Below are 72,089 nucleotides of genomic sequence, written 5' to 3'. Positions count from 1 at the left end.
TCAAATTTGTACATCCAATTTGTAACCATTGTGAGGGATTTTTTCATTTCTTTCTTTCAACCTTTGAGTGTTGTATTCGGGCGAGTATTCGGAGAAGCGGAGCCCATTCTCCGTGGTGAGGATAGCCACCGAGGTTAAAGCTTTTGGGGTGAGGATAGCCACCAAAGTTAAAGCTATTGTAATTGGCATTCGATCTTCGCCAAGGTTAAGAAGATCAAATAGTGAAGCCATCAACGGGTTTGGTTGGTGGAGTGGAGTAGGCCTCGGATTTGAGGACCGAACCACTTTAAATCTCGGGTGCACTCTTTCTATCTCTTTGCTCTCTTATTTGCATTGCACCATTAGATTTAACTTGTATGCTTGAATATTGATTCTTGATCTCTTAATCTTAAAATCGGTTTAAAAGATTTTAAATTGGTAGATTCTATTTCTTAAAACAACCATATTCTCCCTCCTCATTGTGTTGCCATTATAGTATAACTTGGGACCCCCCTACATCGGATTTTCACTTGGTATCAGAGCATTGGCTCTTAAAAGATTTTAAAATTTTTGTGAAAGTTATTTCAAAATCTAACTAGGGAAAGATTTTATTTGGCAACTTTTAATTGTGAAATGGCACACCAAATTGGAACCGGACTTCCGGAAGGCCATTCCACAACTAGACCTCCTTTCTTCAATGGGTCAAACTATGGACATTGGAAAACAAGGATGCGCATCTATCTTCTTTCGATAGATGTGGAACTTTGGTACATTGTTGAAAATTGATACAATGTACCTTCCAAACCATTTGAAGAATGGAATGTGGTAGAGAAAAGGCAAGCTAATTTGAACTACAAAGCAATAATTTCTTTGTTTTGTGCCTTAGCTACTGAGGAGTTTAATAGAGTTGCTCTTTTTTATTCCGCCAAGACTATTTGGGATACCCTTGCGACTACCCATGAGGGAACATCACAAGTCAAGGATTCCAAAATAAACTTGTTAAAGAGCAAGTATGAAATGTTTAGAATGAGTCCAAACGAGAGTATTTCGGAAATGTATACTCGTTTTTCTATTATTTCTAACGAACTAGCTAATCTTGGTAAATCTTATCCTAACGATGAGCTTGTGAGTAAGTTACTTAGGTCTCTTCCTCCCCATTGGGATCCAAAGGTGACCGCGATTCAAGAGTCAAAAAATCTCAAGACGCTAACCATAGAGGAGCTTGTAGGATCTCTCATCACCCATGAGATGCTCCTTACTAGCCGACAAGAGGAAAAGAAGCCAAAGGAGAAGGAGAGGGAATTTAGATCCCTAGCACTCAAGGCTTCCAAGGAAGACTCATCAAGTGAAGCGGATAGTGACGAAGAAGAAGCTTTACGAAGATTCAAGAGCTTGTGGAGAAAGAAGCATAAGAAAGATAAGAAAAAGAAAGAAGAAAGTGATGTTGATGGAGCCTTAAGATGCTTCAATTGCAAGAAGATTGGACACAAAAGACCGGATTGTCCACTTCTAAAATCAACTTCCTCTAAGTACAAGGGTAAGAAGGATTGGAAGAAGCATAAGGCTCTTGCCGCCGGTTGGGATGCGTTAAGCACATCGGGCAAAAGCTCAAGTGAAGGGGAAGAAAATAAAAAAGATGATCTTTGCTTCATGACATTCACCCATGAAGTTGAGGTAAACTCTAACCCCTCATATTCTTCATCTAGTAGTAAAAGTGATAGCATACCTTATGATGAATTATGTGAAACCTTGCATACCCAAATTTCCAAAAACAAGGTTCTTAAAAAATCCATTTTAAAATTAGAAAAAGAACTTGATTTTTTGAAAAAAGATTTATCTTCTTCCATATCTCAAGAACAAGTTAATCTTGCAAATCATAAACTTGAGATTGATACCCTTAAGGATAGTTTGGATGAGAAAACTTGCCAACTTTTAAAACTTCAAAATATGGCAAGCTCCTCCAATTCTTATGAAGATGAAAGAAAGGGCAACGGGTTAGGTACTGGTAACATGAAATGGAAATACTGCGGCGACAAACCCTTAATCAGGTGGTCAAAGTCGGTGTAATGCTGAGGGGACATGAAATGGAAATACTGCGGCGACAAACCCTTAATCACCAGCTTGATCTGATCTTCTTCTGATAGCCTCTCGCTTAGCTGGGCAGACTTTCGACGCCAACGACGGATGAAAAAAGTAAAGGTCTCCAGAGGACCTTGCTTTAGCTGCTTGAGGTCCCTCTTGGTAACCTCTATCCCTTCCTCCATCGAAAACTGCTCTACAAACTTGTTGGAGATGCTTTGCAGGGTCTTCACCTCTTCAGGTTTCCGACGCAGAAATGTAAGCCTAAGGGTCTACTCTCCAATCTTGTTTTGATGATTCTAAACATAATTGATTGTGTTTTTGAATACTAATTAATTTGCTTTGAAATGTTGTGTTTAAGATAGGATTGATCATTGAAGAAACCAACACACTACATGGTCATGCTTGAAGATGTACCCAACAAGAGTCAAATGAGCTAAGCGGAGCTCACATCATCTCTCAAGCAGGCATACAAAGATGGAAGATCAATTGAAGACCAAAGTTAAAGAGAAATTGAAGGTTGCATAGGTATCATTGTACATCCCCTCTCTTTAGATTTTCAAGTTAAGGCAAAGTGTTTTCAAAATACTTTTCAAAAACACTTAAAGAACTTTAAAGGTTTAGTGAATGGTTATGTAGTGGACCAACATGTTGAGACCCTCCTAAACATTCCAAAATTATCATAGGAGTTGAGTTCCAAAAGCCAAAAATCAAACAAGCAATAAAATCTCAAAACTGCTGATTTTTTAGGCTTCTCGGAGCTCCGGGCTCGGAACTCCGAGAAATGGTCCAGTAGCTTCTTGTGGACCCCGATCCGAGAGAGGGGCGGCGGTGAGGGACGTGCCCCACGCGCTAACAGTCTCAGGATCATCCACGTGAATGGAGAGCTCTACCAAGGAACTCTCGAAAGAAGTGCCCCTCACAGCATGAGTGGCGATACAAAGGTGAGATACCTCTCGATTTGGGGACTAGCCCAGATTCGAGGCGTACCTTAAACAAAGAAGAGTCGCCATCCAAGGAAGTGGGCCAAGGATCCCATACTATGCTCTGTTGCAACGGATAACCAGAGATTATAAAAAGAGGGTTCGTGCCTAGTTACGAATTCAGAAGGTCTAAAGAGCACCTCATCCGCCCAAGTGCAAACACTTGGTCTCTAATGCCATTTACTTAATAATTTTGAAGAGTTTTGGGCGAAAGTCATATGAAACGGGAACTAATATCTCCGAGAAGACGTCTGCCTAATCATGCATGTCTCAGAGATGAAAATTAAACACATACACAAAATAAATGAAAGATGTGTCACCTAAGCAAAACTAGGTTATAAGTGACATGCCTAATGAATGTCTAAGTTCTGGTGTGCAAACACATGCATGCTACAGCTAAATGTATAGGATCTGTACATGAAAGTAAGAAAACACAGCAAAAACATACAACACAAATCAACTCTATACCTGACTGGACAAAATGAGTCCTAACTCTAATGCGACCTGACTCGGACCAAGATGGCCATCCATCCCAGCTGCTCTACGTATCCCGGCCTCGGGAAGAATCGGAGTCAACGTAGTTCGATGCCCTATTCTAAACTACGATGCCTAACCATCTAGAACTGCTATCCTAGACTCGATCCACTAGACTCGACTGATTTTTAAAGCTTTTTTGTATGATTGCTTAAGTTCAGGTGAATTGTAATTTTTAGGACTCTATATGCACTAACTAATGCAGGTTGATTAACCTTAAGCTAATGCAGGTGGGCCCTACATCCTATGTGTAACTAGGCTGTGCAACCTAAGGAAAACCATGGGCTGACTATATGCTTCCTAGTCTAGCCATCGGTTAAACTAAATGTCTAATCGATCGACTCGAGGCCTCCTAACTCTAGGGACACTCACACGACAAGACACACCATATCAACAAATCAGGATAGACTCCTAACTCTAAAACACCCTAAATATCTAGGACAGACTCCTAACTCTAGGAGAAGATCTTTTTGAAAAGGTTTTGAAGAATTTTTGTATTTTTGGAATATTTGAAATGTTTATTTTTTTAAAGTTTGGCTGGACTTGGGATGTGGATCCCAAGCTGCACTACGTACCTCGTGGAAGAGGATCAAGCCAACGTAGTTCAGAAACGATTTTCCTAACTACTCCTAAATGACTCAAGATTTTTGAGATTTTTGGATTTTCAGATGTTTTTGATATTTTTTGACTCAAGAGGACAAAATCCTATCATCATAAGGGGAGGACAGGCTCCCGATATCCCGCAAAGGTTGGACAGCATCCTATGCTTTACGGGGGAAAAAACAGAAACACGACTCTGCAAGGGTTGGACAGCATCCTATACCTTGCAAGGAGCGGATAGAAAAACACATGATTTGATGAGAGGTGGGATAGAATCCTAACCCCTATGATGATAGAATTTGATTCTTGAACAAGAGGACTGACTCTCTAGACTAAGGACTGATTCCTATGCTAGTGGACTATCAAACTAAGATAAAGCTCACAAGTAATAAGGAAAAAGAGACCTTGTGCATATTTGGCAAAGGTAAAACACCCAGCCGGGCCGGACAGCTACCTAGCCCTAGGGTGCAACAAATGTGCAACCCAATACCCATAAGGGTAGGGGTATGATGCCAACCCGAGTAGGGTGTTCTCCCAAAACCAAAAGACGCACAAAGAGGAGGTTTAGCAAGAGAAGGAGACTGGGTAAGTCACTTAGACACAGAGGTAGGATAGAGAAAAATGCTAACAAGGAAAAAGAGACCTTGTGCATATTTGGCAAAGGTAAAACACCCAGCCGGGCCGGACAACTACCTAGCCCTAGGGTGCAACAAATGTGCAACCCAATACCCATAAGGGTAGGGGTATGATGCCAAGCCGAGTAGGGTGTTCTCTCAAAACCAAACGACGCACAAAGAGGAGGCTTAGCAAGAGAATGAGACTGAGAAAAATGCTAGCAAGACTGGGCAAGTCTCCTAGGATGGGCTTCAAGTAACCTTATCATTGCCTAAACAATAATAAGAAAAAGAGATAACTGATAGACCAAGTTGGTCTTCGACTAGAAGAGGGTTTAAGACCTGTGAGACTAGAGGTAGTCTCGTAGGAGTTGACTTAGGTTGATTCATTAATGAGACAATGCCTGTCTCCAAAGATTTGGATCTAAAAGACTAGGCAAGTCTTTTGAGAAAATAGAATGCTATTTGGACTGTGCAAGTCCCCCTAGAGATGGGCTTGGGATGACTCCTTCATAGCCCTTGCAACGAGAGGGAATTCTAGTATCTAAAGAATTTAACAAAAATCTAAAAGACTGTGTTAGTCTATCAAAGAGAGAAGAAAAGTCTACCAGATAATCACAAATTCCATTCTATTCTTATAAAAATAAATCAAGTACTAAACAAAGAAAAATTTTTAATAAAACAATACACGATCTATAGCAATTATAAAATGATAAACAACATTAATTAGTCCAGACCAGCCGCTGGATAGCCTAATAAAGTAAAAACAATATCAAACACTTCAAAACCAACCACAAACCCCAATACGGGGACTCCAATGAAATCAGATGATGCCAAAGTAATCATCTGATATCAAATACACATGATAATATTTCTAATCCTGCCTTGAGATCAGACAGTACTCATGTCGATAATATCGAATAGAGTAGTCATCTGATCTCCTTCTTCCTATTAAACAATTCATTTAAATAAAAGAGAGACAAGTATAATAAGCTTGGAGATAATCTCACCTGAACAATCCATTTATTACCGTCTTCAAAACCTAACTCAAAGCTTAGTATAAAAGACAAATAATAAATTTTTAACAAATCATACAAATATTTTTAAGGATATCTCCAATTTATACAAAATATAAATTAAAAAAAACACTTATTTGATATATGCAAGTAGTGAAGTGCAATTAGGTGCAAAAATAATGATGGTTGCTATTGTCAAGGTGAAATTGGGGTTTGTTAATATCAAAATGAAGTGATGATTGTCAACATTCAAGTGAGAAGAGGGCCGTAAGTATAAAATGAAGTAGTGATTGTGAAAATTATTAATATAAAAGATGTGAGGGCTGTTAGTATCAAGAATGTGAGGACTACCATTATCCAGTGTGTGTGAGTTACAAATATTAAAATGAAGTAGGGCTGTTAGTATCAAGGGATGTCACTTTTTATTACGGTTCACACAAAAGGATCTCAACAGTTTAGTGAATCAAAAGGGAACAAGCTAGAACACTACGGGACACACGGCTTCTATTTCGAGCACCACTTCATTTAATATTTAGATATCATTATAATTCCCCCAACCATCATGAGTTCACTTCAATATCCTAACCTCGATTCCAAGGAGGTAAATAGTTTGGACATTCATCAAGCTCGGGTACTTTGAGAATAGACCTGAAATAACTACTAGAAATAGGGTCCACTTATTCTTTCAGATCTAACGTTTAACAGTTAAGACAAAATGCACAATTCAGCCTCTTTACCCTATATATATACATGAAGCTAGGGTTTTAAAAATTACAACACTTGTATAGATTTTATCAAGGCTAGAATTCAACAACAAAGCCCTCAGGCATATACATATCTTTCGAAACGAAAATCAGAGAGAGAGGAGAAATAATTGCATGTCAACAGAAAATAAACAAAAGCAAACTGAAATTTAAAAGCAAGAAGAAAGAAGAAGAAAAATAAAAAAATAAAAATAAAATCGCACATGAGATAGCGTTATAGATCAACATATGAACAATAGAAGTAATTATATAAACAAACTCAGATCCATCACTCAAAGACAAATATAAAGAGATGAATTATGAAAATAGTTTACATGAAATCCTCAACTGAGATCTCTCTAACCTTTCTTGCTCTTCTTTCTTTTTGAAATCACTTTGAAGAACTTGTTGAAAATCTCGATCTTTTCCCCTCTTTGTAGTCTGAATCTTACTCCTTTCCCAAAGGAAAACAGAGATCACTAATTCTCAAGGAATCTTACAGATCTTGAAGGATTATCCCCAAACAATAGAAATTACCCGGAATTTTAGCTTGAATTTTAGCGGAGGGATCGGAGAAAAAGGGTTTGAAGGATGGGAAATCATAGATCCGAAGGCTTTAAGGCAAAAAAATTTGGTGAAACCAGTTAGAGTTTCAGTTTAGGGAAAGCTAGGGTTTCGAGGTCTAAATTCCCTCTCTAATTTTCCATTTTTCTCTAAAATTCTTTCAACAAAAAATGAGATCGGAATTGAACAAACTCCGGCAGATTCGTCGGAAAGCAGAGATCGGAGAAAAGATTGAAGATGTGAAGGAATGACCGGAAAGATTACCAGAGGGATCGGAGAAAAAGGACACTGCCAGAGAAGATGACCGGCGAAGGAAAAGGAGGATCGGCCGAAGAAGATGCCGGAGAAGATGAAGAAATGATCGGAGCAGTGCCGGAGAAGAAAAAGGAGGATCGGAGCCGTGCCGGAGTTAGACTGGAGGAGGATCGATTGGCCGGAGAAAGATCGTTGCCGGAGATTGTGATTGCCGGAGACGAAGGAGTGGAGTCGGGATTAAGCTTCGCACAGATCTCTCTGTCTCTCTGAAAAATACGAAAACCCTCTTCTTTTTTTCTTTTTTTTTTTTGAATGTCACAAGAGTGTAGATTGGAATAATGGTGGAAATCAACCGGAGTTTCTACCGGAGAAGATGAGCGGAGGAGAAGAGCGGAGACCGGAAAAACGATCGGAGGGTTTGGGTTTGGACGAGATCTGGTTTCTCTCTCCTCAGAGTATCTCTCTCTAAAAAAAATTAGGAAAAACTCAAGAGATCTGTAAAATGAGGCTTAAGTTCTTATTTATAGGCAAAAAATAGGGCGCGGATATTGGCACTCTAAATTGATAAGCGCACAAAAGCGCGACTCAAACTGGATAATGCACCCCCTACTGCTTGATAACTGCACTAACTTGGCTTGTCTTTTTCGAATTTTCTTGGCGGATTTTTCTAAAATTTTGCCATGACATTTCTGAGGTCCTAAGGCTTCTAAAAATGTATTCATGGGCACTTAGGGTCTTTGGATGACTGGAATTTTCCTTCAAATACACGGATTTTGGGGTAAAATGAAAAACCTAGTGGGCCACCCCCTCATTTGCACTACACACACTGATTCAGCCCGTTTGCAGTGGGTTAAAAGAGACCCGAACCCAGCCTAGGGTGAAGTTTGGGACCCTAATGCTGAGATTCGGATGGATTTGGCACGAGCGGGGAAAGTTTAGGGCTTAGTCAAAATGGGGTGTCTACAGATGCCCCTCTTTGGCAGAGCGTGCTTGTCGCGCGAATGTCAAAGTTGAACAGACGTCACATTTTGACTAGCCCCAAAATTGATTTAGAGAACAGGATGGAGAAAATGATTTGGTGAAGGTTGGATTATTAGAGGGTTGGTTTGTTAGGAGTGTTGGTTTTCTGCTCAGAGGCGGATGGTTTTATGCTCAGAGGCAAATGGTTTCTGCACGGAGGTTGAAAGGTTTTAGCTTAGATGCTAGGGAATTTTAGCTCGGAGGCCTGAGTTTTTTGCACAGAGGCTTGTTTCTATGTTCAAAATCATGGTTTTATGCTTAGAAGCGAGGATTTATGCTTGGAAGCAAGGATTTTATACTCGGAGGCAGGGTTTTATGCTCGGAGGCAAGGAATTTATGCTCAGAGGCAGGATTTATGCTCGGAGGCAGGGTTTATGCTCGGAGGCAAGGTTTTATGCTCAGAGGCAAGGATTTATGCTCGGAGGCAGGGTTTATGCTCAGAGGCAGGGTTTATGCTTGGAGGCAAGGTTTTATGCTCGGAGGCAGGGTTTATGCTCGGAGGCAAGGTTTTATGCTCGGAGGCAGGGTTTATGCTCGGAGGCAGGGAATTTATGCATAAAAGCTTGATTGATTTTTTTTTAGCTCGGAGGCTAGACGGTTTATGCACAGATGCAGATGATTTAATTTGAATGCTTGGTTTATTTATATTTTGCGGATAGAAACTCCACTGGAGATTATGAGATAGGTTTTCAATAAGATGATAAGAAAGACTCTCAGAGGAGTTTGACTAAAGCTCTACTGAAGCTCTCCTTATCTTCATTTAATGAAAATAACTATCTCAATTATCAGAGTTCACTTGATATCTTTTATGACCTGAACAGGTTATAAAAGATGCCCCTAGTACGAATTTACTTTCATGACAAATTCATAGGATAGCAAACACAAGGAAAATGGTAAAAAGGGGTTTCATTTCCTGAATTTTTTGAAGTTACAAATCTTTTCATATACAACAGACTGAATCTGATAATTTTCTTCTCTTTCTGTCCGCTGCCAATACTTTGAATGGTCTGAGTACCATCCTTCTGAACTCTGTTCTGCTCTGTATCACTTTCGAGGATCCACAACTCCATCATTTTTTCCATTACTCCAGCCTTAAAGAGACATTGACCACACAGGATTCCCCACACAAGATTTTGGAGTTTAACCTTGACTTGATAAGGAATGAACTGTGGCTAACAACAAAGGAGGGTTTTGACCATGACATGACTTGGGTTCTAAGAGAAACTGAATCTGCTTTTCAGCCTGATAAGTATTTTAAAATGGTACAGTCTACCACTCCTTAGAATCTTTCGAAAACCGTATTTAAAGGTATTTCATCCTTCTTTTCAGGTTTTCCGTCATGGTTATTATCCCTTTGGTTTGCTTAGCCTTAACTCCTTAGCTTATAAAGTGTCAGAAGAATCTCTACTGGCGCTTACTCAGACTTCAGAGTAATGTCTCAGAAGAAATGAAAGTCTTGCTGGCATTCGGTGGTTTTGTCTTTTTGAAGTCACCGCCATGACCAAATCGCCTTTTCAGGTTTTCGATTTGGCGGACCGCATGCCTTATATTTTGCTTGGACTGTCTGCCCTTGCAGATTTTCCATCCAGCAGGCTCTGCACCTTGATTTTTGCCTAAGCCGCCCTTTCGGGTTTTCAACTTAGCAGGTGAATGACCCTAATTTTTGCCTAGACCGCCCTTTCGGGTTTTCAGTCTAGCGGGTCTAAGACTCCATCATTTTTTTTCTTTCTGTTTCTCTACAAACCCGGACCTAAAATACACCAGAAGGACTTTTAGGTAGGTTTAGGTTCAAACAGGTTACATATTGGTGAGTTTTCATGTATTTGACCGAATCTGGCCCTCCAGACTGCCTACGTATCCCCAAAGAGAATGGGAATCAGGTCTGCGTAGTTCGCCCATTTTTGGGGTTTCAAGGATTGTTTGTTTTGTTCTTTCTTTCATATTTTTAAGGATTTGAAAGATTTGAAGGATTTGACCGAACCCGAATTAATCAGGCTGCCTACATACCCTGTAAAAAGGGATCAGGTCATGATGTAGTTCAGGCTAAATATCTTTTATGACGTAAGTCATAAAAGATGCCCCTGGTTTGAATTTATCAAAGAAATAATGTTTTCTCTCTTTTTAGGCTCAAAGGGTTTGTAAATGGTTTTTGACTCTGAGGTTATGGGTTTTTAAGCTCTGATCGATCAAGGACGGCCTCCTGGTGTATTTAAGCATAGTACTTCTTTAGTTGGTCCAGGTTTGTAGGTTCTGTTAATTTTTCTCCATTTTCATTGAGGAGTCTTACGGCTTTTCCAGGCAGGACTTCATCAACAATGTAAGGACCAGACCAGTTTGGCCTGAATTTTCCTCTGGGATCGAACACCGGTGCTCGATAAGATTTCAAGACGAGATCTCCTGGTTTCAGGTCTCGAACCTTGACTTTCTTATTGAATGCCCTTTCGATTCTTCTCTGATACCCTTGGATGTGGTATAAGGCTCTAAATCTCTTTTCATCAATCATCTGCAATTCATCATGTCTGGCTTTGGCCCATTCAGACTCTGGCAGATTTGCTTCCATCATAACCCTTAGAGATGGGATTCTCAACTCAACAGGGAGGACAGCTTCCATTCCGTAAACTAGAGAGTACGGAGTTACACCTGTAGAGGATCTGATCGACGTCCTGTAAGCCCACAAAGCATACGGGAGTTTATTCGACCAATCCTTATAAGTTTCTGTCATTTTGCTAATAATAACCTTGATGTTCTTATTAGCTGCCTCTACAGCACCATTTGTCTGCGGTCTGTAAGGAGATGACTTGTGATGCTTGATTTTAAATTCTTCACACAAGTGCACTACCTCTTTCTTGAAGTGAGATCCATTATCAGAAATCAACTCATGAGGTATTCCATATCTGCAAATGATGTTTGCACGGATGAACTTCGCAACTGTATTGGAAGTTATGGAAGCATATGAAGCAGCTTCTATCCACTTCGTGAAATAATCAATGGCCACCAAGATGTACTCGTGTCCACTTGACGATTTGGGATAGACTTTGCCAATGATATCAATTCCCCATACTGAGAATGGCCATGGCGAGGTCATAGAGTGCAACTCTGACGGAGGCACATGAATAAGATTCGCATAGACTTGGCATTTATGACATTTGTTCACAAATACGAAACAATCTGTTTCCATTGAGAGCCAATAGAAACCGAGTCTAAGGATCTTCCTTGATAGCATTTTACCATTCATGTGAGGACCACAAACACCTTCATGTGTTTGCTCTATGAGCTCTGCAGCCTGATCTTCATCAACACACAGAAGCTGAATTCCGTCAAATGACCTTCTGTACAATTCTTCACCACAAATGATGAAGTTGGCAGCGAACCTCTGAAGAGTTTTCCTCTCTTTGCTGGAAGCTTCAGGCGGATGCCCCTTGCCTGAAATGAAATTTCTGATAGCTGTATACCATGGTCTACCATCTGGACACCTGGCAGATATTTCAATGGCATTCATATGTGCTGGAGCCCATTGCAACCTTACAGCTAAAGGTTGAACCTCCATCGTCGTAGAAATGTCTAGCATTGATGCCAGAGTAGCTAAAGCATCAGCAAAATGATTCCTTGTTCTCGACAGGTGAGTAAAGGTGACATCTCTGAACTTCTCGACCAGAGATGCAAGATAAGTGTGATATGAGATCAACCTTACCTCTTTCGTTTTCCAATCCCCATTTATTTGACAAATGATTAGGATTGAATCTCCGAATACGTCGATGTCTTGAATTCGCAAAGCTAAAGCTGCTTCAAGTCCTGCGATGCATGCTTCATATTCTGCCATGTTATTTGTACATTCGAATTGCAACTTGATGGATATCGGGATGTATTCTTTCTTGGGAGATACAAGCACTGCTCCTATTCCTTGTCCTCGATTGTTAACGGCTCCATCAAAGTACATTGTCCATCTGGTACTTGGAATTTCTTCTTCAAGTTCCATGATCTCTTCATCAGGAAACTCAGCCTTCAGAAAAGCATTATCTTCAACAGGAGCATCAGCTAGCTGCTCAGCAATAACCCGTCCTTTGACGGATTTCTGAGTGACGTATGTGATGTCAAACTCAGATAACAAAAGCAACCACCTTGCAGTTCTTCCTGTAAGGGCGGGCTTCTCGAATAAGTACTTCAACGGATCCATCCGTGAAAGCAGAAATACCTTATTCGATAAGAGATAATGTCTAAGCCTTTGAGTCGCCCAGACTAATGCTAGACAAGTCTTTTCCAAGATAGTGTACTTTATCTCGTACTCTAGCATTTTCTTGCTGATGTAGTAGATGGGCTTTTCCTTCTTAGATCCTGCATCCTGCTGAGCAAGCATACAACCCATTGCCGTATCCGTGATGGACAAATACATCAACAACGGTTGACCAGGAATGACTGGGGATAAGACAGGAGGCAAAGACAAACATTGCTTGACTTTTTCAAATGCTTCCTGACATTCTTCATTCCATTTCTTAGAGGAATTCTTTTTCAATAACTTGAAGATGGGTTCACACGTCATAGTTAAATGAGATATGAACCTCCTCAAATACTGAACCTTTCCAAGAAAACCTCTGACTTGTTTTTCTGTCTTTGGGGGTGCCATTTCTTGAATTGCCTTAATCTTTTGAGGATCAACTTCAATTCCTCTCTTGCTGACCATGAATCCAAGCAACTTTCCTGACGTAACCTCAAATACACATTTATTCTGGTTCAGGCGGAGTTGGTATTTTCTGATTCGCTCGAAGAATTTTCTCAAGGCAATTGTATGCTCTGGTCGAGTCCTTCCTTTGACAATCATGTCATCTACATAGACCTCGACCTCTTTGTGGATCATGTCATGAAGAAGAGTTGTCGCAGCCCTCTGATAGGTAGCTCCAGCATTTTTGAGACCAAACGGCATTACTCGGTAACAGTACGTACCCCATTGAGTAATAAATGTCGTCTTCATCATATCATCAGGCGCCATCTTGATCTGATTGTAGCCTGAAAACCCATCCATGAAGGATAACAGAGCATGTCCAGCAGTGTTGTCTACCAGGATATCGATGTTCGGAAGAGGAAAATCATCTTTTGGGCTCGCCTTATTCAGATCTCTGAAATCAACGCACATCCTGACTTTTCCATCTTTCTTGGGCACAGGAACTATATTTGCAAGCCATTCGGGATATTCCACTACTTCAATGAATTTTACTTCAAGTAATTTCTTCACCTCATCATGAACTTTTAACTCCCATTCTGTCTTGAGTTTTCGGAGTTTTTGCTTCTTCGGCTTGATGCCAGGGATTAGAGGTAATCTGTGTTGGACGATATCTTCGCTCAATCCCGGCATGTCATCGTAAGACCAAGCAAAGACCTCCTTAAACTCTTTTAGCAAGGTGATTAATTCTTTGCGCTCCTCAGGAGATAAAGTTTTGCCAATCCGAATCTCCCAAATTAAAGTTTCATCACCTATATTTACGGTTTCAATTTCTTCTTCGAGTGGTTTTGCTCGGCGAATCTCCTCTTGTTGAATCATGTATTTGATTTCAAAAGGAGTTTCGTCGGCTTCCTCGTTTGAGGGGGAGTCTTGATTATTATTATTATTAGTTATTTGATCAGGCTTTGAAGCAGAATCAGAAACAGAATTAGAAATAAAGACAGGATCGTACACAAATGAGTCTTTTATTTCTTTTGCAGAATTGATGATTACATCGAATGATTCACCCACAGCAGGCGTTACAGACTCAGAATTCAAATGAAATGACATGTCGACATCAGTATCAACATAGACAGGACTATGTACAAATGAAGAATCAGCGAAAACATCCTTTGACTGAGACTCGACAGGGACTGACCCTTCACCATCTCCGAGAACCACTCCAACCCCTATGGTACCTGCATCAAAAGAAAAGTTAGAAATGACAGACTTTGGGTTGAACTCAGAAACTGACACATATTTTGCAATGACTGACTCTTTTGAAAGGACTGGGCTATACTGGAGGACTACTTGGGGTATAACCTGTGCGGTCCAATTGTCTAAAGGTCCAGTAGCTGGAGTAATGCAGTCTTTGGGGTTCACGAAAGGCACATCTCCTCCAATCATAGCAATGATTGGGGCCTCAACCTGATACAGGGAGTCTAGGAGATGCGGCTCAATATTTTCCGCCCAATCTGTAGCTGATTTTTCTGCTATCGCTGCCAAGGCAATCTGCTCATTGTAGAAATTTTCTGATAACTCATCTGTGAAGAAGATCTCTAACCCTGGAAGCCTCTTTCCAGTCTTATCACACCAGGTCTAAGGAAAACCATAGAACGGACAGTCTGCCCCTTCTCTTCTGAATCGGCCGTTCATAATCATGCTGTATGGTCCTGTCGGAAATTCTATACCCCGCCGACGGCATTCAGCCCTCTTCAACATATACCTTCTCATTTCTTGAATCTCTTTTTAGGTTGGCTGATATCCTAAACCGAATAAGCCATCTACTGCTTTCAACTCCGGCCACTCAGTTGGGCCCTGTAGATTTTTTCCCAGGCCAGCTCCTGAGACATAACCATATTTTCTCATTATCTTTACTACTTGAGTGTTTGTGCTTGAGAGAAACATTATTTCTTCATTCATTGCTTCCCCAAAGGAAATAGTAGAGACTTCTAATGAAAAGCCGGTTAAACTAACATCTCTTGATTTTTCAGTGCTCAGTTCAGATGTTATTTGTCCAACTTCCGGCTCAGGGTCTCCTCGGACTGTTATCACTTTGTTATTCCTAACAAATTTCAACTTTTGATGTAAAGTTGAAGGAATAACTCCGACCTTGTGCAGCCAAGGTCGGCCCAGAAGAAGGAAGAAAGAAGTCTTTATATCGAGTACTTGGAATTCAACCTCAAAGGTTTCTCCCCCTATTTCGATATCGGTGGCCAGTATCCCGATCACGTCTCTTCTCGTACCATCGTATGCTAGTATGCCTTGCTCAGATGGTATGAAATTGTTGGGCCCAAATCCCAAAGTAACAGCGGTGCTCAGGGGACATACGTTTAGAGCAGACCCGTTGTCTACTAGCACTTCAGGTACCCTTTTCTTGTTGCAGATTATGGTAATCCTAAGAGGTCGAGTGTGATCTCTACCCTCCGGAGGCAAATCCTCATCAGTGAAGGATAAAGTCTTTGAGGCCCTTGCCAAGGCAACTAGACTAACTAGTTCGTCAGGAGTAATCTCGACTGACACTTGGGATGCGTTAAGCTCTCGAAGTACAACTTGTCGGTGCTTTGGGGATGCCATCAACAAACCCCAAATTGAAACATTAGCTTGTGTTTTCTTTAATTGTTTCAACAAGTTGTCTTCTTCTTCTTCTACAGTCTGTCTTTGCCTCTGATTTTCTGATGCTCGGGCTATTTCGGCAGGATTCTCAGCTCTGAGTTCAACTGGCTTAAAGACCCGACCACCACGTGTGACATGACGGAGCTCGTCACACTGATCCTCTAGAAGCAACAAGTCTTCTTCCTCTAGTCTCAAAACATAGGGGACTTTTTCTTTCATCTCTTCTTCCTCCTCACTCTTGAGGACATAAGAACAAGAACACTCAGAGGATCCTGTTAATCCTTCATCTAGAGGGGACAGTATGTAAGGTTTCTTGTTTTCGATCATTTCATCTTCATCATCCCATCTCAGAACATATGGTCTATCAGAAATAACAGCACAAATACGGGAGTGATCTAAAAGGATTTCTTGAGTGAAGATAGCATACACATTTGGGGGAGGAACCGCATGTGTAGGTAATGGGTTTCGAGTGACGTTAGGTGCTTCAACGGCAAGATCCTTTGCTTCTATCATGTCTTGGATCTTGTGTCTTAAAGCCATGCATTTGTCAGTCAAATGCCCTGAATTCTGATGATAATCGCAGTACTGGTCCTTCCTCCAATACTTGGGCAAAGGGTTGGGAAGCTCTCTAGGTTCCAACAGAGTAATCCTTTTATCTCTCAGTAACTTCTTCAAAGCCACTGATAAGGAGTAAGGGAGAGGGTCGAACTGACGAAAGACCTTCTTTTCCATCGGCCTTCTGACCTCGGTCACTGCTCTGGATTGCGGTCGGTCATAACCCGGTGGTCTGGCATAACTGGGAGGCCTGGTATAGTTAACATTGTGCACCTCCTTTGGTGCCACAATAGGTCTTTTTCCCTCTCTCACATCAGACGAAGGTCTTGATCTTAGTCCCTTGGACAAAGCATCTTCGATTTGAGTTCCTGTCTTTATCAGATGGTTGAAGTCCAGAAAATACTGAATAGCCATGTGATGATAGTATTGCGGGGATAGGTTCTTGACGACAATCTTAATTTGATCGGCATCTGATAATCGATGTGTCATCTGCGCCGCTTTACGCCTCCATCGGCGAATGAAGGAAGTGAAGGTCTCATTGTGACCTTGCTTCAATGCCTTCAGGTCTCTCTTAGTTACATCTATCCCTTCTTCCATGGAAAACTGTTCGACGAATCGATTTGCAACATCTTCCAAGGTTCTGATCTCTTCGGTTTTCAAGCTCAAAAACCATTTCTTTGCTGTTCCAGTAAGAGATCTAGGGAAAAGAAGAGCAATCTGCTCTGGAGTTAGCCCATGCTGCTGTAAGAGAGGAATAAGGGCTTTCAGATGACTCTTGGGACATCCTGTCCCATCATACTTATCATGATCCGGCATCTTGAAATTAGGAGGTAGCACGATTCCCGGTATTATCATAAACTCAGCCATATTTAATTTTTTCGGACCCTGCATTTTCATGTTCTCCATCTCCTGGGCCATCTTATCCAACCTATCGACTATCCCCTTGCCTTTATCCAGATGGGGGAGACAGTTCTCTTCTTCATACTGTTCGTCATCAGAATTGTCATAGACTGGCAACACAGGAGGTTGAGCCATCGCAGGAGGTGGGCGAGGCATGATTGGGGTTTGCTGAGGTGCAGGATTTTTGGAAGTAGATTCTCTGTCATTCTTTAATCGGGCTATTTCTTCATTAATGGTACTCAATTGCAACATTATAGCTTTCATCATCTCATTAGTGTCCATACCATTTTGCCCATTCTCTGCCATTGTTTCAGGGGTTGGTTGGACTGGTGAAAGTATTTCTTGAAAATTCAAGGAAGGTGATAGAGGATAAGTAAAAGAAAAAGGTGACAAGGATTGTCGGCTCAGCCTGGAATCAGATGTCTGACGAGACCAGGTTGGTTTTGAAACAAGGATTTTCTTAGGAGCAATGGTTGCTCAATCAAGAATCCTGAAATGGAAGTATAATCACTAAATTAAAATTTTGATAATCGAGATAAACTATTTTGATCAAACAATGACAAAAGAAACAAAAACACACTTTCATTAATAAGATTCAAATTGTGATTACAACGGATGAAAAATATTAATCTCTAATCACAACTGGACAAACAGACTGACAATAATGGGAAATGCAGAAATCAGAATAACAAAACACGATATGGATCTTCAAGGCTCCTCAATTCGAGCTCTTTTGCTTGCGGGCTCTTCCAATATTTCTCCACGTCGGAATTTGCGAGATAAACCTAACCTCCTTTCTATATTTTTGTTTCCCCAAGCAGCCACAATAGATCGGACGAGATCAGGAGTGAGATCCTCACAAAGAGGAGGGACTATGATTCCGGGAGGACATGGAATTCCCGTAATCTGATGGAGAATTCGCATGGGTGCATAAAAAGAAGATTTCTCGATACCCATGAGGTAAACAAATGAATGCGGGTAAGTGCTAGTAAAAACATGGAAACATGAATGACTTACCCAACGAAACTGGCTCTCCTCTACATGTTGTAACCAATTGTGCCATTCATCGATAGACTGAGGTTGATTGGCTATTGGTTTCCATGTACAGAAATTCTTCAAGATATACGGATTTTGACTTTGTTGTTGAAGAATTTGAAATTTTTCACCAAGCCAGACATACAACAGCTTCACACACCCACAGAAATTGTCTTTGATTTCTCGGGAAGCAATAAGATCTAATCCCAAGAAGGTCTCCGCTAACATGGTAGGGATGGGATTTCTCCCTTCGTTAATTTGGTCTACCACAGTTAACAAGGTTAACGGAGCAATACGAGGGTTTTTCCGAATGAAATATCGCGCAAAGACACTAAAAATCAAAGCATTGCGTCGACAACTTTGAAAACGAGAGTTAGTAGGAGCGACGTTTTCGGCAAAAAGGGTAATGAGGTTTTGAACTTGCACACACGTATCCGTTAAGCATGGAAGAGCATCAACGATTTGATTTTTGAATAGCTTGCAAAAAATAGAATGAGAGGAATCTATATTCGAAGATCGTATCCAAAGTCCCTCTGTTGGGAGCTCTAATAAAGCACACCAATCCTCGAATATAGGACAAAGCTCGAAAGATCCGAATCGAAAAACATGAAGATTAGGATCCCAGAATCCAGCGGCTGCTTGGAGAAACTTCCAATTTATATCAGACACACTCAAATGATTGAAGGTACAGATGAACCGATCAGCCATACTCCTGTCCGAAGATTCTAGCGGAAGAGCCCTAATTGTCTCGCTTATCCAGCCTTTCAACACATTATTCGCCATAATTTTAACCTAAACACAAAGAATAGAATGGGATAATTAAGGAATGGAGAATAACTTGGAATAAACAAAGAATAAGGATGGACTTAACCAATAATCTCAAGAAGGATATAATTGGCGACATCAAATGTTCCATTGATGATCAAAGATGATCAGAAACTCAGGGAAGAGACCACGGTCATAAAATGACAAAAGTAGATCATAGACCGGATCTAAATCTGAAAGATGGATGACAAAAATGTACGATCAAGAAGATCAATAATGATAGACTATGGTCATAGAGACAGCAGACAAGCTATCGACCATATCTGAGACAGGGCGAACAATAAATTGAGTAATACAACAAAAGAATGGATAAATGAGGTTTGAATTTGAAGGATGAAAATAGGTAATATTTATCATCATTGGGTCAAGGAATAAACCATAGCTATGAGTGTGACAAATAGAAGCCACTAGCTAGGTTTAGATCTGAGAGATGAAAATACACGACTGATTGATTCAAGCCAGGAATCTCTACTAGATCTTATAATCAAAAGATATATGGACAAAAATCTCAATGAATAGAGCAAAAGATAGGCCACGACCATGAGAAGGCAAGTAAAAGCCACTGGTCGGGTCTAGATCCGAAGAACGGACTGATATGACTAATTTGATTAGATAAGGAAGCCTCACTAAGGAGTAGGCTCTAATATAATAATCAAAATATAGATATATACAGATATATCCTAACCAGGGGCACCAGCCCTAAATATAATCCCGCAGAGTCAAGACACTTGACTCAAGACAGACATGTGAGTGTACTAGGACTGCGATGTAGTCACATAAGGTGAGCTACAATAATCTAAGGATAGGACATAGCTCCTAAATCTAGGTTCCAACATGTGTAAGCAACACATGTTCGTCCTTATATGAATACAGTATATATATAAGCACATGCAGATCCTAATTGGGTTTTACTAAATCAACAAATATATCCAAGTACGTAATATATGTAAAATGAAAGTAGAGCTCCTGACTCAATATCAGGTACTATGCATATGATCCATACTTTAAATATATAACACAAGTACACCGAGTGTTATATACAGTATGCTTCATTGCTCACCGGCTGCTGTAAACACAAGCACACCGAGTGTTTACGACTGCAGCACTGGCGCATAGCTTGGTAATAGATACAACAGCACCATCTGGATAGTGATATCCCATGAGGCACGCATTATATCTATCCCGTGGAGCCAATAATAAGCAAATCAATAAAAGAAAATAAAGAACAAAATGATGTATGCTGTGCAGTGTGTGAATCCCTTGTTTTAAACACCTATCTGGTGCCCCTGGATTCTAAGCGATTCAAATTCCCATTTATAATGATTTTAGCTCAAAATTCTTCAAAATTAATAACAAATGGCATTTTAACAGAGTTAGGCAATATCTCGAAAGAGAAGTCCCCAGCAGAGTCGCCAGCCTGTGGACCCCGATCCTAGAGAGGGGCGGCGGTGAGGGACGTGCCCCACGCGCTAACAGTCTCAGGATCATCCACGTGAATGGAGAGCTCTACCAAGGAACTCTCGAAAGAAGTGCCCCTCACAGCATGAGTGGCGATACAAAGGTGAGATACCTCTCGATTTGGGGACTAGCCCAGATTCGAGGCGTACCTTAAACAAAGAAGAGTCGCCATCCAAGGAAGTGGGCCAAGGATCCCATACTATGCTCTGTTGCAACGGATAACCAGAGATTATAAAAAGAGGGTTCGTGCCTGGTTACGAATTCGGAAGGTCTAAAGAGCACCTCATCCGCCCAAGTGCAAACACCTGGTCTCTAATGCCATTTACTTAATAATTTTGAAGAGTTTTGGGCGAAAGTCATATGAAACGGGAACTAATATCTCCGAGAAGACGTCTGCCTAATCATGCATGTCTCAGAGATGAAAATTAAACACATACACAAAATAAATGAAAGATGTGTCACCTAAGCAAAACTAGGTTATAAGTGACATGCCTAATGGATGTCTAAGTTCTGGTGTGCAAACACATGCATGCTACAGCTAAATGTATAGGATCTGTACATGAAAGTAAGAAAACACAGCAAAAACATACAACACAAATCAACTCTATACCTGACTGGACAAAATGAGTCCTAACTCTAATGCGACCTGACTCGGACCAAGATGGCCATCCATCCCAGCTGCTCTACGTATCCCGGCCTCGGGAAGAATCGGAGTCAACGTAGTTCGATGCCCTATTCTAAACTACGATGCCTAACCATCTAGAACTGCTATCTTAGACTCGATCCACTAGACTCGACTGATTTTTAAAGCTTTTTTGTATGATTGCTTAAGTTCAGGTGAATTGTAATTTTTAGGACTCTATATGCACTAACTAATGCAGGTTGATTAACCTTAAGCTAATGCAGGTGGGCCCTACATCCTATGTGTAACTAGGATGTGCAACCTAAGGAAAACCATGGGCTGACTATATGCTTCCTAGTCTAGCCATCGGTTAAACTAAATGTCTAATCGATCGACTCGAGGCCTCCTAACTCTAGGGACACTCACACGACAGGACACACCATATCAACAAATGAGGACAGACTCCTAACTCTAAAACATCCTAAATATCTAGGACAGACTCCTAACTCTAGGAGAAGATCTTTTTGAAAAGGTTTTGAAGAATTTTTGTATTTTTGGAATACTTGAAATGTTTATTTTTTTAAAGTTTGGCTGGACTTGGGATGTGGATCCCAAGCTGCACTACGTACCTCGTGGAAGAGGATCAAGCCAACGTAGTTCAGAAACGATTTTCCTAACTACTCCTAAATGACTCAAGATTTTTGAGATTTTTGGATTTTCAGATGTTTTTGATATTTTTTGACTCAAGAGGACAAAATCCTATCATCATAAGGGGAGGACAGGCTCCCGATATCCCGCAAAGGTTGGACAGCATCCTATGCTTTGCGGGGGAAAAAACAGAAACACGACTCTGCAAGGGTTGGACAGCATCCTATACCTTGCAAGGAGCGGATAGAAAAACACATGATTTGATGAGAGGTGGGATAGAATCCTAACCCCTATGATGATAGAATTTGATTCTTGAACAAGAGGACTGACTCTCTAGACTAAGGACCGATTCCTATGCTAGTGGACTATCAAACTAAGATAAAGCTCACAAGTAATAAGGAAAAAGAGACCTTGTGCATATTTGGCAAAGGTAAAACACCCAGCCGGGCCGGACAGCTACCTAGCCCTAGGGTGCAACAAATGTGCAACCCAATATCCATAAGGGTAGGGGTATGATGCCAACCCGAGTAGGGTGTTCTTCCAAAACCAAAAGACGCACAAAGAGGAGGTTTAGCAAGAGAAGGAGACTAGGTAAGTCACTTAGACACAGAGGTAGGATAGAGAAAAATGCTAACAAGGAAAAAGAGACCTTGTGCATATTTGGCAAAGGTAAAACACCCAGCCGGGCCGGACAGCTACCTAGCCCTAGGGTGCAACAAATGTGCAACCCAATACCCATAAGGGTAGGGGTATGATGCCAAGCCGAGTAGGGTGTTCTCTCAAAACCAAACGACGCACAAAGAGGTGGCTTAGCAAGAGAATGAGACTGAGAAAAATGCTAGCAAGACTGGGCAAGTCTCCTAGGATGGGCTTCAAGTAACCTTATCATTGCCTAAACAATAATAAGAAAAAGAGATAACTGATAGACCAAGTTGGTCTTCGACTAGAAAAGGGTTTAAGACCTGTGAGACTAGAGGTAGTCTCCTAGGAGTTGACTTAGGTTGATTCATTAATGAGACAATGCCTGTCTCCAAAGATTTGGATCTAAAAGACTAGGCAAGTCTTTTGAGAAAATAGAATGCTATTTGGACTGTGCAAGTCCCCCTAGAGATGGGCTTGGGATGACTCCTTCATAGCCCTTGCAACGAGAGGGAATTCTAGTATCTAAAGAATTTAACAAAAATCTAAAAGACTGTGTTAGTCTATCAAAGAGAGAAGAAAAGTCTACCAGATAATCACAAATTCCATTCTATTCTTATAAAAATAAATCAAGTACTAAACAAAGAAAATTTTTTAATAAAACAATACACGATCTATAGCAATTATAAAATGATAAACAACATTAATTAGTCCAGACCAGCCGCTGGATAGCCTAATAAAGTAAAAACAATATCAAACACTTCAAAACCAACCACAAACCCCAATACGGGGACTCCAATGAAATCAGATGATGCCAAAGTAATCATCTGATATCAAATACACATGATAATATTTCTAATCCTGCCTTGAGATCAGACAGTACTCATGTCGATAATATCGAATAGAGTAGTCATCTGATCTCCTTCTTCCTATTAAACAATTCATTTAAATAAAAGAGAGACAAGTATAATAAGCTTGGAGATAATCTCACCTGAACAATCCATTTATTACCGTCTTCAAAACCTAACTCAAAGCTTAGTATAAAAGACAAATAATAAATTTTTAACAAATCATACAAATATTTTTAAGGATATCTCCAATTTATACAAAATATAAATAAAAAAAAACACTTATTTGATATATGCAAGTAGTGAAGTGCAATTAGGTGCAAAATAATGATGGTTGCTATTGTCAAGGTGAAATAGGGGTTTGTTAATATCAAAATGAAGTGATGATTGTCAACATTCAAGTGAGAAGAGGGCCGTAAGTATAAAATGAAGTAGTGATAGTGAAAATTATTAATATAAAAGATGTGAGGGCTGTTAGTATCAAGAATGTGAGGACTACCATTATCCAGTGTGTGTGAGTTACAAATATTAAAATGAAGTAGGGCTGTTAGTATCAAGGGATGTCACTTTTTATTACGGTTCACACAAAAGGATCTCAACGGTTTAGTGAATCAAAAGGGAACAAGCTAGAACACTACGGGACACACGGCTTCTATTTCGAGCACCACTTCATTTAATATTTAGATATCATTATAATTCCCCCAACCATCATGAGTTCACTTCAATATCCTAACCTCGATTCTAAGGAGGTAAATAGTTTGGACATTCATCAAGCTTGGGTACTTTGAGAATAGACCTGAAATAACTACTAGAAATAGGGTCCACTTATTCTTTCAGATCTAACGTTTAACAGTTAAGACAAAATGCACAATTCAGCCTCTTTACCCTATATATATACATGAAGCTAGGGTTTTAAAAATTACAACACTTGTATAGATTTTATCAAGGCTAGAATTCAACAACAAAGCCCTCAGGCATATACATATCTTTTGAAACGAAAATAAGAGGGAGAGGAGAAATAATTGCATGTCAACAGAAAATAAACAAAAGCAAACTGAAATTTAAAAGCAAGAAGAAAGAAGAAGAAAAATATAAAAAAAATAAAAAAATCGCACATGAGATAGCGTTATAGATCAACATATGAACAATAGAAGTAATTATATAAACAAACTCAGATCCATCACTCAAAGACAAATATAAAGAGATGAATTATGAAAATAGTTTACATGAAATCCTCAACTGAGATCTCTCTAACCTTTCTTGCTCTTCTTTCTTTTTGAAATCACTTTCCTCTTCTTGAAGAACTTGTTGAAAATCTCGATCTTTTCCCCTCTTTGTAGTCTGAATCTTACTCCTTTCCCAAAGGAAAACAGAGATCACTAATTCTCAAGGAATCTTACAGATCTTGAAGGATTATCCCCAAACAATATAAATTACCCGGAATTTTAGCTAGAATTTTAGCGGAGGGATCGGAGAAAAAGGGTTTGAATTATGGGAAATCATAGATCCGAAGGCTTTAAGGCAAAAAAAATTGGTGAAACCAGTTAGAGTTTCAGTTTAGGGAAAGCTAGGGTTTCGAGGTCTAAATTCCCTCTCTAATTTTCCATTTTTCTCTAAAATTCTTTCAACAAAAAATGAGATCGGAATTGAACAAACTCCGGCAGATTCGTCGGAAAGCAGAGATCGGAGAAAAGATTGAAGATGTGAAGGAATGACCGGAAAGATTACCGGAGGGATCGGAGAAAAAGGACACTGCCAGAGAAGATGACCGGCGAAGGAAAAGGAGGATCGGCCGAAGAAGATGCCGGAGAAGATGAAGAAATGATCGGAGCAGTGCCGGAGAAGAAAAAGGAGGATCGGAGCCGTGCCGGAGTTAGACCGGAGGAGGATCGATTGGCCGGAGAAAGATCGTTGCCGGAGATTGTGATTGCCGGAGACGAAGGAGTGGAGTCGGGATTAAGCTTCGCACAGATCTCTCTGTCTCTCTGAAAAATACGAAAACCCTCTTCTTTTTTTCTTTTTTTTTTTTTGAATGTCACAAGAGTGTAGATTGGAATAATGGTGGAAATCAACCGGAGTTTCTACCGGAGAAGATGAGCGGAGGAGAAGAGCGGAGACCGGAAAAACGATCGGAGGGTTTGGGTTTGGACGAGATCTGGTTTCTCTCTCCTCAGAGTATCTCTCTCTAAAAAAAATTAGGAAAAACTCAAGAGATCTGTAAAATGAGGCTTAAGTTCTTATTTATAGGCAAAAAATAGGGCGCGGATATTGGCACTCTAAATTGATAAGCGCACAAAAGCGCGACTCAAACTGGATAATGCACCCCCTACTGCTTGATAACTGCACTAACTTGGCTTGTCTTTTTCGAATTTTCTTGGCGGATTTTTCTAAAATTTTGCCATGACATTTCTGAGGTCCTAAGGATTCTAAAAATGTATTCATGGGCACTTAGGGTCTTTGGATGACTGGAATTTTCCTTCAAATACACGGATTTTGGGGTAAAATGAAAAACCTAGTGGGCCACCCCCTCATTTGCACTACACACACTGATTCAGCCCGTTTGCTGGGCAAACGCGCTCAGATCATGATGAAATTTTGCAGTGGGTTAAAAGAGACCCGAACCCAGCCTAGGGTGAAGTTTGGGACCCTAATGCTGAGATTCGGATGGATTTGGCACGAGCGGGGAAAGTTTAGGGCTTAGTCAAAATGGGGTGTCTACACTTCTGGACATTTTCTCGGAACTCCGAGACATTTCTCCGAACTCCGAGAAATGGTCCAGTAGAAATTTTATTTCTTCTGGCCGTTCTCTCGGAACTCCGAGAATATTTCTCGGAACTCCGAATTTCTCGGAGCTCCGAGAATGGTTCTCGTAACTCCGAGAACCTCGCGACAGGTGAGAATATAGCCGTTAGGATTCGAATTAATTTGTGAATTTTGGTATTTCCACCCCCAAACGGTCATATTTTGAGGAGAGACTATTTATACAACATCTAGAGGATTATTTCCTCTCTCTTGATGATTTGAAAACCTCATTAAGCATTGAAGAAAACTTGCAACCCATTTGTGCTTAAGATTTTGTTTTCTCTCCAAACTTGCCTTGCACTTGCAAATTTATTGAGTTGGGATTTTTAGAGCCTTCACTTGCAACCATCATTGAAGAGCAATCAAGGGACTACAAAGTGCATCAAGCTTTCAAGAGAAGCCAAGCTATTCAATCTCTATTTCTTGTAAAGGTGGCTAGGGCATCCTACCTTAATACCCTAGAGAGCACCGCTTAGAACTCGGCGGAGAAGGAGAGTCTTTTGTAAAGGTGTAAGGGCATCCTTATTTAATATCCCTTGGAAGTGTAATCGCCTCGGAGCCGGGCATCGTGGAGGTCTCCAATAGTGGAAATCCTTAAGGACGATCTTAAGAAGAGTAGAGTAGGGCTTTGCCCGAACCACTATATATCGGTGTGTCATCTCTTACTCTTGCACTTTCATTATTGCTTTTTGGTTTGGCATTTCATTGTATCTTTAATTATATTTGCACTAACCACATATTTAATCAAGTGAAGAAAATTCAAATTAGAGTTCATAATTAATTTTCAAAAGGGCTAATTTAGTGTTAAAATCAATTCACCCCCCCTCTTGTTTATTTCAATTGGTATCAGAGCCTCGTCTCTAAGCTTTTAAAACCCTAACCGGTCTAGAGTAAAGATTCTAAAATGGCAAACCATCCTCAACACCATGAAGGTTACTCAAACACTAAGCCACCCTATTTTGATGGAACAAACTATGGTTTTTGAAAAACTAAAATAAAAATCTTCTTAACTCAAGATTATCAAATGTGGAGAGCCATTAATAATGAATATACATTACCCACAAGAAATCTAAATGATTGAACCGAAGCCGAATAACAAGCTTCAAATTATAATGCCAAAGCCATGAATTCCCTTATTTGTGCTTTGTCTCCCGGAGAATTCAATAGAGTATCTAATTTGAATTCAGCTAAGGAAATTTGGGATACCGTAGAAGTCACCCATGAGGGAACCAACCAAGTCAAAGAATCTAAAATGAACCATCTTTTTCGGCAATATGAACTCTTTCAAATGACACCCGATGAAACAATTGCCGACATGTACACTAGATTCACTAATCTTGTAAAAGGACTAAGGGGACTTGGAAAACAATTTTCTAATAGAGATTTAGTGACCAAAATCCTTAGGTCCCTACCTTTGTCATGGGAATCCAAAACCTCCGCAATCACGGAAGCCAAGGACATGAATACATTAAACCTAGATGAACTAATAGGGTCCTTGATCACCCATGAGATGATTTTCAAAACAAAAGCACCCGAAATTGAAACTAAAATTGAAAAAGGAAAAGGAATTGCTTTTGCTTGTAATGTAGGTGAAAATGAAGATGCAAAGGAATACATGGAAGATGAAGTTGCCCTCCTAACAAGAAGGATCAAATTCTTGCAAAGGAATATGGGAGGCATGAGAAATAGAAGGACCAATCCTCCATTCAAGAAGAAAGAAGAACTTGGTGATGGATCTTCTCAACCCCGATGCTACGGTTGCAAAAAGCTTGGACACATTCGCCCGGATTGTCCACTCAACAATGAGCCTTCTTCAAATAATCGCTTCAAGAAAAGAGAAGGCAAGAAAGGAATGACCGCCACATGGGATGAGGAAATTGAAAGCGAAGGCGAACAAAACGATGGGGAAGATTGCTTGATAGCAAGAAACGTTTGCTTCATGGCCTCAACAAACGACAATAACGAGGTAAACACTTTAAATGATGTCATTGTCTTAAAAGAAGTTCTAGATTCCTTACAAAATGCGCATGATGAACTTGAGATTCAATTTGATAAAAATGCATCACTTGAAAATTCTCTTGCTAACTTGACAAAAGAATTTGGTTGGTTAAAGAAAGATCATGAATTTTTAGATGATGAAAATGAAAAATACAAAGTAGAAATTCATGAGTTAAATGGTACCATTAAGATTTTGAATGAAAATCGACAAGAGCTTTCTATTGAAAACAACAAGCTAAAGTATGAAAATGGTAAACTATCTTTTGAATATGATGAACTAAAGAAACTTTTGAAAAATTTGAAAATAGTTCATTGAAATTGGATAGGCTTGTTAATATTCAAAGAATGTCAAGTGACAAAAGTGGACTTGGACATAAATGGAATACTACAATATCTGACTATAAAAACAAACTTGAAAAGGCTTCTTCTAGTGGTACCAAAATTTGTTTTTACTGTGGTTTAGAAGGTCATTATAAAGTTGCTTGCTTGCATGCTAAACAAGACAAAATCAAATTGAACTCTAAAGTGAAAATAAATGAACATAGCAAGATTAGGAAGATTTGGGTACTTAAAGGATCTCACTTGCCTATTCATATGTAGGTATGCCTTAAAAGCCATAACAAGAAGAACACATGGTACCTTGATAGTGGATGCTCTAGACATATGACCGGAGACCTCACTCAATTTGCATCCCTATCACTCAAGGATGGTGGAGACGTTACCTTTGGAGATGATAAGAAAGGAAAGGTCAAAGGAGAAGGCACCATAGGTAACTCTACCTCTCCCATACATGATGTACTCTTTGTTGATGGCTTGTCCCATAATCTTATTAGCATTAGTCAATTATGTGATAATGGTTTTGAAGTAGTCTTCAATCCCGACAAATGCATTGTTAAAAATAAGATAGATGGAAAAGTAAAATTCATAGGTTCTAGAGACAATAACATTTACACCATTGGACTAGATGATCTTAGACTCCAAAATGTGACTTGTCTTAATGCCATTAGTGAAGATTCTTGGCTATGGCATAGGAGGTTGGGTCATGCCGGAATGGATCTCATTTCGACCCTCTCCTCAAAAGAAATTGTTAGAGGATTGCCTAAGTTCAAATACACCAAAGATCACATTTGTAGAACTTGTCAATTAGGAAAACAATTGAATAGCTCATTTGCACCTAAAAATATGATTTCAACTTCCTACCCCTTGGAACTACTTCACATGGATCTTTTTGGACCAATGAAGACAAGTAGCCTAGGTGGAAAGAGGTACGTGTTTGTAGTTGTGGATGACTACTCACGATTTACATGGGTCATATGTCTAGCACACAAAGATGAAACTTATGAAAACTTCCTTATATTGTGCAATCAAATATAAAATGAAAAAGGTATTCCTATCTCTTACATTAGAAGTGATCATGGAACGGAATTTGAAAATGTACATTTTGACACTTACTGTAATGAACATGGCATAAAACATAATTTTTCCGCACCTAGAACACCTCAACAAAATGGAGTTGTAGAAAGAAAGAATCGAACTCTCCAAGAAATGGCTAGAACTATGTTGCATGAAAATGATCTCCCTAGATATTTTTGGGCGGAAGCGGTTAGCACCGCTTGCTATATCATAAACAGGGTATATTTAAGGCCAATTTCTAAGAAAACACCTTATGAGCTTTGGAAAAATTTGAAACCAAATATAAGCTATTTTAGAGTGTTTGGATGTAAATGCTTCATTTTAAACATTAAAGATAATTTACACAAATTTGATAAGAAGTCGGATGATGGAATATTCTTAGGGTATTCTTCACATAGCAAGGCATATAGAGTATTTAATAGAAGAACCCTAGTTGTCGAAGAATCCATGCATGTGACATTTGATGAGAGAGAGCCAACACCTCAAGAAATGCCACATGATGAGGATGAACCTAATGAACATCTCTTACCCAAGTTAAGTGCTCATCCCCATGCATCTACAAGTAATACATTGCCTAGTGAGGAAGTAGAAAATGAAGAAGATGACTCATTGCCTAGGGATAGGAGAATATTGGTAGATCATTCTGAATCCCAAATCTTAGGTGATGCCACATCGCCGGTAAGAACTAGATCATACGATCGTAGTGTGAGCAATAACTTAGCGTTCCTATCCGAATTGGAGCCTAAGTCCATCAAGGAAGCCGAAAAGGATGAATATTGGTTGATGGCTATGCAAGAAGAACTAAGTCAATTCGAAAGAAACAAGGTGTGGAGGCTAGTGCCTAGACCTAGTGATCATCCAGTCATTGGCACGAGATGGGTGTATAGAAACAAATTGGATGAGAATGGAATTATCACTAGAAATAAAGCTAGGCTTGTAGCCCAAGGGTACAATCAGGAGGAGGGAATAGACTATGATGAGACATTTGCTCCTGTTGCCCGTATGGAGGCTATTAGGATACTCTTGGCATATGCATCTCATAAAGGATTTAAACTATATCAAATGGATGTCAAAAGTGCTTTCCTAAATGGCTACATCCAAGAGGAAGTGTATGTTGAGCAACCTCCAGGTTTTGAAGACTTCAAACACCCAAATCATGTCTTCAGGCTTGATAAAGCTTTATATGAATTAAAGCAAGCTCCTAGAGCTTGGTATGAGAGGCTTTGCACTTTCTTAGTTGAAAAAGGTTTTGAGATGGGAAAGGTGGATAAAACATTATTTATCAAAAAAGAAAATCAAGATATCCTCCTTGTCCAGATCTATGTGGATGATACCATCTGGGGCTCAACTAATCAAAAATTGTGTGATGAATTTGCAACTCTAATGAAAAATGAATTATTTGATGAAACTCTGGTTTTCATTCTCAGTGCTTGTAAGTTTTTTGTCCTTCAGAGCTCATATATTTGTTCGATTAACTAAAACAAGTTTTGATATGCAGGAATTATTGGATTTGGGTGAAGCAGTTGGAACTCACAGCCGAGGTCTTTCCGCAGAACTCATTTCTTCACTTCCAATCTCGAAGTACAAATATAGTTTCTTTTCCAGAAAAAAGACTCGACATGAACGGTAACTTGTGGGCTTCACATGTGCTTTCTTCATTTAAGTTGACCTTGCGAAGTACGCCTGAAAAAATATAATAATGTTTTGAGATCCCTATCTCAGTATTCTATCCATGAAATTTATCCATTGTATACTTTAACTTACGGGTATCTAATAAACCATCTTTTGGATAGATTTTCATATAGACATTGTTTTCAGTAATAACATCCATCATACAATAAAAATTCAATACCATAAAAATGAATCGAAATCCATTTAAAAAAAATTGAAATGAAATCCCGAAAGAACAAGGTAAAATGTGTTTCTGTATTTATTCTTGATGCATAACATACGTTGCTGCCATAGGTTGCATCTGTCGGACTACATGCTTGCAGAAAATTGCTTGTTATTGATATGCGGAATTTAAACTAGGCAAGAAATCATCTGAAGGAAAGTGAAAAATCTGGCAGCTGGTGTTGAAAACTTGCCTCTCCGACGAAAATTGCTATAGCAGGCAATTGATTGTTTATTGATAAGAAACTGTCCTGGATTCATTGTCTACGTGCTTTCGCACATGAAAGAAAACTCTTATAGTTAATGCATAACAGTTTGTAATGGGTTTCAATCGTTCTGTCGACTAAAATTTTTAAATACATACTATAAATTTAGAAGGGTTAATAAATCACTGGCAGTTAAGTGTGTCCATCAACTTATTTTAATATCCTTACACAGAAGTTTTAATCTTGCAGTTCCACCCGGGTGGTGATCTGAGGCAGATTATTTGATTATTTGTTTTTGTAATGTGGTGCATTCTTTACGAATCTTGTTTTCATTTCCCTACCTTTAATCTGCCTTGAGCTTATTTCACTTTTCTTTCTTTTTTGACAACTTTTTGGTCTTTTGTAGCTTATTTTTGTCTTTCTAATAAAGGTTTTATTCATTGGAAAGTATATAAACAACAGAACTGCTACCCAACAAAGAACACATGGAATTCTTTTAAAAATTCCATCAACCAGCTTTGGTATTGCATGTCTATTACATCTGATCTGTAAACACATTTTCTCCTGCAATTGATTTGTTGTTTCCCTATTTCTATTCTTTCATACTTTTCGCTGGAAATGTCAGTATTCTTCTGCTCTTTAGTAATTATATGTTTAGAAAATTTAGCATGTCCAATGATGCCTAATTTTCTTTTGAAATGACCAACGATGCCTAATCTAACCCATTATCCTGCAAAAATTATGCTTTCGTGGTTCTGGGACAATCATGTGTAAGAATTTTCTGCTCTGTTTTTGGTAACAGGTGTGTGATTTGCCAGATGGACTATAAAAGAGGGGACCGGCAAATAACTCTCCCGTGTAAGCACATCTATCATGCCACCTGTGTGAGCAGATGGCTTAGCATCAACAAGGTTAGCTTAAGCATTTACTTAAATCTATTAAAACATCTCTTAATTCTTATGCCATCCCTGATGTTATCTCCTTTCTTTCAGGCATGTCCAGTTTGCAACACTGAAGTATTCAATGAGGAACCCAAGCATTAACTTCTCGGTGAGCCCTCTCTTGGTCTGTTTCCATGGCTCGGATGGTTGTTTGGTTTTCTACACGGGACCTTAACGAGAATTTGAAAGATTTTTTTTTTTCCTTTTCTCTCACACGTTTTCTTTAATAAATGAACCTTCTAGGTTTAATTACTGAATGTAATGAACAGTTGGAATCACCTTTGCTCCCGTTGTCTTGTTCTGGAGGCTGGGATTTTTCTCATTAGTTCCTCGTCTTTCATCCAATTGAAAGCTTATACAATTTGTCATGCGGCCTCTGGCCTTAAGCTGATTGTGATGTTCCTTTCACACCGTCCGTTTTGGGAGTTGGGAGAGCAACGTAAAATTACAGGTGTGTAAAGCTTTATTGTGTCATATGCATGGATGGGTTGGTGATCTTTCTTGAAAATCATACAAAAACATGAACAAGTCTCTTGTTGTGCACCTAACCAATATGCTAAAAGCCTTAGAACCTGTGACTTTCAGGGTTGGTCTTGACACTAAATGTTAGTCCTCTAACCAATGCACCAAAACCCTCAGTATTGAAGGAACACGTTATGCCAAGCCCTTGAACTACTTAGGATCTTAGTTGCAAATATTGTTCTTGGGAATTTCTCCTCAAGGAAAAATTTTGGGACAATAATTTTTATTTTTTATTGTTTGGGGTATATCGGAAAAATACAAAAAAAATATAAATTAAGAAAAATCGTAAAAATATTGTGATATTATAGCAATATTGTTGTGGGGAATAAATATATAGCGATATTTTTAAAAAGGAAATGTTATCAGCACAACCATGTTTTGATATTTGCACTAACACCTTTTCTCCTTTTCTTTTATTATCTAAAGAGCTGGAAAAGGTTATTACCATTCCCAAAAAAACTTTGACAATCCAATTAAAAATGAAATTTCAAGCTGCATTTGTGCAATTATTATAACATGGTTGTGCTGATATCATTTCCTTATTTACACATGAAAAGAGATCTTGGACCAATCGTATTCATTTCTTTTCTAGAGGGACCTTCCATTTATGATGATATCCTTCTAAATTAATCAAAGTCGTATCATTTCCCTCTAAATTGTAGAAAGAAAAAACATCAAAAAAAAATTTCCATCTGAAATGTTTTTCTTGTAACCCAAACAGGGGCTAAAGAATTTACATTTCTCTACATTTTTTGTATGATAGAATAAAAGCACGATAAGCAGCTAAAAGATAATAAATAAAAAAACTCTATTTTGAGTAATGTTTTTCTTTTCCCTGTTTCTAAGCCACTTCTCACTCTCTTCCTCCCCCGCCGTTCTTGCCCCTCCCACCCCGGAACAAACTAATATTCCACGGAAAAAAAAAATTCATGGCTGCCAAACCTGGCCTAACAGTCGGATAAATCTACCAAAAAAGGAAGAAAAGCACGAGAAAAGGCCGTGTCATCAGCATGCTGCATGCATATATAATTGAAACAATGACTGTAAGGCTGTAACACGCATTCATGGGGTAATAATCCCAATCAAATCTGATGCTAGCCCTCTTATTTGAAAGAAATGATGATACCTTTACTAATAAGAAAAAGAAAAAGAACTACAAATTTACATAAGAGCTGGTAGTTGCCCACAATACAAATTACAAATTTATATGTGAGGCAGTAGCTATAATACAAATTCATGCGTCTAACCTCTCATTTTACTACTTTATCAGTCAACTATGATCCTAATCCTCCGATCCTTACAGGTTTCCGTAGTGAAGTGTAGGCCAACCCTAAAAAGAGGGGCAGATGTGAGGGGGGACTGGGGAGTGTTAAAGTATAAAACAAGATTAAATAACCCCATCTCCAACGAGTTAAGCTTTTGGAATAATTGGTTCGTTTTACATGGTATCAGAGCAAAGGTTCTGGGTTCAAACTTCCTTGATATTAAAAATCCGCATGTAAAGAGAGGGCCACATGTGCCGTGTATCTCAAACCTAAAAAGATTAGCACACGTGAGGGGAAGTGTTAAAGTATAAAAGATTAAATAATATCATCTATCTATAGATCAGAGGGTTAGGATCATCCTGTAAATGATTTTTTGGGGCCCAACCTATTTACATTGTGGCCCAACAAATGAACGGTTTGAATCATCCTAAGAAGTAGATCGTATGTTACTTTCTGAAAATACATGCAGGACCATAACAATAGACACCATATAAAATCTCGTAAGTATAAACTATGTGATGTCACATCATTTATACGTCTTGTGGGTAGGGGTGTAAACGAGCCGAGCCGAGCTTGGCCAGGCTCGGCTCAGCTCGTTAAGCTCAAAAGCTCGGCTCGGCTCGGCCAGGCTCGCGAGCCTTACCGAGCTCAGGTTATATTATGTTCACACCCCTCATCTTCCCTGGACAGCCCTACTAGTGTAATTTGACTACTTTTCTTACACTATGGGGGGTGGTCCTAGTAACAAATGGGGTTCCAAAAAAAGAAGTGACATATTTTGCCCCCCCCTTTCACTCCCTGGACAACCCTTTTAATGTATAAATTAATATATAATATATATATATATATATATATATATATATATATATATTTAAATATATTAAATTCTTAATGAGCCTTAACGAGCCGAGCCGAGCCTGGCCTAAGTTAGGCTCGGCTCGTTAAGCTTAACGAGCCTGGTGAGCCGGCTTGGCTCGGCTCGTTAAGGATTCGAGCCGAGCTCGAGCGAGCCTCCGAGCCCGAGCCAAAATTGACACCCTTACTTGTGGGAGATTTTATATGGTGCCCGGCTGTGGTGAAGTCAACTATGGGCGGTACAATAAAAGTACTGCCCTTATATCTGATACAACACCGAGTGACTCTTAAAAAGCGATCTGCTGTTGCATCAAACTAGACTTCACGGTCGGGCACCATATAATTTCTCCATCTTGTGGTTGTTGTCTTCACAATTTTTAAAATAAAATACAGCGTTGTCTCAATGAGTCTGACTCATAGTCATCATTTATCCAAGAATAACTCTGGTTATTAGATAACAGAACAACCGGATCAATTTGCTTACGGAGTTTTTATATGGTGTAAGCCCTTGTAGTCTCGTATTTTTTAAAAAGTATTGTACAGACCACACTATAGGATGATCCAAACCGTCCATGTGATGTAGGTTGTGCCCCAAAAATCATTTCTACAGGAACATCCCAACCCCTGGTTTATAGAGGAGGAACTGCATATTATGGAAATGATTTTTGGGGCACAACCTATTTACGTTGTGTTCCATCACATGGATGGTTTGGATCATCCTATGATGTGGTCGGTACTGTACTTTTTGAAAAATACGGGACTATAAGGGCTTACACGGTTACACCATATAAAATTTTGTTATAACGATAGCGAATGAGGACCAATCCAACCAATGTTGACCAAAGTCTCCTTGGCGGGTCAATATGGTGGAGAGTCCAGTGGTCTATCTGGCCCACCTGAAAGCCATATTAGGTTTAGACGAAGACCTACCTTTTGCCGGCCATGATCCTCCTTCAAAGATTGTATTGGCTCGCACCTTAAATAAGTAATTTTTGAAACTTTAGTCACCATTTTTGTACTAAAATACAATCATGTTTTACAAGTCTATTGACTATTATGTAGTAGCTTCCCTGTATTCAGTTGATCTAACTAAAGTCTCCATGGAATTAATTGTACTTAATTTTGAGGTTTCCACCTTGCTTCTTTGTTTTTATTACATACAGTTCTCAGGATATTGATAGGTCGGTTTTGTTACAAATAAGATTTTGTACATGTTGTGAACGCGTGAAGTCCATTACATTTTCTATATGTATTGTGGGGCCCACTTCATAGAGAACTTAGAATTCACCAAAACCTTGCAATGTTTTCATCCCACACATGATCTCATGCATCTCTCCTACACACATTTATTAATAGAAAGATACAACTTGCATTGAGAAAATCTCTTTCATACTTTAACGATGATTCCCATCAATTAGTCATCTATTTTTAACTCTTTAGCAATGGGTACAAGTAGACCCTCCCTCCCTATTTTAAATTCTTTACTTAGGTCTTTTCATGTGTGTCTATACATGAGAAAAGAGTTCATACTCTACTCCTGGAGTAGATAACTTATCTACTGCTAGGCTTAAAATATAGTGATCCAAACCATTCATTTGATGGGGGTGCTAAAAAAATCAGCTCCATCGGATCATCCTAACGTACACTTCGAACTGTGGAGGCAAAAAATGGACAGATTTGAAAGGTTTATATATGTCCATCTTTACCTCTACAAACCGAAGGGTTGGGATGATCGTATGGAGCTGATTTTTTGGGCACACCCTATCTTTGTGAGGCCCATAAAATGAATGATTTGCATCTCCTAAATAATGTGGTCCCCACTGTATTTTAAGTCTAGGGAGTAGATAAGTTAGATACTCTAGGGAGTAGGAAAACTTTTCTCATTCACACACATATATGTACATGTAAATACATAATTAAATAATTCTTTTAGTTATCAATAATTGGCAACGGAATTGGTTATCCATTTGCAATTTTCTTTTTTGATTATCCTACCACATGTTGCCCATTGTGTATGTGAGATCTCACCTTTGGATTGGGTTGAGATCTCATCATCAAATCATCTTGGTGCTAGATTAGGCAAGTAGGTTAGAGGCGGTAACCTAAATAGATTAGGAAAGTATATAACATGTAAACACATAATTAGATAATCTTTCGACGGAATTAGTTATCTGTCAGCATGGTATTTTTAGTGATGGTTTCCAATTTCCATGGTTACGCATTTTATTAGCGACGGAAATTAAAAGAAATCTTCATTATCTTGCATGCGCCCCTAAGAGGCCATTTGGATACATGGATTTTATAATCCAGGATTGTAAAATCCTGGATTTTACAAGCTAAAACCTAGATTTAATAAGCTAATTTACAATCTTGAAAGGGAAATGATATTAGCACAGCCGTGTGTTTTGATATTTTCACTGACTCATCTTGTCTTTTGGTATTAATTTTAAGAGATGTCAAAGGTTATTACAGTTCCCAAAAAGCTCTAACAAGCCACTTTAAAAAGAAAACACAAGCTAGGTTTGTGCAATTATTAAAACATGGTTGTTGTGTATCATTTCCCTCCTGAAAATGTACAATCAAGATCTTAGCATATAAAATCCAGGTTTTAGCTTGTAAAATCTAGGATTTTGTAATGTTGGATTATAAAATCCTAGTGCGTTTTCAGTGGAAAATCCTGCCAAGATTTTGGCAATAGTTTCCCCTTTCCATCGGAAATTAAAGTATGTCACTATTTGTTTTTTTAACATCCTACCATCACTAAGCCTATTGAATTCCTTAGACAACCTTAAATTCCACCAACCAATCTCTTCAAAACACCTTAAATCTACATAAACGAGATACAATTGATCCTTTTTAAAAACATGACAAAAAAAGCTGGCTTATATTTGAGCAATGATCTTGCTCTTCATCAGACCAAGCATCTCAAGGACGACAATATCATTTCTATTGTTTTTTCATAGCTGGGAAACTTATTTAAATTAAGCATAAACAAAGAACAAACAGGCTTGAGAAACAAACGATGCGCGAGGGGAGAAGAGAAGCTACAAGATGAATAATCTCCTAATCAGACTAAGGAGATGCGACGATCACAGACTGCAAAGCATTAATGGGTGTTATCTCACAACGACTGAATCCAGCGTTGAAGACGAGCCTTCTCCATTCCTTCTCAGTCCTCTCCTGTCCCCCTGTCGATAACATCATTAACACATCGAAGGCATATCGGGTACGGGTGATCTCGTGACCTTCATCAATGTCCATTACAATGTCCACTATAATCACCTTCCCTCCCTCTTTTGGCATTGCTTCCTTGCACTTCTTTAGGATCTTCACACAGTCATCATCATCCCAATCATGTAATATTTTCTGCAATCAACAATTGATAGATAGCATTAACAAAACAGTAGCCTTTTGAAGGGGTACCAATGTCTAAGGTTAGATAATATTATCCTAGCCAGGTACTCAATCCCAGGAATAGCTTATCCAAGGATTTATTTGTTTTTTACTATCTCTACGAAGAGCCTTTTACGCAGGGGTTGGGCCTATAGCTCAATAATTTGAGGCTTTGCATCTCAACCTTGAGGTCACATGTTGGATCCTACCTCACCTAACAACAATATTCCATGAAATATTTTGTGGGGCCGGTTGTTAGAGATGGGTCGGATAGGAAGAGTCGTGAGAGGTTGGGCGATGGGAGCATGAAAATGCTCCCAAAAAGCAGGAAAACAAATTAATAAACCACTTTTAAACAGGTCTTTCTTTTTCACTAGTTTTTAGAAAAATTTTAAGCTCTCTCTAATCCCACCCTACCCACCCAATTCTCTCTCCCCCTCTCCTTTCTCCTTTGCCTCTCTCACACAATTGGGTCCGTGAATATGCCTTGAAATAATTTTTCATTGTTGACATGGTCTAAGGCTCCATTCCCTTCAACGTAAAATGGGCATAAAACAAATTTCGCCATTCAAAAAAATGAAAAAGAAAAAGAAAATAAAGATTTAGAAAATATTTGCTTACCATCATCATAACTGCGTCGTTGTGAGGTATGAAAGAAAACATGTCCCCAGCCACACGCTCCACATCGGGGTAATCCGGTATGGTCTCAACAACATGAGGAAGATCAAGGACATTACAGTTTATATGTGGAAATGCCTTAGCAACGGTCCTTGACGCAGTCCCCGTGCCCCCTCCCACGTCCACCAAAGAGCTTAACCCTTCAAAAATTTCCCTACAACTTTCTATCAGGGCCGGGGTAACCAATCTAGCATCAGAGGCCATAGCCTCATTGAACAATTTATTATGGTCGGGATTCTTCGAGGCATAGCTCCACAAATCCTCACCGTTCACTGCCTCAAAGGTCGAAGACACCGTAGATTCCTTAGCGTTTAAGAGAGAGCCAAGTATTTGCCATTTCTCTGCGACCCCGTGTTGTACAACTCGAACGTATGGGACTATGTTGGTGGGATCGCCCACGAGAATAAATTTGGAGGCTGAGGTGAGGCCATATAAATCCCCTTCTTGGAGGGTGAGGAGTTTCATGTGGATTAAGTAACGAAGCAACCTTCGAAGGTTTTCGTAGTTTCCACATGGCACGGGTAGAGAGGAACCCAGTTGGGTAAGGGTTATGGGTTTGCCATGGCTATGGATTATGTCTATAATCTGAAGATCGAGTGCCCATTTGAGAACAAATGAGTCTACGAATGATACAGTGGGGTTCCAAACAAGAGCGAGGGCATTCAGCTTTTCTCTTGCGTCAACAGCCATTGCTTTCTTCTTGTTGGAGGACTTTGGAAATTTTTTTTATGGGATGAGAGATTATTCTCTTTGTTCGATGGATGGGTTCCTCCCCTCCTATCTATTTATAGGGTGTTTGTAATGCAGTGTTTTATGGGGCAAACTAAGCCGTCTAAATGGACTGAAGTCACGTTTTACATGCTAGAATTGAATTTATGACTCCAAATCATTTCCATATCAATTTCATGTGCTGTCAAAAGTTTTGCAGTTCTCAAAAAGCTCTCACAGAGCCAATTCAAAAATAAAAGATGAGTTGGGTTTGTGCAATTATTAAAACATGGTTGTGCTGATATCATTTCCCTTTTATTATTTGAAAATATTGTTATGTTATATTTTTTGCGTTTATTAAATTAGTTACCTATCAACTACTAATAAAAGTGGGATTGAGCCTCTAGCTCAATGGTTTAAGACTTTGGTCTTCAACCTAGAGGTCAGAGGTTCAATCCCAGCTTACCAGACTAAAAAAAAAAAAACAAAAAAGAACAAAAAATATTACTAGAGATATTCTAGACTGAAGGGAGCCCTTGCAAAAAAGAGGTAAAAGGGCTCTCTTATTGGCTACACATCACCATCATGCATTAATAACGGCTGAAAAGTCAAACATGATGGTGATGTGCAGCCAATGGGGGAGCGATTTCACCTCTTTTTTGCAAGGGCTTCCTTTACTTTAGACTTCCTCATATTTTATTAATATATAGCCTAAGAATTCAGTTTATGACTATACAAGGGGTATAGTCCACAAAATCTTTTTTTTTTAAAGGGTGAAGGATGTATTAATTAATCAATAAGAGGGCAATACCCCAATGACCAAGGAGGTCGATACAAATTGTAACAAGAAAAAAGAAGTAAGAATGAACAAAATGAGAGCCCTCAAGGAGGAAGAAAATAAAAAATTTCAAGTCTTTCTCTGGAGTTTGGACACCCCGGCTCGCCCATCATCCTCAGAATTTGCATATCTTTTAAGATGCTGGTAAGAGATGGACCCTCCTGTTATCCGATCTTGGATCTCATCAATCCAGTGCTCAAATCTCCAAGGAGGAGAGATACTTCCTTTCAGCCACCTGATAGCATTGAGAGAATCACCTTCAACATTCTGGTAATCTAAAGAACTATTGTCAATAATCCTCAAACATGACCACTCTGATCTCTGCCTCATTTGAGTTCACTTATGGGGCCAGAGAAGGTTGGGGACACCACCCCTCTAACGTCTCTAATGAGACCCCCCCACTCCAACAAAATCAATTTGATATTATGTGCCGCACATTCTAATAAAATGTCACCATTTCAAAGAACAAACAATCAGTTTTATATTATGTTGCCAATAAATTCCACATCCATTTTTTGTGACTGATCTCTTTGAATCATAGGGCTGTGACTCCGTCTAAGGGCGGAATAAATTATTTTAAATTTACTATTATTATGAAAATAAAGTATATTCTGAAATTAATTCAAAAAGCAATATGAAAATGGGAAATGATATATCACCCACTTCTCTTCCCAAGGCCAACTCCTTGTGTGTAAATAATGTAGTCATAAATACACTAGAAAGGGGGGCCAGGGAATGGAAAGGGCACCAATATATCACTTCTCTAGAAGAAGAATCACCGAAAAGGAATTATCATGTCAACCCAAGAATTAAGGAGGTCACCCCTTCTATTTGTTGGGGCTCCACGCAAAAGCAATAGTCCTACATCGGACATGTGAAATGGATGTGGATGGGTTATAAGGGAATGGGCACCCTCCCTCTAACATCTAGCTTTTAGGAGTGAGTTCTACCTGGTTATATTCCAAACAAGTGGTATCAGAGCCGAACACGTGGTAACCCCGGTTTAGCCTCCGAGGATGAAAGATCTCAATAACCCTGGTATGCCTCCGAGGAGGGAAAAATCCCTCGGGGAAGATCTCGTAGTTCCCACATTCCTGCCTTGTGGAGGGGCGAGATTGTCCACGGTGCTTCCACGTGGAGGGGGAGATTGTTGGGGGGTTCCACGTGAAAGCAAAATAGTCCCACATCGGAAAAGTATAACGATGTGGATGGGCTTATAAGGGAATGGGCCCGCCCCCCAAAAGCTAGCTTTTGAGGGCTTGTTCTACCCGGGTCCCAACACTATTGGCATAAGTCTAAGGGACTGAGTGTACAGTCCTAAAAGGAAGGGCTAGACTTGAATAGCCACCTCTGGTTCCCATCTTATTGATAAAGATTGTTGAATCTAAAAATGACAATGGTTTTTTGGCTTCGTCAAAGAGAACAGGTGGGAAAATTGAATTCCTTTCTAGCAAACATAAAAAACTAATTCCTTTGTTTTTTGAATGCCTTTCTTGACCTCCTTATCTGATGGGAAAGACGTGTTTTTATTTTTGTACATGATCTCACCATACGTTTTGTTTTAAAAAGTGCCGTACCTATCACGTTTTGTGCCCCATGTGTAACATGTGGATGTGATTCATTTTGTTGATCTGACTAAAAATGAAACTCCGGTCATTGTATGTGGCCTTGTTGGATTCTTTGCATGATAAATTAGGTACTTGTTTAGTTTAGGCAGTTTATATAGTTTGATTAGTATTATCTCCCTAAATCTTACCTAATTTTGTTCGTTGTCTATCCCTTAAGTGCTCTTCACATGCTGAGGGCTGCTAGCAAAATGGAACTCGTTTAAACATAAAGACAAAATCCTATGTTGTGACACATATTCAAAAAGATAAGATGAAATCCTATGTTGTGACACATACGCAGAAAGATAAGGAATTTTCCAAACGAAATCCCGTTTTGAAAGTATTTCCTTAAAAATGCAAAACAATGATTATTGTTAATTAATTAGGGGCCGTTTGGATACGAGGATTTTAGAATCCAGGTTTTAAGTTTGAAAACAGTGTAAAAGACGGTATATGATCAAGTTGATGTACGCTGTTCTGACAGCATTTCTTGGATTTTAAGTTAGAAATTCAGGTTTCTTAAATGCGTGACAAGTGTTGAAATTTTTTTGGGAATGCTAGCGGCTCTATACATAGTCGGTTTGGTTTGGATTGAAATCTTTCTGTGAACCCAGGGTCCTTGGGTTCCTTTAAATCTTGGTCGTCGCCAATATGAATAGACGGAATGCGGCTCTATATATAGTGGGTTTTGTTTGGATTGAAATCTTTCTGTGAACCCAGAGTCCGTGGGTTCCTTTAAATCTTGGTCGTCGCTAATATGAATAGATGGTCGGATCCACGACACGTAGACATTAATATGAAACGGTGGCGTCTTCTAAGAATACCCCTCTCTGTAGCCATTATTCCCTTCTCTGTAACCATTATTTCCATCGGCGTACTAATTATTTCCGCCGGCATACCCGCCGGCGTACCCATTATTCCTATTCCCCTGTCTGTAACCATTATTTCCATCGGCGTACCCATTATTTCCGCCGGCATACCCGCCGGCGTACCCATTATTCCTATTCCCCTGTCTGTAACCATTATTTCCATCGGCGTACCTATTATATCTGCCGACGTACCAATTATTCCTCTCTCTGTAACTATTATTTCCATCGGTGTACCCAATATTTCCGCCGCCGTACCCATTAGTCCCCTCTCTGTAACCATTATTTCCATCGGCGTACTATTCCTATTCCCCTCTCTGTAACCATTATTTCGATCGGCGTACCCTTTATTTCTGCGGGCATACCCATTATTCCCCTCTCTGTAACCATTATTTCCGCCGGCATACCCATTATTGCCCTCTCTATGACCATTATTTCCATCGGTGTACCCATTATTTCCGCTGGCGTACCCATTATTTCCCTCTCTGTAACCATTTTGTCCATCGTCGTACCCATTATTTCCTTCGGCGTACCAACTATTTCCCTCTCTGTAACCATTATTTCCATCGGCGTACCAATTATTTTCTGCCGGCGTACCCATTATTTCTATCTTGGCCGTCGGAAATACCTAGAGACGGATGGATGCTTGACACATGTTGAAAAGAAAAGTGAGAAAAGATAACGTCTACCGTTCTAAGCTAAAAGATAAGCGAGAAAAGATAACGTCAGTGTTCCAAAAAGTACAATAACGTCGGGGTTCCAAAAAGTTTTCCGACACGTCTCAAGATCCATCTGTCTCTAGTTATTTCCGACGACCAAGATAGAAACGAACCCAAGGTTCTCTCGGTTCAAATACACGTTTAAATGAACCAAAAGAAGCCCCGTGAATCAGGCCAATTTAGAGGCAGTAATGAAAAAGGAGGACTCTGTCGATGTCAGAAGGGTATCAGGGTCTTTTGACCACCCGGTTTTGAAGTTTAGCCCTTTTTTTGTTCTTGTTTTAAAAGGTGCCCGCAATCCATATTTTCACTAAACATCAGCCCGCATTATGTGCTTTTCTCTTTCAACAGAAACAGACTTCTTAGGAAAGCACGTTTAATTTTGGGCCTAATAATCAGGCGTTATGGTTCCTTATCTTTCGTGGTAGGGGAACAACTCAAGTCGGGCTCAACTCGAACCCGACGGGTTGAACCCGAAAAAAGTTCAGGTCGGGTTGAGTTCAGGTCGAGTTTGGGTTGGGGTTGAGTTCACTTTTCCAACTGGGTTGAGTTCGGGTCAGGTTCAGGTTGAGGATTTGGCAACCCGACCCGAGTGAAACCTGACATTTTTATGATTTTTTTTTTTTTTTTTAAGCTTCAAAACTCGGGTTGGGTCAGGTTGAACCTCGTCGGGTTGGAAAATGGGTTCCTCGGGTCGGGTTGGCCTCAATCCGTCCCAACTAGATCCGAGTTTGCAATCCTATTTCCTGGGCGTAAAACAAATTTTATGCTCCTTTTTTAGTGCAAAACTAGGAGTAAATTTTTTATTTTACCCCCATTTTAAGTCAAAAGAAAGGAAGCCTAATTATTTTTTACTATCCCACTGCCATTAAGCCTTAAAAAATCTATAGACTACCTTAAATTTGGCTAATCTCCTCAAAACACCTTAAATATATCTATAAAAAGGGCAACCCAGTGCACGAGGCTCCAGCCATTGCGGGGTCTGAGGAGGGCTAGATGTACGCAACCTTTCCCCTGCTTTGCAGAGAGGCTGTTTCCTCGAATCGAACCTGTGATCGCCACAATGGAGCAACCTTACCGTTGACCGATCAAGTCGACTAGACAAGCAGTAGAAAATCCACCACAGATCAATCTCGACCATGACCGATCAAGATAAGTTCCTAACCATTCTTTGCAGTCCAGTTAAATGCATGGTTAAATTAATAGATCTTGATTTAAACAAGAACCTCAAGTACACCACTAGCATTCTTATTTCTTCAAACTAAGCATAAACAAAGAACAAATAGGCTTGGAAAATAAATGACCCATAATAGGTGAACATAAGCTAGATGATGAATATCGATCTTAACAGACTAAGGAAATACGACAATCATAGACTGCAAAGCATCGACGGGTGCTATCTCACAGCGACTGAATCCAGCATTGAAGACAAGCCTTCTCCATTCCTCCTTAGTTCTCTCCTGTCCCCCTGTCAATAACATCATTAACACATCGAAGGCAAATCGGGTACGGGTGATTTCGTGACCTTCATCAATGTCCATCACAATGTCAACTATAATCACCTTCCCTCCCTCTTCTGGCATTGCTTCCTTGCAGAATCTTCACACAATCCTCATCATCCCAATCATGTAATATTTTCTGCAATCAATAATTGATAGATAACATTATCAAATCAATAACCTTTTGAAGGTGTACCAAAATGTCTAAGACTTGCAAACATCTATGATGACCAAAATACCCCTATTTTAGGGACCAATTTTCAAAGCCTGGGAAAAGCAACCAACGCTATTTGTTTTTCGGATTGGCACGAATTTTCCACCGATGGGGTATTGGCCAGATGAAGAGAGGCTTTTGTCGTGTGGGGCGACAGGTGACATGTGACAGGCTTAGCTTATGTGATGCTCATTTGAAAATTCACCCCTTACATAAGGGTATTTTGGTAATTTACTATTGTCTTTTATTCAGAACATGGCCCATTTGAAGTGCTTTCCTAAGGCTTTGTTCACTTGCGTTCCCGGGAAATCAAATCCCTGGAAAACAACCTCTTTTTTCCTTGACCAGATAGAATTTTGGTGTTCACTTGCTTTCCTGAGAAAGTAACAAGCCTAGGTGGAAAATGTCAAATAATGATATGGAAATTGCCAAAAATGATGTGGATAATGTCTATAATGTGAAGATCGAGTGCCCATTTGAGAACAAATGAGCCTACGAATGATACAGTGGGGTTCCAACCAAGAGCGAGGGCATTCAGCTTTTCTCTTGCGTCTACACCCATTGCTTGCTTCTTGTTGGAGGACTTTGGAAATTTTTTTTTATGGGATGAGAGATTATTCTCTTTTGTTCGATGGATGGTTTCCTCCCCTCCTATCTATTTATAGGGTGTCTGTAATGCAGTGTTTTATGGGGCAACTAAGCCGTCTAAATGGACTGAAGTCACGTTTTACATGCTAGAATTGAATTTATGACTCCAAATCATTTCAAGTTAATTTTTCTTCCATTGATATTTTTATTATGGGAAATGATATCAGCAGAACCATGGTTTGATATTTTCACTAGCTCATCTTGTCTTTTACTATTTAAAGAGCTGTCAAAAGTTATTACAGTTCTCAAAAAGCTCTCACAGAGCCGATTCAAAAATAAAAGATGAGGTGGGTTTGTGCAATTATTAAAACATGGTTGTGCTGATATCATTTCCCTTTTATTATTTGAAAATATTGTTATGTTATATTATATACATTTATTAAATTAGTTACCTATCAACTACTAATAAAAGTGGGATTGAGCCTCTAGCTCAATGGTTTAAGACTTTGTTCTTCAACCTAGAGGTCAGAGGTTCAATCCCAGCTTACCATAGCAAAAAAAAAAAAAAAAACAAACTATATTACTAATATATAGCCTAAAATTTCAGTTTATGAGTATACAATGGGTATAACCCACAAAATCTTTTTTTTTTAAAGGGTGAAGGATGTATTAATTATTGAATAAGAGGGCATTACCCCAACGACCAAGGAGGTTGATACAAGAAGTAACAAGAAAAAAGAAGTAAGAATGAACAAAATGAGAGCCGTGAAGGAGGAAGAAAATAAAAAATCTCAAGTCTTTCTCTGGAGTCTGCATACCCCGGCTCGCCTATCTTCCTCAGAATTTGCATATCTTTTTAAGATGCTGATAACAGATGGGCCCTCCGGTTATCCGATCTTGGATCTCATCAATCCAGTGCGCAAATCTCCAAGGAGGAGAGATACTTCCTTTCAGCCACCTGATAGCATTGAGAGAATCACCTTCAACATTCTGGTAATCTAAAGAACTATTGTCAATAATCCTCAACCATGACCGCTCTGATCTCTGCCACCTATGGGGCCAGAGAAGGTTGGGGAGGCCACCCCTCTAACGTCTCTAATGAGACCCCCCCACTCCAACAAAATCAATTTGATATTATGTGCCGCACATTCTAATAAAATGTCACCATTTCAAAGAAAAACAAAATCAGTTTTATATTATGTTGTTAATAAATTCCACATCCATTTTTAGTGACTGATCTCTTTGAATCATAGGGCTGTGACTTCGTCTAAGGGCCGAATAAATTATTTTAAATTTACTATTATTATGAAAATAAAGTATATTCTGAAATTAATTCAAAAATCAATATGAAAATGGGAAATGATATATCACCCACTTTTCTTCCCAAGGTCAACCCCTTTTTGTGTAAATAATGTAGTCATAAATACACTAGAAAGGGGGGGCCAGGGAATGGAAAGGGCATGAATATATCACTTCCCTAGAAGAAGAATCACCGAAAAGGAATTATCCTGCCCAAGATTAAGGAGGTCACCCCTTCTATTTGTTGGGGTTCCACGCAAAAGCAATAGTCCCACATCGGACATGTGAAATGGATGTGGATGGGTTATAAGGGAATGGGCACCCTCCCTCTAACAGCTAGCTTTTAGGGGTGAGTTCTACCTGGTTATATTCCAAACAAGTGGTATCAGAGCCGGACACGTTGTAACCCCGGTTTACCCTCCGAGGATGAAAGGTCTAGGTAACCCTGGTATGCCTCTGAGGACGGAAAAATTCCTCGGGGAAGATCTCGTAGTTCCCACATTCCTGCCTTGTGGAGGGGCGAGATTGTCCACGGTGCTTCCATGTGGAGGGGGAGATTGTTGGGGGGTTCCACGTGAAAGCAAAATTGTCCCACATCGGAAAAGTGTAACAGTGTGGATGGGCTTATAAGGGAATGGGGTCCCCCCCCCCCCCCCCCCCCCCCAACAAAATGCTAGCTTTTGAGGGTGTGTTCTACCCGGGTCCCAACACTATTGGCATAAGTCTAAGGGACTAAGTGTACAGTCCTAAAAGGAAGGGCTAGACTTGAATAGCCACCTCTGGTTCCCATCTTATTGTAAAGAAAGATGGGTCAAAGCAAAGCTATCGGGAAAAAAAAAACAAAGAAAATGATGACCGTTAAGGGCACGTTTGGGGACCCTGAATTTTTTTTTCTTCAGCCGAGTGGAAATTAAAGGGAAGGCAATTATTTTTATGCGATGATTTATTTGCCCCCTGTAGGATAATACACCCCACTTTTAACATGAATGCGGCGTGTATTATCCTACAGTGGGGCAAAAAAGTCATCTCCCTTTCTTTGTTAATTAGTTTAGTCAAGGTATGAGGGAAAAGAGTCCGGACCAAAACAAATTCTTTTCTTGACTGACACTGAATATATAATTGTAGTCCTAGTTTGGGGGCAGTTCAAACTCAGTATCAATTACACAAATCCACATGGGTCCACAGCAGGACTTTTTTGTAACAAAGACAGTTTGTGGGGCCCGACATGAGGTTACCCATCGTGGTCCTCTTACCATGCTTAAGGGGTTAAGGGACACATCAAAGGTGAGGAGAAGACCTAAAAAAGGCGATGATTTTTTTTGCCCTCCCTGTACGATTATGCGCCTCCTTTTAATGTGATATGCAAGTAGGGGTGTAAACGGATCGAATTCGGAGCGGATATGGCTATATCCGAATTCGATTACAATATACACTATCCGAATTCGGATTCGGATTCGACGGATATTTAATATTTATTACCGAATTCGTATCCGCCGGATATTGTTCGAATTCGGATATTATCCGTATCCGTTTATCCGGTAAATTCGAATATTTTATTGCAGCACTTTATATTTTTTCTCCTTCTAAAACTAGACCTCTACATTCTCTTCACAAAATTAACTCTCAAACCCTAAAATATATGAGATCCTCTTCTTCTTTTTAAAACAAAGGCAGAGAGAGAGAGGGAGGCGGTGGGGATGGATGATAGTGTTGGTAGTGGTCTTTGGGTTTTTCCTTTTTTTGTATATGATGAAATGGGTTTGGGCTATTTTTGTTTTTTTTTCCTAAAAAGAAAACTCACTTTTCTTTTATAAACAAAATATAGTGTGTCATTACTAAAAGTAAATATTAATGATATTATTAATAATAAATAAAAATGATTTACTTCTCGGATTCGGATGTTAAACGGATCGGATATACCATTTACCAGATTCGCATCCGCTAAGAGCCGGATATGTCATAAACGGATTCGGATAATATCCGCTTGAAACGGATTCGGATAATATTCACTTTAAACGGATTCGGATGCGGACGGTAATCGAATTTCCGAATATCCATTTACACCCCTATATGCAAGTGTTAAAGTCTGCCCACATTTCACGTTAAAAGGGGCCCCATAATCTCCACTACAAAAATTATACTAATTAAAAGGACATATTATCGGTGTGAGTGCTGTGGTCAAAATTCTAATACATTATTAGATCACGTGGGAGCCGAGAGAAATGATAAAAATAAACAGGCCCAAGTAATCTCTAAGAAAAGCATATTATCCGAGCAGTCCTACTTTTAGAAAATATTACCGCGCCCCCCCCCCCCCCCCCCCCCTCCTGCCCCCCGGGTTTTTTTGAATGCTTATCTTAATCTCCTTATCTGATAGGAAAGACGGGTTTTTATTTTTGTACATGATCTTATCATACGTTTTGTTTTAAAAAGTGCCATAACTATCACGTTTTGTGCCCCATGTGTAACATGTGGATGTGATACATTTTGTTAATCTGACTAAAAATGCAACTCCGGTCATTGTATGTGGCCTTGTTAGAATATGTTGTGACACATATTCAAAAAGACTACACGAAATCCTATGTTGTGACACATACGTAGAAAGATAAGGAATTTTCCAAACGAAATCCCGTTTTGAAAGTATTTCCTTAAAAATGCAAAACAATGATTATTTTTAATTAATTAGAGGCCGTTTGTATACGTGGATTTTAGAATCCAAGTTTTTAATTTGAAAACAGTGTAAAAGACGGTTTATGATCAAGCTGATGTATGCTGTTCTGACAGCGTTTCTTGGGTTTTAAGTAAGAAATTCAAGTTTTAAAAATCTCACCTGCATCCTGAGATTTCAAAAGCCTGAAAATATATGAGGATCTTCTACTCTCTTGCTGAGGGAAAGAAGGGCGAGAAGTAAAAAACAAGTCAAAATCGACGGCTGATCCTCTTCTTCTCTTGTCTCTTAGCTTCAGCTTTGAAGAAATTCCAGATTCTAAAATCCGCGTATCCAAACGGCCCCTTAAATTCTTTCCTAAAGATAACTTTTTGGGCCCAGATATGAACCATTTTTATTTGATCATTATTACTCTATCTCACCGAGGTAGAAAAATTAAATAAGGAAAACAGTTTGAAAACAGAACTCCATCTTGGTTACAAATATGATGGCTAAAATAACAAAAATGCCCTTAATTAAGGGTTGAAATTTCAAACAACCGTCATGGACACTAGAGCTGTCACGGGCGACTATATGCGACCTGTGCCGAACTGAAAATCTCTATTGCCAGCTAAAACAGCACAAAGGAGACTCAGTAACAAAAGTTCATGTAAAGGGATAATTTGGTCATTTAGTTGAAAACCATACTTTTCAACAGGAGAAAGTTACAGAATGCGGGGATGTTTAGTGAAAAAACATATTGCGGGCACCTTTTAAAATAAGAACAAAAAAAAGGCTAAACTTCAAAATCGGGTGATTCGTTTAAGTTGGCATCGATTGAGTCCATCTTTTTCATTACTGCCTCTTAAATTGGCCCGATTCACGAGGCTTCTTTTGGTTTATTTAAATGTGTATTTGAACCGAGAGATCCTTGGGTTCACTTCTATCTTGCCCGTCAGAAATACCTAGAGACGGATGGATGCCTGACACGTGTTGAAATTTTTTTTGGAATGCTAGAGGCTTTATACATAGTCGGTTTGGTTTGGATTGAAATCTTGGTCGTCGCCAATATGAATAGACGGAATGCAGTTCTATACATAGTGGGTTTGGTTTGGATTGAAATCTTTCTATGAACCTAGAGTCCTTGGTTTCTTTTAAATCTTGGTCGTTGCCAAGATGAATAGACGGTCGGATCCACGACACGTGTACATCAGTATAAAACGGTGGCGTCTTCTAATAATACCCCTCTGTAGCCATTATTCCCTTCTCTGTAACCATTATTTCCATCGGCGTACCCATTATTTCCGCCGGCGTACCCATTATCCCTATTCCCCTCTCTGTAACCATTATTTCCATCGCAAATAAACATAACAAAAAGAAAACAAGGACATGTTCCAGGTCTTTTCAACAGGAGAAAGATACGGAATGCAGGGATGTTTAGTGAAAATACGGATTGCGGGCACCCTTTAAAATAAGAACAAAAAAAGGGCTAAACTTCAAAATCGGGAGGTTCGTTTAAGTTGGCATCGATAGAGTCCTCCTTTTTCATTACCGCCTCTTAAATTGGCCCGATTCACGAGGCTTCTTTTGGTTCATTTAAATGTGTATTCGAACCTAGAGATCCTTGGGTTCGTTTCTATATTGCCTGTAGAGACGGATGGATGCCTGACACGTGTTGAAATTTTTTTTGGAATGCTAGCGGCTCTATATATAGTTGGTTTAGTTTGGATTGAAATCTTTCTGTGAACCCAGGGTCCTTGGGTTCCTTTAAATCTTGGTCGTCGCCAATATGAATAGACGGAATGTGGCTTTATACATAGTGGGTTTGGTTTGGATTGAAATCTTTCTATGAACCCAGAGTCCTTGGGTTCCTTTAAATCTTGGTCATTGCCAATATCAGTAGACGGTCGGATCCACGACACATGGACATCAATATCAATACCGGAATACAAGACGGGTAGAGAACGTTTGAGGAGACTCAAACTATTAATACCGGAATACAAGACGGGTAGAGAACGTTTGAGGAGACTCAAACTATCAATACCGGAATACAAGACAGGTAGAGAACGTTTGAGAAGACTCAAACTATCAATACCAGAATACAAGACGGGTAGAGAATGTTTGAGGAGACTCAAACTATCAATACCGAAATACAAGACGGGTAGAGAATGTTTGAGGAGACTCAAACTATCAATACCGGAATACAAGACGGGTAGAGAACGTTTGATGAGACTCAAACTATCAATACCGGAATACAAGACAGGTAGAGAACGTTTGAGGAGACTCAAACTATCAATACCGGAATACAAGATGGGTAGAGAACGTTTGAGGAGACTCAAACTATCAATACCAGAATATAAGACGGGTAGAGAACGTTTGAGGAGACTCAAACTATCAATACCGGATGTGATGGCGATATATCGAGTTTTTATACTGGAATCGACAGCCAGGTCACCCCTAACATAACCTTCTAGAGGTCAGAGTGGAGGAGAAGAGTTAAAACATAGCATAGCTATAAGCGGTTAGGAAAACATGACTTTTACTAAAGGTATAATTCAACGAAATATGATGAAATCTTGTGGGCTTTGGCCCCTTTAAACAAGTAAACCAAAACTCTGCTTATATTTTGATAAATGCAAAACTAAATTTCAAATTCAAATGAGGATTTATATTTTTCTGAAACACTAGTCAATGAGCTTAGCTCGAAAGGGGGTGTTCAAGCTTCTCTTATCTTTATTTGATAAGAATAGCCATCTCAATCCTAAATTTTTGTTCGACGTCTTTTATGACTTAGGAAACCAAGTCATAAAAGATGCCCCTAGTATGATTTTATTTCCATAACAAGATTCATAAGAGAGCAAAACGGAAGGGTTCAACTAAAGGTTTTCATTTCAAAGAAATATTTGAGGTTACAAAGCTTTTACAAATACAAGAAAACGGGTTCTGCTCAAAGCATTATTCTTTCTGCACGTTGCGATAACATTCTGAATAAACTTGAAAAGCTGTCCTTTCTGAACTCTGTTCTGTTCGGCTCTGTCCGCATGAGATGCAACTTCTCGCTTTTAAAACTTATCACCCTAGCTTCAAGGGGAGTAAAGGCAACTTGGCTTTAAAGACCTGACTTTGACTTGAGAATGAAAAGATTTTGACACACGATAAACGGGATTTTGACAAATGACAAACGAAAGCTTTGACAAACACACAACATAGACTCTAAAAGAGATTGAATCTGCTTCTTAATTTGATAAATGTTTAAGGTGGTAACAGTCTGCCTCTCTTAGTATCTTTTGAATACCGTATCTAAAAATGTTTCATTCCTCTTTTCGGTATTTCAGTCATGGTTATTATCTCCTTTAGATTGCTTAGTTTTAACCACTTTAGCTTGAAGAAGTATCGAAAGAAATTATGCTGGCGCTTACTCAGACTCTGAAGTAATGCAAAAAACGGAAGTACAATCGGCTTCCAGAAGCTTTGTCCTCTATGAAATCACTGCCATGACTGAATCGCCCTTTTTAGGGTTTCGATTCAGCGGACCGCACGCCATAATTTTTGCCTGGACTGTCTGCACTTGCAGGTTTTCCATCCAGCAGGCTTAATACCCAGACTTTTGCCTAGACCGCCCTTTCGGATTTTCAATCTAGAGGGTCTAAGACTCATTTTTTTTTTCTTTTATTTTTCTACAAACCTGGGTCAATAACACCAGAAAGACTTTTCAGGTAAGCTTGGGTTCAAAAGGGATTAACTTTGGTTAATTTTGAGCAATTGGACCGCATCTAGACCCTCCAGACTGCCTACGGATCCCCAAAGAAATTGGGAATAAGGTCTCGCGTAGTTCGGGTCTAATATATTTTATGACGAAAGTCATAAAAGATGCCCCTTGTTTAAGTTTGACAAAGAGATTTTGATTTTGCTTTTGGCTCAGATGGTGTAGCAAAAGGGGTTTTTATTTTTGAAATTTGGGCTATTGGCTTAAAGCTCAAATCGTCAATTCAACGCGACATTGTGCATCTTCATATAGTCTCACGATGGCCCACAAGATTCTAAGTCCAAATAAACATACTATATGGGGTGTGTATTATGGGCCCAATACTATAAAAAAATATTAAGTTTACATTTCATTTGAAGGCATGGGTATACTATGAGTATGAGTGCCATGAAAACCCACCCATTCTAATAAAGTGACTCCCAATAATTGCGTGGGCCTACTACACCTCCCTCATCATTCCAAGTTTTTTTTTCCTGAAAACAAGTCTTTCCACTTCTTTAAACGTCTTTAGACTCTTACTTTGTTTTACTTGGTGGGCTTTGGTGTCATTTTCACTATTTAAAGGAAAGTGGAAGGCCTCTCACATCATATTTCAAAAGATTTGAAAGAAACAAAAGCGCCTATCAGAGTTGTTTTTATCTGTCACTGTTTATTAACCTTTTTAAGGCTTAACAACGGATTAATGAGAGGGAAAAATAATTGAAAAAAATTTCTTGGAAAGTGAGTTTTCCAACATTTGTCGAGATCATTTTCAGGAATTTTCTTTTTCATGAAAATTCCGTCCTGATACAACAGGTCCTAATTAAAGGGAGTTGATATCTGCACCCCCTTGTTTTAATAATGAAACTCCACGGGTCACTTTAAACTTCACTAATTGGGTTTATTAGCTACAGACTCCTCTTGTTTCGCGGACCTCAGTTGACTAGAAACCAAAGTGATGACACCGAGGTTTGAAAGTTCCAATATATCGGCCATAGACCATAGGCATTATCAAAGATCTATAGGTCCCATATATTATTAGGGCTGCAACTCGAGCCGAGTTTTACCCGACCCGCATCGACCCGACCCGAAAATAGCCTGGGTTGGGTTCAGGTTTCATGGGTTTCGGGTCGAGCATTCAAAAGCCCGCATGAATCTCGGGTCGAGCCGGGTTTGAAGGGGCCCGACCCGACCTGACCCGAGTTACATAAGTTATAGTATGTACATTTTTTTCTATTGTTAGTTAAAAGTTAAAAGTGAAAACCCATGCACCCACTGTTATTGTATGTGAGTGTAATTTCTGCTTCTATGAGTTGAGTTGATTCAAGTGTTTGATTCAGCACTGTTTGGTTGTAATTACAACATTGTTTGATTCAAGTGTAATGTGAGTGTAATTACATCATTGTTTGATTCAAGTGTAATGTGAGTGTAATTTCTGCTTCTATGAGTTGAGTTGATTCAAGTGTTTGATTCAGCACTGTTTGGTTGTAATTACAACATTGTTTGATTCAAGTGTAATGTGAGTGTAATTACATCATTGTTTGATTCAAGTGTAATGTGAGTGTAATTTCTGCTTCTATGAGTTGAGTTGCCTTGCCAAACAAGAATTTTCCTTAAAAAATTGCATCAACGTGAAAAAATCCGACCCGACCCGAGATTTATCATGGGTAGGGCCGGGTTTGGGAATCGTGGGTTTTCCGAAAAAAAACCCGACCCGACCCGACCCGAGATATTTCTTGGGTAGGGTTGGGTTATCCAAAACCCGACCCGCCCGACCCAAGTTGCAGCCCTACCATATATGGGCCTATATTTAAATGGGCCTATATTTAAACGCTACTGATAATGGCACAACCATGTTTTAATAACTGCACAAACACAGTCAGTCTATTCCTTTTTTAATTGACTTATGAGAGAGGTGTTTAAATAATAAAAGACAGATGAGTTGGTGTAATTGTCAAAACATGGTAGTGGCAATATCTGTGCTGTTTAATGGCAAATTGAATCAGACAATGACATGGTCGGAAATAGAAACAGAGACTCTAATTTGAATGATATCTTTTATTTCCCCCCCCCCCCCCTCGGTTTTTTTTGAATGCCTATCTTGACCTCCTTATCTGATAGGAGAGACGGGTTTTTATTTTTGTACATGATCTTATCATACGTTTTGTTTTAAAAAGTGCCATAACTATCACGTTTTGTGCCCCATGTGTAACATGTGGATGTGATTCATTTTGTTGATCTGACTAAAAATGCGACTCCGGTCATTTTATGTGGCCTTGTTGGATTCTTTGCATGATAAATTAGGTACTTGTTTAGTTTTGGCAGTTTATTAGTATTATCTCCCTAAATCTTATCTAATTTCGTTCGTTGTCTATCCCTTAAGTGCTCTTCACATGCTGAGGGCTGCTAGCAAAATGGAACTCGTTTAAAACATAAAGAAAAAATCCTATGTTGTGACACATATTCAAAGAGACAAGACGAAATCCTATGTTGTGACACATACGCAGAAAGATAAGGAATTTTCCAAACGAAATCCCGTTTTGAAAGTATTTCCTTAAAAATGCAAAACAATGATTATTGTTAATTAATTAGGGGCCGTTTGGATACGCGGATTTTAGAATCCAGGTTTTAAGTTTGAAAACAGTGTAAAAGACGGTATATGATCAAGCTGATGTACGCTTTTCTGACAGCGTTTCTTGGATTTTAAGTGAGAAATTCAGGTTTCTTGGATGCCTGACACGTGTTAAAAATTTTTCGGGAATGCTAGCGGCTCTATACGTAGTCGGTTTGGTTTGGATTGAAATCTTTCTGTGAACCCAGGGTCCTTGGGTTCCTTTAAATCTTGGTCCTCGCCAATATGAATAGACGGAATGTGGCTCTATACATAGTGGGTTTGGTTTGGATTGAAATCTTTCTGTGAACCTAGAGTCCTTGGGTTCCTTTAAATCTTGGTCGTCGCCAATATGAATAGACGGTCGGATCCACGACACGTGGACATCAATATGAAACGGTGACGTCTTCTAATAATAACCCTCTCTGTAGCCATTATTCCCTTCTCTGTAACAATTATTTCCATCGGCGTACCCATTATTTCCGCCGGCATAACCGCCGGCGTACCCATTATTCCTATTCCCCTCTCTGTAACTATTATTTCCATCGGCGTACCTATTATTTCTGCCGACGTACCCATTATTCCCCTCTCTGTAACCATTATTTTCATCGGTGTACCCATTATTTCTGCCGGCGTACCCATTAGTCCCTCTCTGTAACCATTATTTCCATCGGCGTACTATTCCTATTCCCCTCTCTGTAACCATTATTTCGATCGGCGTACCCATTATTTCTGCGGGCGTACCCATTATTCCCCTCTTTGTAACCATTATTTCCGCTGGCATACCCATTATTGCCCTCTCTATGACCATTATTTCCATCGGTGTACCCATTATTTCCGCCGGCGTACCCATTATTTCCCTCTCTGTAACCATTATTTCCTCCATCGTCGTACCCATTATTTCCTCTGGCGTACCCATTATTTCCCTCTCTGTAACCATTATTTCCATCGGCGTACCAATTATTTTCCGCCGGCGTACCCATTATTTCTGTCTTGGCCGTCGGAAATACCTAGAGACGGATGGATGCCTGACACGTGTTGAAAAGAAAAGTGAGAAAAGATAACGTCAGTGTTCCAAAAAGTACAATAACGTCGAGGTTCCAAAATGTTTTCCAACACGTGTCAAGATCAATCTGTCTCTAGTTATTTCCGATGGCCAAGATATAAACGAACCCAAAGTTCTCTCGGTTCAAATACACGTTTAAATGAACCAAAAGAAGCCTCGTGAATCTGGCCAATTTAAGAGGCAGTAATGAAAAAGGAGGACTTTGTCGATGTCAGAAGGGTATTAGGGTCTTTTGACCACCCGATTTTGAAGTTTAGCCCTTTTTTTGTTCTTGTTTTAAAAGGTGCCCGCAAGCCATATTTTCACTAAACATCAGCCCGCATTTCGTACTTTTCCCTTTCAACACAAACGGACTTCTTAGGAAAACACGTTTAATTTTGGGCTTAGTAATCAGGCGTTATGGTTCCTTATCTTTCGTGGTAGGGGAACAACTCAGGTCGGGTTCAACTCGAACCCGGCAGGTTGAATCCGAAAAAAGGTTGGGTTGGGTTGAGTTCAGGTCAAGTTTGGGTTCGGGTTGAGTTCACTTTTCCAACCGGGTGGAGTTCGGGTCAGGTTCAGGTTGAGGGTTTGGCAACCCGACCCGAGTGAAACCCGACATTTTTTATGATTTTTTTAAGCTTCAAAACTCGGGTTGGGTCAGGTTGAACCTCGTAGGGTTGGAAATCGGGTCGGGTTGGGTTCAGGTTGGAAAAATGGGTTCCTCGGGTTGGGTTGGCCTCAACCCGTCCCAACCCGATCCGAGTTTGCACCCCTATTTCCTGGGCGTAAAACAAATGTATGCTCACTTTTTAGTGCAAAACTAGGAGTAAATTTTTTATTTTAGCCCCATTTTAAGTCAAAAGAAAGGAAGCCTACTTATTTTTTTACTATCCCACTGCCATTAAGCCTTAAAAAAATCTATAGACTACCTTAACTTGGACCAATCTCCTCAAAACACCTTAAATCTATTTAGAAAAAGGGCGGCCGTGCACAAGGCTCCCGCCATTGCGGGGTCTGGGGAGGGCTAGATGTACGCAATCATACCCCTGCTTTGTAGAGAGGCTGTTTCCTCGAATCAAACCTTTGATTACTAGGCCACAATGGAGCAACCTTACCGTTGACCGATCAAGTCGACTAGACAAGTAGTAGAAAATCCAGCACAAATCAATCTCGACCATGACCGATCAAGATAAGTTCCTAACCATTCTTTGCATTCCAGTTAAATGCATGGTTAAATTAATAGATCTTGATTTAAACAAGAACCTCAAGTACACCAATATCATTCTTATTTCTTCAAACTAAGCCTAAACAAAGAACAAACAGGCTTGGAAAATAAATGACACATAACAGGTGAACATAAGCTAGACGATGAATATCGGTCTTATCAGACTAAGGAAATGCGACAATCACAGACTGCAAAGCATCGACAGGTGTTATCTCACAGCGACTGAATCCAGCATTGAAGACAAGCCTTCTCCATTCCTCCTCAGTTCTCTCCTGTCCCCCTGTCGATAACATCATTAACACATCGAAGGCAAATCGGGTACGGGTGATTTCGTGGCCTTCGTCAATGTCCATCACAATGTCAACTATAATCACCTTCCCTCCCTCTTCTGGCATTGCTTCCTTGCATTTCTTCAGAATCTTTACACAGTCCTCATCATCCCAATCATGTAATATTTTCTGCAATCAATAATTGATAGATAACATTAACAAATCAGTAACCTTTTGAAGGTGTACCAATGTCTAAGACTTGCAAACATCTATGATGAAATGACGAAAATACCCCTATTTCAGGGATCAATTTTCAAAGTAAAGCCTGGGAAAAGCAACCAACGTTGTTTGTTTTTCTGATTGCCCCAAAATTTCCACCGACGGGGTATTGGCCAGATGAAGAGAAGGTTTTTGTCGTGTGGGGCGACAGGTAACAGGCTTAGTTTATGTGATGCTCATTTGAAAATTAACCCTTACATAATGGTATTTTGGTCATTTACTATTGTCTTTTATTCAGAACAGGCCCCATTTGAAGTGCTTTCCTGGCTCTATTCACTTGCGTTCCCGGGAAAGCAAATCCCTGGAAAACAGCCTCTTTTTTCCTTGACAAGACCTTGACAAAACAGAATTCTGGTGTTCACTTGCTTTCCTGAGAAAGTAACAAGCCTAGGTGGAAATGTCAAATAATGACATGGAAATTGCCAAAAATGATGTGGAAATGTCTCTTTTCTCACAAGTGTGGGAAACCAAATCCCACTATTTTGGTCGGATTTGCTTTCTTGGGAAAACTAGTGAAAAAAGGTGGGCAAGCAATTTCTCGGGAAACCTTTTCCTGCACAGTTCCTGCGCACGTGAATAGGTGCGGGAAACCTTTTCCTACACAGTTTCCCTGGATTTCTTTTCCTAATGCCACATCAGATTCCCCGAAAACCTTTTATTTTCCTTTCCCAGGAAAACAAGTGAACAGAGCCTAAAGGGCACATTTGGCTACCATGATTTTTTTTTTCATGATAAATCAGTGTGAAATTTATTTTAAAATGTTAGGTAACTAACTAATACGCCAAAGAGCTGATGTAACCTGTTAGGCTAAGCCCTTTAAACCTGTCCCGTATATACCAGGCTGAGTCCCACCTAGTCCCATCTATAGGCAAGTAGGCCCCACTCACAACCCTAAAAGTAAAGAAAATAAGATCTTCTTAATTACCATCATCACAACCCTAAAAATAAAGAAAATAAAGATACAAAGGATCTTCTTAATTACCATCATCATAACCGCATCATTGTGTGGTATGAAAGAAAACATGTCTCCTGCCACACGCTCCACATCAGGGTAATCAGGTATTGTCTCGACAACGTGAGGAAGATCGAGCACACTGCACTTTATATGCGGAAATGCCTTAGCAACCGTCCTTGACGCAGTCCCTGTGCCTCCTCCCACATCCACCAAAGACCTTATCCCTTCAAAAATTTCCCTACAACCTCCAATCAGGGCTGGAGTTACCAATCTAGCATCAGAGGCCATAGCCTCATTGAACAACTTATTATGGTCCGCATGCTTCGAGGCATAGCTCCACATATCCTCACCGTTCACTGCCTCAAAGGTCGAAGACACTGTAGATTCCTTAGCTTCTAAGAGAGAGCCGAGTATTTGCCATTTCTCTGCTAGCCCGTGTTGTACAACTCGAACATATGGAACTATGTTTGTGGGATCGTCCTCGAGAATAGATTTTGAGGCTGAGGTGAGGCCATATAAACCCTCTTCTTGGAGAGTGAGGAGTTTCATGTGGATTAAGTAACGAAGCAACCTTCGAAGGTTTTCGTAGTTTCCACATGGCACGGGTAGAGAGGAACCCAGTTGGGTAAGGGTTATGGGTTTGCCATGGCTATGGATTATGTCTATAATCTGAAGATCGAGTGCCCATTTGAGAACAAATGAGTCTACGAATGATACAGTGGGGTTCCAAACAAGAGCGAGGGCATTCAGCTTTTCTCTTGCGTCTACACCCATTGCTTGCTTCATGTTGAAGGAAATGGAAATTTTTTTTAGGTCGGATGAGAGATTATTCTCTTTTGCTCGATAGATAGCCTCTCCCCTTCTATCTATTTATAGGGTGTTTGTAATGGGAACCTAAGCCGTCTAAATGGACTGAAGTCAGATTTTACATGCTAGAATTGAATTTATGACTCCAAATTAATCATTTCCATATCAATCTCCAGTGAAATTTTCTTCCATTGATATTTTTATTATGAGAAATGATATCAGCAGAACCATGGTTTGATATTTTCACTAGCTCATCTTGTCTTTTACTATTTAAAGAGCTCTTAAAAGTTATTACAGTTCCCAAAAAGCTCTCACAAAGCCAAATAAAAAAGAAAAGATGAGGTGGGTTTGTGCAATTATTAAGACATGGTTGTGCTGATATCATTTCCCTTTTATTATTTGAAAATATTGTTATGTTATTATATGCATTTATTAAATTAGTTACCTATCAACTACTAATAAAAGTGGGATTGAGCCTGAGCCTCTAGCTCGGTGGTTTAAGACTTTGTTCTTCAACTTAGAGGTCAGAGGTTCAATCCCAGCTTACCATACCAAAAAAAAAAACCCAATAAAATTACTAATTTAGAGCGTAAAAATTCAGTTTATGACTATACAATGGGTATAGTCCACAAAATCTTTTTTTTTTTTCTAAAAGGGTGAAGGATGTATTAATTAATCAATAAGAGGGCAATACTCCAACGACCAAGGAGGTCGATACAAGAAGTAACAAGAAAAAAGAAGTAAGAATGAACAAAATGAGAGCCCTTAAGGAGGAAGAAAATAAAAATTCTCAAGTCTTTCTCTGGAGTCTGGACACCCCGGCTCGCCTATCTTCCGTAGAATTTGCATATCTTTCAAGATGCTGATAAGAGATGGACCCTCCTGTTATCCGATCTTGGATCTCATCAATCCAGTGCACAAATTTCCAGGGAGGAGGGATACTTCCTTTCAGCCACCTGGTCACATTAAGAGAATCCCCTTCAACATTCAGGTAATCTAAAGAATTATTGTCAATGATCCTCAACCATGACCGCTCTGATCTCTGGCTCATTTGAGTCCACCTATGGGGCAAGAGAAGGTTGGGGACGCCACCCCTCTAACATCTCTAATGGAACCCCCACACTCCAGCGGGGACATGGTGACATATATGACAATATATTATGTTGCCAACAAAATCAAATTTATATTATCTGCCGCACATTCTAATAAAATGTCACCATTTCTATTCTTTCATACTTTTCGCTGGAAATGTCAGTATTCTTCTGCTCTTTAGTAATTATATGTTTAGAAAGTTTAGCATGTCCAATGATGCCTAATTTTCTTTTGAAATGACCAACGATGCCTAATCTAACCCAGGATCCTGCAAAAATTATGCTTTCGTGATTCTGGGACAATCACGTATAAGAATTTTCTGCTCTGTTCTTGGTAACAGGTGTGTGATTTGCCAGATGGACTATAATAGAGGGGCCCGGCAAATAACTCTCCCGTGTAAGCACATCTATCATGCCACCTGTGTGAGCAGATGGCTTAGCATCAACAAGGTTAGCTTAAGGATTTACTTAAATCTATAAAACATCTCTTAATTCTTATGCCATCCCTTATGTTATCTCCTTTCTTTCAGGCATGTCCAGTTTGCAACACTGAAGTATTCAATGAGGAACCCAAGCATTAACTTCTCGGTGAGCCCTCTCTTGGTCTGTTTCCATGGCTCGGATGGTTGTTTGGTTTTCCACACGGGACCTTAACGTGAATTTGAAAGATTTTTTTTCTTCCTTTTCTCTCACACGTTTTCTTTAATAAATGAACCTTCTAGGTTTAATTACTGAATGTAATGAACAGTTGGAATCACCTTTGCTCCCGTTGTCTTGTTCTGGAGGCTGGGATTTTTCTCATTAGTTCCACTGGTCTTTCATCCAATTGAAAGCTTATACAATTTGTCATGCGGCCTCTGGCCTCAAGCTGATTGTGATGTTCCCTTCACACTGTCCGTTTCCTTTCTTGGGAGTTGGGAGTGCAACCTAAAATTACAGGTGTGTAAAACTTTATTGTGTCATATACTCATATGCATGGATGGGTTAGTGATCTTTCTTGAAAATCATACAAAAACATGAACAAGTTGGACATAGTTATTTATTCCCTATATTTTTCGTTGTTTCATGAGTCTCTTGTTATGCACCTAACCAATATGCTAAAAGCCTTAGCACTGACTGGAACACTTTTTGCTAGGCCCTTAGACGTCATAGGATCGCAACACTTCACCACGCTAATTCGATCTTAGAACCTGTGACTTTCCGGGTTGGTCTTGACACTAAATGTTAGTCCTCTAACCAATGCACCAAAACCCTCAGTATTGAAGGAACACGTTATGCCAAGCCCTTGAACTACTTAGGATCTTAGTTGCAAATATTGTTCTTGGGAATTTCTCCTCAAGGAAAAATTTTGGGACAATAATTTTTATTTTTTATTGTTTGGGGTATATCGCAAAAATACAAAATATATATAAATTAAGAAAAATCGTAAAAATATTGTGATATTATAGCAATATTGTTGTGGGGAATAAATATATAGCGATATTTTTAAAAGGGAAATGTTATCAGCACAACCATGTTTTGATATTTGCACTAACACCTTTTCTCCTTTTCTTTTATTATCTAAAGAGCTGGAAAAGGTTATTACCATTCCCCAAAAAACTTTGATAATCCAATTAAAAATGAAATTTCAAGCTGCATTTGTGCAATTATTATAACATGGTTGTGCTGATATCATTTCCTTATTTACACATGAAAAAGAGATATCTTGGACCAATCGTATTCAATTCTTTTCTAGAGGGACCTTCCATTTATGATGATATCCTTCTAAATTAACCAAAGTCGTATCATTTCCCTCTAAATTGTAGAAAGAAAAAAAATCAAAAAAAATTTCCATTTGAAATGTTTTTCTTGTAACCCAAACAGGGGCTAAAGAATTTACATTTCTCTACATTTTTTGCATGATAGAATAAAAGCACGATAAGCAGCTAAAAGATAATAAATAAAAAAACTCTATTTTGAGTAATGTTTTTCTTTTCCCTGTTTCTGAGCCACTTCTCACTCTCTTCCTCCCCCGCCGTTCTTGCCCCTCCCACCCCGGAACAAACTAATATTCCACGGAAAAAAAAATTCATGGCTGCCAAACCTGGCCTAACAGTCGGATAAATCTACCAAAAAAAGGAAGAAAAGCACGAGAAAAGGCTGTGTCATCAGCATTCTGCATGCATATATAATTGAAACAATGCCTGTAAGGCTGTAATACGCATTCATGGGGTAATAATCCCCATCAAATCTGATGCTACCCCTCTTATTTGAAAGAAATGATGATACCTTTACTAATAAGAAAAAGAAAAAGAACTACAAATTTACATAAAAGCTGGTTGTTGCCCACAATACAAATTACAAATTTATATATGACGCAGTAGCTATAATACAAATTCATGCATATATGAGGCAGTAGCTATAATACAAATTCATGCGTCTAACCTCTCATTTTACTACTTTATCAGTCAACTATGATCCTAACCCTCCGATCCTTACAGGTTTCCGTAGTGAAGTATAGGCCAACCTTAAAAAGAGGGGCAGATGTGAGGGGGGACTGGGGAGTGTTAAAGTATAAAAGAAGATTAAATAACGCCATCTCCAACGAGTTAAGCTTTTGGAGTAATTGGTTCGTTTTACATGGTATCAGAGCAAAGGTCCTGGGTTCAAACTTCCTTGATATTAAAAATCCGCATGTCATGGCCAACCGAAAGAGAAGGCCACATGTGCCGTGTATCCCAAACCTAAAAAGATTAGCACACGTGAGGGGGAGTGTTAAAGTATAAAAATTAAATAATATCATCCATCTATAGATCAGAGGGTTAGGATCATCCTGGAAATGATTTTTTGGGGCCCAACCTATTTACATTGTGGCCTAACAAATGAACGGTTTGAATCATCCTAAGAAGTAGATCGTATGTTACTTTCTGAAAATACATGCAGGACCATAACAATAGACACCATATAAAATCTCGTAAGTATAAACTATGTGATGCCACATCATTTATACGTCTTGTGGGAGATTTTATATGGTGCCCGGCTGTGGTGTAGTCAACTATGGGCGGTACAATAAAAGTAATGCCCTTATATCTGATACAACACCAAGGCTCTGTTTGGTTGCAAAAAGTAGGGAAGACGGCTGAGCATTTCTAGGAATATGAAATACCAAATGTTGTCTGGTTGTCATTTTTTAGCTCAAATCCCATTGGACTTCTAGACATGGAAGAGACATAATTATTAGCTTTTGGCTTAGGTGGCGCCTATGTGGCGGGATTGTCCCCTCCCCTACTTTTCCAATGCCAAACCTTGTTTTTGGTAAATTTTAGAAGGGAGAAGAGTAGAATATGAAATGCCATGTGTAATCATTACTTTTTTCTCTCTTTCTCTCTCCTCTTTCTCTCTCTTTTACTATTTATTTTGTTAATGACACCTCTCCATTCTCCCACATGCTTTGACATCTAACCAAACACACTACCAAAATTCCCCAAAATTTCCTCTAATCTTCTCAGACAAGTCTACACATATCCCACCCTTGTCACCTCCTTGTTGACTACTACTTCCACTAAAATCTCATCTAACCAAACAGAGCCTGAGTGACTCTTAAAAAGTGATCTGCCGTTGGATCAAACATCAAGGGTGATACTGCCCACACTAGACTTCATGGTCGGGCACCATATAATTTCCCCACCTTGTGGTTGTTGTCTTCACAATTTTTAAAATAAAATACAGCGTTGTCTCAATGAGTCTGACTCATAGTGATCATTTATCCAAGAATGACTCTGGTTATTAGATAACAGAACAACCGGATCAATTTACCTACTGAGTTTTTATATGGTGTAAGCCCTTATAGTCACGTATTTTTTAAAAAGTATTGTATGGACCACACTATAGGATGATCCAAACCGTCCATGTGAAGAACCACAACATAAATAGGTTGTGCCCCAAAAATCATTTCTATAGGAACATCCCAACCCCTTGATTTATAGAGGAACTGCATATTATGGAAATGATTTTTGGGGCACAACCTATTTATGTTGTGTTCCATCACATGGATGGTTTGGATCATCCTATGATGTGGTCCGTACTGTACTTTTTAAAAAATACAGGACTATAAGGGCTTACACGGTTACACCATATAAAATTTTGTTTTAACGATAGCCAATGAGGACCAATCCAACCAATGTTGACCAAAGTCTCCTTGGCGGGTCAATATGGTGGAGAGTCCAGTGGTCTATCTGGCCCACCTGAAAGCCATATTAGGTTTAGACGAAGACCTACCTTTTGCCGGCCATGATCCTCCTTCAAAGATTGTATTGGCTCGCACCTTAAATAAGTAATTTTTGAAACTTTAGTCACCATTTTTGTACTAAAATACAATCATGTTTTAGAAGTCTATTATGTAGAAATTTATTCCCTGTATTCAGTTGATCTAACTAAAGTCTCCATGGAATTAATTGTACTTAATTTTGAGGTTTCCACCTTGCTTCTTTGTTTTTATTACATACAGTTCTCAGGATATTGATAGGTCGGTTTTGTTACAAATAAGATTTTTTATATGGTGTGAACGCGTGAAGTCCATTACATTTTCTATATGTACTGCGGGGTCCACTTCATAGAGAACTTAGAATTCACCAAAACCTTGCAATGTTTTCATCCCACACATGATCTCATGCATCTCTCCTACACACATTTATTTATAGAAAGATACAACTTGCATTGAGAAAATCTCTTTCATACTTTAACGATGATTCCCATCAATTAGTCATCTATTTTTAACTCTTTAGCAATGGGTACAAGTAGACCCTCCCTCCCTATTTTAAATTCTTTACTTAGGTCTTTTCATGTGTGTCTATACATGAGAAAAGAGTTCCTACTCTACTCCTGGAGTAGATTAACTTATCTACTCCTAGGCTTAAAATATAGTGGGGTGAGGGCACATTGTTTAGGTGATCCAAACCATTCATTTGATGGGCCCTCACATAGATAGGGGTGCTAAAAAAATCAGCTCCATCGGATCATCCTAACGTACCCTTCGAACTGTGGAGGCAAAAAATGGACAGATTTGAAAGGTTTATATATGTCCATCTTTACCTCTACAAATCGAAGGGTTGGGATGATCGTATGGAGCTAATTTTTTGGGCACACCCTATCTTTGTGGGGGCCCATAAAATGAATGATTTGCATCTCCTAAATAATGTGGTCCTCACTGTATTTTAAGTCTAGGGAGTAGATAAGTTAGATACTCTAGGGAGTAGGAACACTTTTCTCATTCACACACATATATGTACATGTAAATACATAATTAAATAATTCTTTTAGTTATCAATAATTGGCAACGGAATTGGTTATCCATTTTTAATTTTCTTTTTTGATTATCCTACCACATGTTGCCCATTGTGTATGTGAGATCTCACCTTTGGATTGGGTTGAGATCTCATCGTCAAATCATCTTGGTGCTAGATTAGGCAAGTAGGTTAGAGGCGGTAACCTAAATAGATTAGGAAAGTATATAACATGTAAACACATAATTAGATAATCTTTCGACGGAATTAGTTATCTGTCAGCATGGTATTTTTAGTGATGGTTTCCCTTTTCCATGGTTACGCATTTTATTAGCGACGGAAATTAAAAGAAATCTTCATTATCTTGCATGCGCCCCTAAGAGGCCATTTGGATACATAGATTTTATAATCCTGGATTTTACAAGCTAAAACCTAGATTTAATAAGCTAATTTACAATCTTGAAAGGGAAATGATATTAGCACAGCCATGTGTTTTGATATTTTCACTGACTCATCCTGTCTTTTGGTATTAATTTTAAGAGATGTCAAAGGTTATTACAGTTCCCAAAAAGCTCTAACAAGCCACTTTAAAAAGAAAACAGAAGCTAGGTTTGTGCAATTATTAAAACATGGTTGTGCTGTATCATTTCCCTCGTGAAAATGTACAATCAAGATCTTAGCATATAAAATCCAGGTTTTAGCTTGTAAAATCTAGGATTTTGCAATGTTGGATTATAAAATCCTAGTGCGTTTTCAGTGGAAAATCCTGCCAAGATTTTGGCAATAGTTTCCCCTTTCCATCGGAAATTAAAGTATGTCACTATTTGTTTTTTTAACATCCTACCATCACTAAGCCTATTGAATTCCTTAGACAACCTTAAATTCCACCAACCAATCTCTTCAAAACACCTTAAATCTACATAAACGAGATACAATTGATCCTTTTTAAAAACATGACAAAAAAAGCTGGCTTATATTTGAGCAATGATCTTGCTCTTCATCAGACCAAGCATCTCAAGGACGACAATATCATTTCTATTGTTTTTTCATAGCTGGGAAACTTATTTAAATTAAGCATAAACAAAGAACAAACAGGCTTGAGAAACAAACGATGCGCGAGGGGAGAAGAGAAGCTACAAGATGAATAATCTCCTAATCAGACTAAGGAGATGCGACGATCACAGACTGCAAAGCATTAATGGGTGTTATCCCACAACGACTGAATCCAGCGTTGAAGACGAGCCTTCTCCATTCCTTCTCAGTCCTCTCCTGTCCCCCTGTCGATAACATCATTAACACATCGAAGGCATATCGGGTACGGGTGATCTCGTGACCTTCATCAATGTCCATTACAATGTCCACTATAATCACCTTCCCTCCCTCTTTTGGCATTGCTTCCTTGCACTTCTTTAGGATCTTCACACAGTCATCATCATCCCAATCATGTAATATTTTCTGCAATCAACAATTGATAGATAGCATTAACAAAACAGTAGCCTTTTGAAGGGGTACCAATGTCTAAGGTTAGATAATATTATCCTAGCCAGGTACCCAATCCCAGGAATAGCTTATCCAAGGATTTATTTGTTTTTTCCTATCTCTCCGAAGAGCCTTTTACGCAGGGGTTGGGCCTATAGCTCAATAATTTGAGGCTTTGCATCTCAACCTTGAGGTCACATGTTGGATCCTACCTCACCCAACAACAATATTCCATGAAATATTTTGTGGGGCCGGTTGTTAGAGATGGGTCGGATAGGAAGAGTCGTGAGAGGTTGGGCGATGGGAGCATTCATGCTCCCAAAAAGCAGGAAAACAAATTAATAAACCACTTTTAAACAGGTCTTTCTTTTTCACTAGTTTTTAGAAAAATTTTAAGCTCTCTCTAACCCCACCCTACCCACCCAATTCTCTCTCCCCCTCTCCTTTCTCCTTTGCCTCTCTCACACAATTGGGTCCGTGAATATGCCTTGAAATAATTTTTCATTGTTGTCAAACATGGTCTAAGGCTCCATTCCCTTCAACGTAAAATGGGCATAAAACAAATTTCGCCATTCAAAAAAATGAAAAAGAAAAAGAAAATAAAGATTTAGAAAATATTTGCTTACCATCATCATAACTGCGTCGTTGTGAGGTATGAAAGAAAACATGTCTCCTGCCACACGCTCCACATCAGGGTAATCAGGTATTGTCTCGACAACGTGAGGAAGATCGAGCACACTGCACTTTATATGCGGAAATGCCTTAGCAACCGTCCTTGACGCAGTCCCTGTGCCTCCTCCCACATCCACCAAAGACCTTATCCCTTCAAAAATTTCCCTACAACCTCCAATCAGGGCTGGAGTTACCAATCTAGCATCAGAGGCCATAGCCTCATTGAACAACTTATTATGGTCCGCATGCTTCGAGGCATAGCTCCACATATCCTCACCGTTCACTGCCTCAAAGGTCGAAGACACTGTAGATTCCTTAGCTTCTAAGAGAGAGCCGAGTATTTGCCATTTCTCTGCTAGCCCGTGTTGTACAACTCGAACATATGGAACTATGTTTGTGGGATCGTCCACGAGAATAAATTTTGAGGCTGAGGTGAGGCCATATAAACCCTCTTCTTGGAGAGTGAGGAGTTTCATGTGGATTAAGTAACGAAGCAACCTTCGAAGGTTTTCGTAGTTTCCACATGGCACGGGTAGAGAGGAACCCAGTTGGGTAAGGGTTATGGGTTTGCCATGGCTATGGATTATGTCTATAATCTGAAGATCGAGTGCCCATTTGAGAACAAATGAGTCTACGAATGATACAGTGGGGTTCCAAACAAGAGCGAGGGCATTCAGCTTTTCTCTTGCGTCTACACCCATTGCTTGCTTCTTGTTGGAGGACTTTGGAAATTTTTTTTATGGGATGAGAGATTATTCTCTTTGTTCGATGGATGGGTTCCTCCCCTCCTATCTATTTATAGGGTGTTTGTAATGCAGTGTTTTATGGGGCAAACTAAGCCGTCTAAATGGACTGAAGTCACGTTTTACATGCTAGAATTGAATTTATGACTCCAAATCATTTCCATATCAATTTTATGTGCTGTCAAAAGTTTTGCAGTTCTCAAGAAGCTCTCACAGAGCCAATTCAAAAATAAAAGATGAGTTGGGTTTGTGCAATTATTAAAACATGGTTGTGCTGATATCATTTCCCTTTTATTATTTGAAAATATTGTTATGTTATATTTTTTGCATTTATTAAATTAGTTACCTATCAACTACTAATAAAGTGGGATTGAGCCTCTAGCTGAATGGTTTAAGACTTTGTTCTTCAACATAGAGGTCAGAGGTTCAATCCCAGCTTACCATACCAAAAAAAAAAAAGAACAAAAAATATTACTAATATATAGCCTAAAAATTCAGTTTATGAGTATACAATGGGTATAGTCCACAAAATCTTTTTTTTTTTAAAGGGTGAAGGATGTATTAATTAATGAATAAGAGGGCAGTACCCCAACGACCAAGGAGGTCGATACAAGAAGTAACAAGGAAAAAGAAGTAAGAATGAACAAAATGAGAGCCCTGAAGGAGGAAGAAAATAAAAAATCTCAAGTCTTTCTCTGGAGTCTGCGTACCCCGGCTCGCCTATCTTCCTCAGAATTTGCATATCTTTTTAAGATGCTGATAACAGATGGGCCCTCCGGTTATCCGATCTTGGATCTCATCAATCCAGTGCGCAAATCTCCAAGGAGGAGAGATACTTCCTTTCATCCACCTGATAGCATTGAGAGAATTACCTTCAACATTTTGGTAATCTAAAGAACTATTGTCAATAATCCTCAACCATGACCGCTCTGATCTCTGCCTCATTTGAGTTCACCTATGGGGCCAGAGAAGGTTGGGGACGCCACCCCTCTAACGTCTCTAATGAGACCCCCCCACTCCAACAAAATCAATTTGATATTATGTGCCGCACATTCTAATAAAATGTCACCATTTCAAAGAAAAAAAAATCAGTTTTATATTATGTTGTTAATAAATTCCACATCCATTTTTTGTGACTGATCTCTTTGAATCATAGGGCTGTGACTTCGTCTAAGGGCCGAATAAATTATTTTAAATTTACTATTATTATGAAAATAAAGTATATTCTGAAATTAATTCAAAAATCAATATGAAAATGGGAAATGATATATCACCCACTTTTCTTCCCAAGGTCAACCCCTTTTTGCGTAAATGATGTAGTCATAAATACACTAGAAAGGGGGGCCAGGGAATGGAAAGGGCTTGAATGTATCACTTCCCTAGAAGAAGAATCACTGAAAAGGAATTATCCTGTCAGCCCAAGATTAAGGAGGTCACCCCTTCTATTTGTTGGGGTTCCACGCAAAAGCAATAGTCCCACATCGGACATGTGAAATGGATGTGGATGGGTTATAAGGGAATGTGCACCCTCCCTCTAACAGCTAGCTTTTAGGGGTGAGTTCTACCTGGTTATATTCCAAACAAGTGGTATAAGAACCGAACACGTGGTAACCCCGGTTTAGCCTCCGAGGATGAAAGATCTCAATAACCCTGGTATGCCTCCGAGGAGGGAAAAATCATTCGGGGAAGATCTCGTAGTTCCCACATTCTTGCCTTGTGGAGGGGCG

The 72,089-nt window shown here is 39.3% G+C and overlaps 1 long non-coding RNA gene and 3 pseudogenes across 1 annotated transcript; 1 reads left to right on the top strand and 3 right to left on the bottom strand.

Moving 5' to 3' along the window:
* Positions 1-30,910: 30,910 nt before the first annotated feature.
* LOC143892182 (uncharacterized) lies at positions 30,911-32,751 on the top strand. Its single transcript, XR_013255446.1, has 3 exons — positions 30,911-31,065; positions 32,341-32,449; positions 32,531-32,751. It is a non-coding gene; the product is annotated as an uncharacterized LOC143892182 (long non-coding RNA).
* A 5,225-nt stretch (positions 32,752-37,976) lies between these two features.
* LOC143891786 ((RS)-norcoclaurine 6-O-methyltransferase pseudogene) lies at positions 37,977-39,882 on the bottom strand (annotated as a pseudogene).
* A 19,030-nt stretch (positions 39,883-58,912) lies between these two features.
* On the bottom strand, positions 58,913-61,083 carry LOC143891785 ((RS)-norcoclaurine 6-O-methyltransferase pseudogene; annotated as a pseudogene).
* Positions 61,084-68,629: 7,546 nt separating this feature from the next.
* LOC143891784 ((RS)-norcoclaurine 6-O-methyltransferase pseudogene) lies at positions 68,630-70,320 on the bottom strand (annotated as a pseudogene).
* Positions 70,321-72,089: the final 1,769 nt, after the last annotated feature.

This window comes from Tasmannia lanceolata, unplaced genomic scaffold (genome assembly GCF_043159265.1).
Source record: "Tasmannia lanceolata isolate RefF3 unplaced genomic scaffold, GAP_Taslan_0.1 ptg000015l, whole genome shotgun sequence".
NCBI lineage: Eukaryota > Viridiplantae > Streptophyta > Magnoliopsida > Canellales > Winteraceae > Tasmannia > Tasmannia lanceolata.
This window is presented reverse-complemented; position numbering and strand designations above follow the sequence as displayed.